The sequence below is a fragment of the Phocoena sinus genome, chromosome 5, assembly GCF_008692025.1.
Source record: "Phocoena sinus isolate mPhoSin1 chromosome 5, mPhoSin1.pri, whole genome shotgun sequence".
Lineage (NCBI taxonomy): Eukaryota > Metazoa > Chordata > Mammalia > Artiodactyla > Phocoenidae > Phocoena > Phocoena sinus.
The window spans coordinates 80,680,728-80,752,816 of record NC_045767.1 but is presented as its reverse complement, the minus strand read 5'-3'; the positions used below and the strand labels follow the sequence as shown (position 1 = coordinate 80,752,816).

The 72,089-nt window shown below is 35.3% G+C and overlaps 1 non-coding gene across 1 annotated transcript; it reads right to left on the bottom strand.

Annotated features, from left to right (window-relative positions):
• Positions 1–65,997: 65,997 nt before the first annotated feature.
• On the bottom strand, positions 65,998–66,127 carry LOC116754826. Its single transcript, XR_004350165.1, has one exon. It is a non-coding gene; the product is annotated as a small nucleolar RNA SNORA70 (small nucleolar RNA).
• Between the last annotated feature and the right edge of the window lie 5,962 nt (positions 66,128–72,089).

Below are 72,089 nucleotides of genomic sequence, written 5' to 3'. Positions count from 1 at the left end.
ACTCAACGGTCTATACCTATTTGATATTTGAGGAATAATTGAGAACATCTGGATGGGGTATAGAGTGATAATAAGCCACAGGAAATATAGATATTTATATAAAAGTAAAAGGTATCCAGTAATATGCCTTAGAAGAAATAGTATTATTTTATGTGTGATTATTAGTTTATTGTTTATTTCTTCACCAAACTATAAGAGAGCTCTCCAGTGTCTGGACTAGATCAGGCACAGAGTAGAGTACACAGTAAGTATTTGTGGAAAGAATAAGCTTCCAGAAGGTTGGGAGGAGAACCAGGAGGTCATATTGTCGTAGGAACCAAGTTTTATTTACATGTTTAGAGAGTTTATTTTAATGGTAATATTAGTTGATAGGAATGCCTAAATGGTGTACCTCAAATCTAAACCATTTTTAATATGACATTTACTATAAATAAGCTAGTTTCTTTATCATTCGGCATTGCCCAATTAATATAAGTGGGTTTTGCCCCTCATCTCCAATAACTAAATATAATGGTTATTTTAGCATTTTTGGTTATTTCCTCTGGCCCTCAATTTTACTAGGCTGTTTTTACCTTATTATTCATGTAAAAGTATTCTCTCTTTTTTTTAAATTGTGTATCTTAGTCATTGGTGTTTCAGAAGAAGCATATTTATTGCATCTAAGCTGTATTCATATTTTGTATTTTCCATCAGAACGAGGGAGGGAATTAAAGGATAAACAACATTTACTTTATTTCATCATCACAAATTACAGTAAAGAGTACTTCAATTAATTATTAAAAGTTATTATTTATTGAGTGTTTATTTTGGGCCAGAAATAGGAACTTAGCATATTCTATCTCTTAAATCCTCACAATAGTATCATAAGGAAAGAATTGCTTTCAGAGGAAACTGAGGCTTAGAAAATTAAATAATATGCCTATTTCTCCTGCTCCTGTGGTGGAACTGGGATTTGTACTAAGTTCAGTCAGTAGAAACAATCATTTCTGCTGGTTATTTGAATATTTTCTTTGTTAATTTTAGGTGAACGTATCTCTCTTAGAAACTGAACTTGAATGAGACAAGGATTTCAGGGCTAATAGATTATTTAAGAAGTGCATTGTGATATGACCCTTAGACCTGGAAAGTAGGAACTTTTGCTCAGGCTGGTGCCTCAGGGTTTCCTGTGCTTTGAAGTGCTTTTCTCAATTCTTCTAAGTTTCACTCTGGTGGTTGGGAGCAGCCTGGGCCAGCAGTGCCATCTGAGCAGAGTGCCACAGGCCCAGGCCACTTGGTGGCCAAAAGTGTTGTCCTTGAACTTTTAAGTTTTGTGGCAATACTGTGTGATGGTGTATACTGAATTCCCACTGTCAATCTCATGGGACACGGTCCCTGTTTTTCCTTTTGGAGAGTTTTCCAACCTTCTACTTTAAGTGTGGAGTTGACCAGGTGTACTGAGGTGCTCTGTGACTCCCCCCATAACGTTTTCCCAGGGCCCTGGTTCCAGGAGGACAGCCTGGTGAAAAGACTGAATCTGCTGGTCAGCACAGTATTTCTTTCTCACTGTAATATGATATTGGTTGGTCAGAATAGTGCTCATGCACTGGTTCTTGATCACTCTCACTTACATAGCACACAGGTTGAGGTCAGGGCTCTGGGTTACCCATAACCAATATCAATTCTTGAGCTTCAGTTGGTGTGAGCCCACATGTCAGCTGTCACCTATGGGTGCTCTGAGCATGATGCCACCCTCATCTATAGCATTTGTGGTCAGTGGGGGTAGCAATAAGTCTTGTTTACCCTGTGAATCCCTAGCCATCAGCACCCAGAGCAGTCACACCACCTCCTCTGCAAGTTCTTGCTGTGTGTCAGTCAGTTCTACAGGACTGGCTGTACCTACCTCTTTTGAGGCCTTTAAAGATATGTCAACCCAATGGGGCTTTTCAGTTAATCTTTTCTCTTGCCTCTATCGATGAAAAAATGAATCAGTAGTCAATCTAAGGGAAATGGAAAATTTTATTTGTGACAACCTGAGGATTATAACCCAGGAGACAGCCTTTCAGGTAGCTCTGAGGCCTGTTCTGAAGAGGTAAGAGCAGGAGGCCTGTATATATGTGATTTTGGTGAAGGGGTACCTGCAATCAAGCACACATCTTGGTAGAAGGTTATTATTATTTGTGAGGAACAGATATTTTAGTTAATGGATTTAATGCTTTTCTAAGTATGGGAAAATGCAAGAACCTGTGTTCATAAAATTTTCTCCTGAAAATATCAAGCTATCTGAGGGCCAGTTCTGCCAGTTTTCCCAGAGCACAAAATGTCTCCTTCTGATCTTTGCCCTGAATCCCTTTCAAGATGTTCTGTAGGTCAGCGACTGCAATGGCTAATGACTTGATTTTTATAGAACTGGATGGTGGGCAACATTCTTTATTTTACAATTCCCTCCCTTGTGGTCTTAATTTCAACCAAGGTTTGGAGGCATTTTGTGACCAATTTGTCCCACAGTGCTAGGAATGCTCATTCCTAGGTTACGCGAGGATTTCATTGACAGGTCACTGAATGTACTATTACTGGACTAGGTCCTGTTAACAATAGCCAAATCCTCTGGACTGCCTGTCTTACTAGTCTGTCATGGTCCAGAAAATGATTTCCTCTTGTCGTTTCTTTCCATATCTAGAGTTGCACTATTACAGTCGTTGATCTTATAGAAGTATTTGGTCAATCGTTTCAAGTCACCTAGTCATCATTACTTTTATCAGAAGCTCAGTCACACATTTGGTAGTTCAAGAAACAATAATCTGTAAAATAGGCTGGGTACAAATAAAATAGCTAGTAACATTAATAAGGTCATAAGTACGTAATGTTATCTTATAAGGAGTTACAAGGCTGATGCCAGAAGAAGAAAAAAATGATCTTTATGGTTGAGCAGGTATTTCTGTCATTGGGGAGGTCTGGTTAATGCATAGTGCAGATACATAAGGCACATTAGAGAAAGGGGGTGGAGGCCCAAGAAGCAGAGAAAACATTTTGTTTAAATTTTTTCTTGTCTTGCCTTTAAATATGCATTTTATTTCATTATCTATGATCAATGTGGCAATGTAATGCTCTTCTTGATCAGTCTTAAACTATGCTGAACTAGAGACGGATATTCAGTATTCGCATGAGTGGGATAGCTCTTCTTGATCCATTCATGGGCCCCTCTGTGTAGTCTCCCTTGTGGTAGCAGTGTGTGGAAGGCAGGGGAATAGACAAATTTAAGGTCTAGAAGAACAGAAATATTTTTCTGTTTCATTTAGTCCTGTTTCTTCAACACCTAGAACAATTCCTGGAATATAGTAGTAGTTTAATAAATGTTGAACAAACAAATTAATGAATTTTAACTTGACTGCCTTCAGATTACATTAATCCCAATTCATAAAATATTTTCTCTCTTATTGTCTTCTCTTACATTTATCTCTTTGTGTTTTTTTGTACCATTTAAACATTAGTTGGTCCTTGCCTCCATTCTTCACTTCTTAGTCTCCTTGAATAGGCTCATCTACTCCTCTGTCTACAATTACTTTGCATCTATAAGATGATAACCCTGAAATGTGTTTTTCCAACTCAAAAAGTTTCTTCATTCTGCAGACAGAATATATCAGATAGCTCCACCCAGATATCATATAATATGTCATCGCCATACATCTGAAACTCAACTCATATTCGTACCCATAACTTCTACTTTTCCTATGTTCCCTTTCTCAAATATTTGCTCAACAAAGCCTTTTACCTATAAATAAAGAAGAGACAATGCAGCATAATAGACTAAAGGTAAGATTAAGGAATCTATCATGAAAAAGCTCTAATATGATAAAAATGTCTTCTGAATATTATAAAGGAAGGGGGTAGACCTGGCAGGTAGAGCCTTTTTCTCTTGTACATTGGCTAGAAGTTTGAGCTGAGAGCATGAAAAAGAAACAAGATGTAAGATTTATGGTGAAGAGTCCAATGGAAGGAAGATCAATAATTCAGAGTTACTTAGCACACATTTCATTGTGTGGTATAATTTACTCTTTTCTACTTTCATCTGAGAATTATACTTTCACAGTCCAGAAACAACTTAAAATATTCAATTGAATTTTATTTGATTCAATTAAACAAATAGTTATCTTCCTGTTATCTTTCAGGTACTTTACCACTGCATGTGAAAAATAGATATACAGAATAATCAGTAATCAAGACAGACATAGTACTCATTGAAAAAGCAGGTATTAGAGATGATTTGCCATTAGTATTTTTGTGAATTCAAACAATGTGGTCAGGAATCTCCCTCTTCCTCTTATAACTATGTTTTCCTTTTTATGACCATACCTGAACCAGTCAATATGATCTAGGAAGGAAGTGCTCTGAATGGTTGGGTTCAGACCATTTGCACATTCTGGAACCTGGAGTTGGCATCAATCCTGTACAGATCACAAGGACAGAGCATAGGTGAGGGATAGGTTCTGAAAGAAAGAGAGAGCATTTGTTATCAGGAGTAGAAACTCTATATGCAAAAGCACAGTAAACCAGCTATATTCTACCACTTTTATGGGGGCTCAGAACTTTTCTTCCTATACATTTCATTTAAAAAATGTTCTCTCTTAACATAATGCAACTATCCTATAGGCAATTGAAAATTCACTCATCCTGCCCTCAGAGGAAAATAATACATAACCTGCCCGGTTCTACATCTAGGATGATTATCATTCCTTTTATATGGGTACAGATGGAGTTCATCACAGTCCAATAATCCGTGGAGAAATGATAAATTTTATAAATTCTTATACATCTAAAACACAATGGTGCAGGAGAATGACAATAAAAGTTGCCATTTGGAACATGGTAAAGGAAGAATGAATCATAGTGGTCTTTCTGGGCAAGGGTAAGTGAAGATTCCTGTCTTAAAAGGAGGAGTAAGTTCTGAGGCAGCCAGGTCCGTTAGGCTGACCTAGACTCTTCTCAGTAGGAGTTCTTTAGTCTACTATCCACACATAAAATAACTGGAAGATTTTTCCTTCTGGAGCTGCATCACTTTATTACAATTTTATAATTTATTTGGGGGACTAGGGAATTTCAATGATGGTGAATCAAACCTGTGACAGATTTAGATATGGCCTTTGTCTTACAGTATAAGTTCTCAATTAATGTTAGCTTGAATCCAAAGGCTTGTAGCTTGAACTCTGAGAATTCTTTTTCTGTTAAAATGTGTAATTGATGGTGGCAGAGATTTTCATTTGTTTTATTCATTTTGTTTGTTGTATAGCCAAAGCCAGTAATCTTGCAGTAGTTCAATAAATGTGTTAGATGAATAAATTAGCTCTTTCTTTCTCTTATTCTGTCCCAAGTTCTATTTCTGCCCACTAAGTAGCTTTGAACTTGTTCACTTCTCTTTCCCTTTATCATCCTATCCCAATTCATCATCACCTACTGTCTAAAATACTGTCAGCCTGTGAAATGGTCCCTCTTCCACAAGCCTTGTTCCACCCCCTTCCATTTTACACACAACAGCCAAACTACAGTTTTTAAGCATGGATTAGATCATGTTAATCCCAGATTTAACTGGTTTCCCATTGCTTTTAAGATCAAGTTTAAAATTCCTACCATGGCCTATAGTCTGCTTTGTCTTTTCTTCTCTGTACCTCTGCCCTGCCATTCTGCTGATCTCTCTTCCTCGTTAGATTGCAACCATTCTGAACTTTAGTCAGTTTATTAAATATTCCACAACATTTCAAATTTTTTCTTTCATTTGCTATTCATTCTGTCTAAAATATCTCTTTTGCCTTTCTCTCATCTCTCTGCTCTTTGGTAGATTCCCGGTTATTCTACACATCAGGAAGATTTTGACAAGTGTTACATTAAATTCCCTTGGTAATGAATTCTTAAATGCAATTTAATAACACGCATCCCTCTTATAATTACTTGCTGAATGTCTGCAAAGTGGACATCTGTTGTGTTAGCCTGCACAGCACTACTTCTGGTACAGAATACTCCTTTCCTTTTGGGAGCCATCCATTCTACTGACATTTTCATTGCTGGTAGTTCAGGCAGGGTGTCCTGCACCCTATTACAGAGCAAGGCACATGATTCAGATCTGGCCTTGGAACTCTGCTTTCCCTCTATTTCTTAGCTTTATGGTAGAGACAGGCCTCTGGCTCAGGACAACAGTAGGGTTAATTTGTTCCCTTCTCTCTAAGCTGCTTCCAAAAATGGTTTTATAAAAAGGAGACAATAATTATTATTTTTTCAATCAGAGGGTTTTGGGGGAAGGAATCTAAGAGGTCAAGCATTTCTTGGGCTTCCAAAAATAAATAGTATGCTCCTAATATAAATTTAAATCTTTGGAATTTTAAGACAGAAATACTGCTTTAATTTTTAATTCACTCCTCTTTTTAGCTTCTACTTGATAAGGTTTTAGAAAACAATTAGGATCCTTGCAGCATCCTCTGGTATTTAAATTCCTAGTGTATAAAGTGGTGTCAAACAAATAATTACTTAGTACATATTTTTAAATTAAAAAAAGAACAAATGAATGAACAGCTCAACATGTTTTCCTTTTAACAGTTTCTTAGAGTCAGAGCAAGAAAAACTCATTTTAGAGATTATTTTTCCATTCAGACCTCATGAGGATATTTTCATTAAGATCCTAAGAAACGTATTCACCACAGGGAAAGATTAGGTTATTTTGAGATATGAGAAATATACACTTAATGGTTTTAATCACTATCTTTATTTTCTAGGCTAGAACATATTAATGATAGATTTTTTAAATGAATTTGAGGATCTAGGTGGTTTTAGAGTTATCATTAATTTCATAGTTTCTCATTTTTCACAGTAAGTCTTCTTTTTCCATATCCTATGATAACAGTGAATTCACTTAATCAGTTTTGCTACTATTTAAAAAGCTAGTTCAATTGCACATGTCTGTATTAGGTTATTCAAATCTTGGGTCACATAGTGTCTTTGAAATTTACAGTATACAGGTCGAAAAGAAGATGAAATGCCTATAAATCAATTTCTAAAGTTCCTTTTAAGTACCCAGGAAAATATTCATATAGGAAAAATACTACTAAATTCTATAGCAGCTCTGAAAATACAAGGGAGAATCAAATATTTGTCAGAATCAGAGATGTTTTTAAACTAATTACATCACTAATTGGAACAGATTAAAAATGTCATCAATGTTTTCAATATGTCTCATTTCTGAAAAAAATTCATACAGATAACTTTATTCGCTAGTAAATGTATGTTTAAAATATGATCAAAGATGATGTTATTTACTAATATGTATGGAGTATGAGTAAGTTATAAATTACTAAAGGATGTATTATCCTGAATTATTTACTATGGTGCATTGTGTAGAAAAATAAGCAATGTAAAGTAAGTAAAACTATTCACCCTCTTGTTAGTTTAACTCACTCAAAAATAATGGCCTGCTGTATGCTTCAGATATAAACTGCCCTAATGTTGTAAAAAAATACAACATAGTTTATAAACGAGTGACTTATTTTTTAAACATACTCATATACTACAGATACAAATGCACTGATAAAAATGAAGTAACCTTGAACAACTAGACTATAAGGTGTGTCTATGACACCCAGGGTCATACGTAGTATAAAACGCCCTGTATACGACTGAATATCAGTGAGCTACCACATTTGTCTTTGCATCTTCTCAGAATATGGTGGGAATTTTCATGGACTGGAGTGAAAAATATCAGAGAATAAGCAACTCCTTGGGCAGATAACTTTGCAGGTTATCAGTGAACAGAGGCCATTAGGCACCAGCTGGAAGGGAAGAGTTCTTCCAAGGACCTAGAGAGATATGGACCTGATCTGTCCCTATGATGACAGTGTGTGCCATACACTCCTCCCTGTTCCTTTTCTTCTTTGTGAACTAACATAGCTGCTTAATTGCTAAATTAACTTAATTGCTTAATTGATTTGAAGGCTCAAAAAGCTTGTTGAATCAGAATAAATTTATGTTCGTAAATGCTTTTTTGATTACCTCTTCCAACATCCTGAACTGTGTCTTTGCTATAAAGCTAGCCAAGATTGATTTTTAATGCAAGCACTTGAACATACTTATTGGATATTAGCTCAGATGCAATATATGAAAAAATACCACACCACAGAGAAAAAATTGCTGAAATAAAACAGTGTATAAAATTGTCAATGCTGTATGATCAGATTAAGCAATATTAATCTGAAATAAATAATTCCAAAAAACTTATCTCTGTAATGGGAACATGGATTTAATTTTTTATTCTTTCTAATCTATATTATCAAAAAATTAGTTATTTCAGTTTAAAAGATTATAAGATTGTGTATATGCAATGCCTATTTTATGTCTAATTGCGTAACACTTTCACAATTTAAGTATATTTAATAAATATGACTTTGATTCTGTTCTAAGACTCCATTATAGGTTAGGCTACAATGGAAAATATGTCATAGTCAGTTATGGAATAAGTAGGGAGCAGACTTGAAGTTACAGTGTCTTGCCTGATGCTACAGGGTTAGGTTTGTGTTAAGAAAATTCGAATAACATAAACATGGGCAAACACGACATATAGAAACTGTAGTAAAAACCTATTAAGGTTGACAGATGTGAATATCATACTGTAGTATTAAATGCATATATCAAAATGGAGCTAAAGAAAATAGGGTAATACCTGCTTCATGGAGTAATTTCAAATGCCAGTTCATTAATTAAGCTTTTTGATGCTTCTGTTATTTTGACAAAAGTAATTATTTTAATAAGTACGAATACTAGTCTTTAATGGAGAGTTTAATTTTCATAAACATCTTTAAAATCAGTTTAATGATTTCATAGTCAAGAGCTAAAATTAGTTATAATTTTACCTATGGATGTACATGATGAAGGCATGTGAGCTACTTCAAACTTGGAAATTGTAATTTTTAAACAAGAAATTAATTTTAAAGCATTAAAATGTATAACTTGGGAAGCTGCTTTTTCAATATCTGTATATCCTATTTGATTTCTCTTTGCTTTTGAGTAACTTTTAAGTATCTAGTAATCCTGAAGCCAAGCTCCCTTTAGTCTAGAATCAACTTTCCTGGCACATGCAAGCAACGAGCAGCCCCTAATGAATGAAGGTAGTGTTTTATTTGGTAGGGCTGCTGTAGCAAAACTACAGACAGAAATTTATTGTCTCACAGTTTAGGAGGATAGAAGTCCAAAAGCAAGGTGTCTGCAGGTCTGGTTTCTTCTGTGGCCTCTCTCATTGGCTTGCAGATGGCTTCCTTCTTGCTGTGTCTTCATATAGTCTTTCCTCTTTGTGTGTCCTAATATCATCATCCTATAAGAATATCAGTCAGATTAGATTAGGGCACACTCTAATGGCCTCATTTTATCTCAGTTACCCCTTTGAAGGAACTATCTCCAAACACAGTCACATTCTGAATAGTACTTCAGGGGGTTAGGAGTTAAACTTATAAATTGCAGGGGGACACTATTCAAGTCCATAACAACCAGGGAGCCCTGTATGGTCAGATTTTTCTACCTCAATTAATTTATATTTCCTGGATTTGTAGTGGGGCTTCAATATAAATTAGAGAAAAAAACAAAACAAAAGTATATGTATTTGAATATGTGCTAAGGTAGTTAAACTTCACATAGAGAAAGAGTTCATTAGATATGTTTTATACATTGTGGTCCTTATTTTACCATCACTATTTTATCAGTAAAAATTAGCAATGAAGATTTCACTTACATCAGACTCCTGGTTCTTCTTCTAGTACCTAATCATTTACAAAATATTATATTATCTTTTATAAACCTAAAGTATTAGCTTCTAGAGCTCCATATTTTTGGGGTTTCTGTGGTTCTCACACTCCTATCTTTGTTTAGTTTTTGTTTAGTCACTATAGCATAAAGTTTTTCTATTTTAATTAGTAATACATGTTTCTTCTTTTAATGCTGTTTTTGCACCTTAACAATCATAGAGAAATAATCAAATTGTTTTCTATATTATTCTCCCCTTCTTTCCTGTCAAAGGGTAGGGCTAATGTTGATCTACTTCTTGAGGAGAGTCCTATGCTTCTGGTGGGAAATACTATCTTTTAAGTGGCTAATTAGTAGGCTGTCCTCGTGAGTTAAAAAATAAAAATGGAACAGTTTATTGTCCTTAATATTCATTTACTCATGGTATTTCAATTTCTACTATGTGGCAGGTCAAAAAGCAAGGCATACTAGCTGGCAGGAAATTATTCTTTCTTCTCTCATATATAACAGGCATGACATTGCATATTACTGTACTATAATCATTTTTTAATATTTTAGTACCTCCTCAGTAATCATGTCCCCAAGGGCTTCTGTAAAAATAAAGTGAAGGCTGAAACCAAGCCAGCTTCAAGAAATTTAGAAGAATTTATTGGCTTCTTGGAGATCACCAACATGGTATCATAAACTGCATGGTACTGCGTATAGGGTGCTTTTTGAGAGAAATGTATGTAGTTTCTGCAGGGGAGGTTTATTCAGGTAATTCAAATTTCTCTGGTTTACATAGGAAGGGGTTTCCTTTCACCTTTGGCCCTCTCCTTACTCCTCCAATTTAAGGTAGAGTGAGTTAATTCATTCATATATTCCAGCCATTGGTCTGCATTTCTCAGTTGGATGGAGAAAATTTCAGAGTATATGAAAGAGATCCCTATTTATATCCTCTCCCATTTATCCAGGTCAAGTTGGTGACCTGGGTAGATGTACCTTTTTGAAAAGTCCAGCACTTCCTCTGATGAGCTGTTCAAGTGGACTGGAACATGGAGCTCTCACACTGAGATGTGCCCTGCAACAGCACTGTCAGGGATGAAGCAAACATTTCCTTCTCTTTCAGTTGATGCTTTCATCTTTTTTACTTGGTTTGGAACTTAAGAGGGATGCTAAGTGTTGAATTTCTCAAACCTCAACTCTTTTAAAACTTTCTTCCCCTTGGAAACATTGTTCTCAGTATTTTCCCATCAACACAACAGCTCAAACCATATATGTGAAGAGTGCCAGGCGTGGTAAGTGTTGGGAAGGAATTATCTGAAGAAAAAGGGGAAGCAGTAGCAATTAGTCATATACAACATATGACAATAATTGAGAAATATTATTCCTTGGAGGTTTTAATCAGTCAACTTACTATTCAATACTTTGTTCTTGATTCCTGGTGATTCACCCACCACTAAAATCACTGGAGAAGTTTGTGAAGGAGGTGGCGGTTCTCAAAATCTTGACAAAAAGGCACAGCTTTGCCAGACATGTCCCTAATTTAAGTGATAAGAAAGAGAACCTTAATGCATAAATTCTACATATTATATAAAAGACAAAAGGTTAAAAAAATTCTGTGAAAAAAGACTATGAAATTATCACCAAATCTGTCCACCTTAGATAAGGAAAGTCATGACATTGGTGAACCTGGAATACTATTTAATGTGGAGACTCCAGTGGCTAAAGCAGAGTAAGTGTTAATCTTTTAAGCTGAATGAATATAATCACCTTAACTCTACTGAGCACACACTTTTTAAGCCTGCCTTAATATTATCGATTTCCTACACTTAATCATTAGTTTTATTCTATCTTGAAACTTCTGAACTGAGTATGGGTCTGGTACACAGAAAGTATTCAATAAAATTTGAAACAAATAAAGGAAAGGAAGGAGTAGGAAGAGAAGAGAGGAAAAGAGAGAAGTAGGGGTAATAGATTTTTAAATACATCCCTTTCTTTTACATCTGAGTTCCATAACACAAATATTAATTGAAGATGTGTATAAACATAAATGAGAATCTGAAACCTTTTCAAATATATAGAAATATACTTTTTTCCCCTTAAATCTGTTCCACATATCTCAGTAAGCATTACAGATTGTATTTTTGAGACCTGGCACTTATTACAGCTGAAGATCATGTGAGAAATATTTTAATATTAATTTGTAGTATGTTTCCATCTTCATAGTTTAACATACCATAACATCTTGAAGTAGGTGTTTCTTTTTAAACATTTAAGAAAACTGAGTGAGTTTTCTTTTCGCTGTCAATATAATACATATTTCAGCAACACATTAGGAGATTCTTTCTCTGTGAATTATCCCTAGAGATTAAAAATAAAAGTATGGTGGCGTAGAAAGGCTGCCAAAGCACATTATATGACTGTTCCTGGCTCCCACTCTATCTTTTTTTCTATTCAAATGAAGCATCTTTCTGCCAAAAAGATACAGGTGTGGAAGCAAATCTTTCAGTCTCTGAACACTTGGGTTTACATCTGAAGGATGTATCTTATTTTAGAATATGTATTGATGGCTTATAAAAAAAATAGAAGTGGGATGTTCTTATGAAAATGAATAAGAAGGAAAACAGTTGTCACCCTTCTGCGTTATAGAAAATGTCAGTGGGATATATCTGGGATATAACTACTCAGTTATGTTCAAATATTTGTGATGCAATATTGTGTGCAGTGATCCAGATACACGTGTTGAGTGTTAAAAAATAGATCTTAAATACAATCTGCAAAACCTGCACAATATTATGCTAGTTCATAGAGATGTTCGGAAAAAATCAATGCTTATAAGTGACTTGTGTTTTATGTTTTGCCAAGTATGATTAATGTGATGTTATGGTATTTTTGCTGAAGAGTCTAAAAACATTATATTCCATTGAAAAGAAGTGATGATTACAATAGATCCTGGCAGAAGGAATGAGAAAATATTCATATAAGAATCTCAAGATCATTTTAGGCATAGTTGGAAATGTGTTCTTATTGTTGGAAAAATACAGCAATTGTTGAATAGCAGACATTCAGATTCATGAAATGTCATTATTTTTGATTCCGTAGTCCTGTCCAATGAACTGCTTTATAAACAATATGTGTGTGTATATATTAAATTCAGCATTACAATTTGCATGATAACCATGGCCAACTATCATAGGAAGCAACATGTAGGATCCAAAATGGTCCATGGTATGAAATGGTCTCTTTTCTTAATCTTTAGTTTAAAAATATTTTTCTGGTTCAAAAATAAAGAGAAATTTGGTTCTCACCTCTCTAGTGTTTACTGAAGTGAGATCATGTCCCTTATTCTGAAGTTCAAGTTCTACCACTTTGGGTTCCCAACTTATATTTTCATTTTTGTCCTCCACTCATCTTCACTTGAGCACACAGTTCTTTTCATCTTAATGATCCTCTTCACATTTTCAATAGTGTGGAGATTAGGTCAGGTATCAACATATTAACAGTGTACATAGTGCATGTAAATATTAGAACAGAGAAATTATGAGAACAGATAAGAGGAGGAAATTACTCTTGACCAAGGTGATCAGAAAGTACACTTAAGTAGAAGAAATATTTGAATTGAGCTTGAAGGAAAATTTCATTTTGACCATCAAAAATGTTGGCAAAATAATATTTCTGAGAGAGGAAAGGATGAGTAAAGATGGAAAAATGAAAATTATACGTTGAAGTATATTTCTGAGGGCTTTTTTTTGGCAGGAGGGTGGGGTGAGAAATTACGTTAAAAAGGCAAGATTTAAGGTAGTGGAAGGAGTGTGTCAGATGCCAAGATTGTCCCAGCGAATAGCAGGGGAAAAACAGGCATCTGTCTTTTATTTTAAAAGAATGTAGTTCATTTCAGTAAATTAAAGTTGTATTTGTAAAAATTGTCAAGAGGATTTATAAGGATAATCATGTCTGTACATATATTTCTAGCAACAATTTAAAAACCAACTAAATATGATTATTAGAGTTAGTTTAACTACAGCCAGTTGTTCGACTAACCTATTAATGTTTCTTATTAGAGTAGATGCAAAACAAACAAACAAAAAAATCAGTGCAATGGAAAAAACACAATAAAAGTGGTTTTCTTAATTGTGAATATGTTAAATTATATAAGCATTTAGGAATGGTACCATCATAAGAAGAGTTCTGTACACAGAACAGAACTGGGAGTTAGGAAACTAAAGTTCTTGTCAAAGTTCTGCCATGATGTAGCTAAGTTATCTATCTTAATTATTTTTAATTATATCATCTGCAAAATATTGATTCAGGCTCAGTGACTTTGGCTGTTTTGGGCTATACATATTTAAATAGTTAAATATACATTTACATATAAAGTATATATATTTTTTGTTACAGGAATTCACATCAAAATATGCTCACTAAAAATTTATTACTGAGTGTTGAGCATGATATATGTCATTGATATTTTCAGTTTAATTAAAGAGAAGACAGTTTAGCAAATTTTCATCATTTCTGACCTTTCTATCTCAAAAACATTCATTGGCTTATACAATTTATTTTATTCCCTTTAAATAAAATCATATCCAAACTCACAAGCACTTATAGTTTATAAAGTCCCAATATAACCTGCTATACATTTATGTGGCTATTTTATTGAAATATTATTTTTATATTAAATATGTATAGGATAATTTATTGATATATCATCATTCTAATTACTGAATATTAGCTATATTTTCCTTCCCTACACCAAAAATCTCTTCTGATTGGATTTGGGGCTTTCTAAACTATAGGAAATAGTTTCCTTGCTTGGTGTTATGATATGGAAATGGAAAATTTATAAGGTATTGGGAAACAGCCCCCTAAACAGGTTTCTGTTTTTTGGGAGTCAGCTCTGTCAGATGTCCAAGTAGAAATGGATAGCAATCAATTTAGGATAATTCAAGGAAGATTGATTACCAGGGGTTAATCATAAGGTGTGGGCAAGGGTGCAGGGAGACCTTAAGGAGCAGTGAAAACACAGTGCTGAGTCATAGTTCTCAGACTCTCAGTTCTATTCAGCTTTACTTTCAGCACCTGCAATTTTCGTAGCCTCCTTATTTCAAACCAAATGCAAGAACACTGTACCTTACACAGTGTCTGCACTGATTCTGCCCTCAATAAATGGTTATTTGAATTGAACTAGATTAATAAAACACATAAATCAAGAAGGCTTGATTAAAACCTAATTCACTTGAGGCTTAATTTAGCATATTTAAAATGTTTGAATAGTAAAAAAAGATATTGAAAAGTTATCACTTTATCCTGGTAAAACACGGAGCAAAATGTTACCTTAGAGAATGTCTAAAATGTATTTTCACATTAGTAGTTGAAATAACCAATACAATATAAAATCAGTCATTAATATTGTCAGATATATATATCATGGATATATAATTCACTTGTTGGGGGCCAGTAAAATCTCACATATAATACCCCAGGAGGTCTACTCCTGCCTAGGAAGATTGTTACTTACAAGTAGAAATGGATAACAAGTGCTCTAGAACCCTGTAAAGAATTTGGCTATTTAATGTCAAGAAAAGAAAATTTATCCATGATTACACTTTTATATTATCTATCTTGATAAAATATTCCCTTTGGTTTTCAAATGAAATAACTTGCAAATTTATCTCAGCTTTTATCTGGCATTTATTGTTCATTCTGCTGTCCCTTTAGTACATATCTAGCTACCCTAGACACTAGGTGTTCAAAGTCATCCAGTACCTTTCCAACTATTCAGTCTACTTTTACAATTCAATAGCTTCCACTGAAGTCACCTTGTCTTTGTCTTTATTGAAAGATATATCATAATTGGAAATGCTATTGATATAATTCTGAGCATTTATTTGTATCGACCAGTGTTTAGTAACATTCAGTTAATTGCTGCTGGGTTAACATATGCCTTAATTACATATTTACATTCCTTTTCCTTATATGAAATAGGAATATTTTTAGTCTTAAATATATTTTTGTGAAATTTGATATATATTCATGCTAAATAAAAGCTTGATGCAATGGGAAATTTGATGGAATTTGATAAATTCTTTCCATTTGAGGACAGTTGGCATAATGCTATTCAGTAGTTGCTTGCAAATGCCCCTGTAAATTGTCTGGAATAGTTCATATATTCTAGGCTTTTGAAAGAAACTGAAAAGTGATGTAGGTCATCTCTGGTGGAAAATGTTTTCAAGTATACTCAAATATCTATACTTTATCAACAGAACAGTGATGAAGTCCATAATGGTTTTGATACTTAAATTATGTTTAAGGAGTACTTTTCAGCTGTGGAATCAATGGTCAGACACAAAGCAAAATGGGGTTTGCAGAAAGCAGAAAGAAATGGAAGAGCATGTCTTGTTCTCAATTTCCGCTTCCCAATTAAGATTACCTTTTTATGAAACATCTCATTTATATACTTCCTTTCCTCAGGTTCATGCTTCTTGTGTTTTCTAGTTCCTCTCAATTTTTTAATCCTTTCCTTAGGAAATGATCTCATATCAGCCATTTATGTTTTCTTATATGAAAGGCTTTCTCCCAATTAAAGGAATTACAGGCATGGGAAAAGATTGTTGGAGAAGCAGTAAGATCTTCCCACAGCCTTTAAAATCACAATGTGTGGACAGGTGCTTGCTGCACTAATGAGGAAAAAGTGGCCTTGCTCTTGATGTGTGAAAAGCTCTAAAGACAAGATCAGCATAAGTGCAGCAATTATCTCTATTTCCCCAGATGTGTGGATAGGGAAGGGGGGGCTTTTGAAACAGGCAATTTCAATGCCAGATATTGAGGAATTACTTCTGACCACAGTGAGTGCAGTGAAAATGTAACACTTTAAAAAGAGTGTTGACACATTTATTACCTATATAAGAAATGATCGATCATTTGGGATGTTGAAGAAGGGTACTTGGGAAGGAGAGGAAGTTTGAAGTATTAAAGTACTTGGAACCTACAGCAAGAAAAGACAGAAATCAATTTATTCTACCGCAACATGTTGTTAACTGAGGGTGGTCAGACAAGAAGTGGAAGCCAAAGAAGCAAAATCTGTAGAATGAGCAACTGATTGACATGAGGATCTGAGGGCTCCAGAAACAAGAAACGGGGAGCCAAAGACAATTGAGTTGAGAGAATGATGCAAAGAGGAATGAAAAAGGATACTACAGAAAATGATCTATTTCAGCTCAGTTTTATCCAATTCCATAGTCACAAGGGTGATAAACTCCTCCCCACCATCTCCAGTGTTTTAGTTGCTCTAAAACCAAGAATGCTTAAGGAAATTGTGGTCTGTATAAATATCATTCCAAGAATAGCATCTTGCAGAACTGATAAGGTTAATAAAGTGACAGCATCTCAAAGTCATTTGTGGGTGTTTCAGTGGGTGGGTTGAAGCCATAACAATTTTTGAACTCCTCTATGAAGGAGGCCACTGAAATATTCTTTGATGGATTATTGTTATGGCTGTGCCTTTATAATCATAAATAGAACATTACAAAGTGAGGGAAAAAGGTATGGGCTTCCAGACACCTGAATAAGAAAATGGGTATATTTTATATTCTGTTAATAATGAGAAAAGTACACTATAACTAGACTAATACTTTAGATGCATTTAACCTTCAGTAGATGGGTAGTAAGTTCACTTGACTTGTATTTAAATTGTTTTGGAGACAGATTAAACACAGACACACACAAACACACACACACATTTCCAAGAAGTGTTTTCTTTTTATAGGGCTGAACCTTTATCACCGAGTGTAAGATAAAATTTAGGCTTAGACGAAAACTCTAGAGAATATATAGTAAATTGCTCCCCTGCCATTCCTACCTTCTATGTAATAGATGGAGAAACTGAAGCCAAGAAAGTTAAGTAAATCTCTAAATGACTTACAGTTATTTAGAGTCAGAGGCTTGGTTTCTTCCTTCCAAGCTAATTTTATTTTCTATTTTTACCATACTACCTCAGTCAGTATATAAGCAGAAAACATTTAAATTTGGTTCTCATTTTTTGCCATATTTTTTCAAATGGTTTGGAAATTGATAAAACAATAGCTTTTTTCCCTTTTAAACACATAATCATACATATTCTAGTTTTTTAAATTTGAGAGTTTTTTAATATGAATTAATAGTATTATTTACTTAATGGACACAGTCAAGGTTAGCAGCACAGGTAGCATTTTAAAATCTATTTGGAAATGTTTGATAGGTATGGTTTAAGTTTGTGGCATTGTAATTCACAGAATCTTAGACAAAAGTTATTAAATATCCTGTGTTACCTTTTTGGGGGAGAGATGGGGAGACCAGTATTGGAGAGAGGAATGGTAAGAGTTAAGTGTTCCGTAGGAAATGTAACTCCGTTTCCAGAATGCATTCCAAAGAAGAAGTGACAGTTTCTGCAGGAGGGTGTGTCAGCCCTTTCCCACAGCTCACAGGAAAGTATTGATAGTGGTTACACAGAGAGAATGAGTCCTCCATAAACATATAAAACAGAAAGTGCTGCAGTGACAGAGACAGGCTTTTGGGTTTTTTTGGGTTTTGTTTTGTTTTTTAAGTACAGTGCAATGACTCACAGAGTCAGTAAGTTAAAGATCAGGAACAATCAGTGGTCAACAATAAAGGCCATGAGACAAGTAAACATCCTGGAGTATGGTTGAACCAGAACATAGTGGGGTGCACAGAAGTGGAGACAGACTGGGACAGTGCTATTACCATAATCATTAAATGAACCTGTTTCTAAAATTCCCAGCGATTTAAGAAGTTTTGACTTTAGTTAATTTTTTAAAAATTTACTTTTATTGAAGTATAGTTGCTGTACAATATTATATGTTACAGATGTACAATATAGTGATTCACAGTTTAAACCAATATAACACATTAAGAATAATGTGTTATATTGGTTTAGAATATATTTAATAAGTGTAAATCACACTGGAGAGTTTCAGACAATCAGTTTTGTATCTTATCCATGGAGGTTAATAGTTGTCACTAGTTTCTTCTTGAAGGGTAACTGAAGGCATATGAAGATCCACTAAAAATCATTTTTTCTATGTGGCATTTATCTCTATGGCATATATCTCTATGAAGTTCGTTAGGGTATGCATTGTGTTTGTTAAAGATTGACTACCCAATACCTAGCGCAGGATTTGATTTCTGAGACACTTCAATAATAAATTAATGAATAATGAATAAATTACCTGGGCCAGGTTTAATCTTTCTTAATTAAATCTTAGGTTAAAGAAACCGTCAATGTATTCTTAAATGTAGATAACGTATTTGGTAAAGTCTATTAGTGTTGCTATATTTAGAAGTAAGAATACAGGATGTACAATTAAATCTGAATTTCAGGTAAAAAACAAATTTTTAGTATAAGTATGTCCCAAATATTGCATGGAACATATTATACTTAAAAATGTTATTTATCGGGCTTCCCTGGTGGCGCAGTGGTTGAGAGTCCGCCTGCCGATGCAGGGGACGCGGGTTCGTGCCCCGGTCCGGGAGGATCCCGCGTGCCGCGGAGCGGCTGGGCCCGTGAGCCACACCTACTGAGCCTGCGCGTCTGGAGCCTGTGCTCCGCAGCAAGAAAGGCCGCGATAGTGAGAGGCCTGCGCACCGTGATGAAGAGTGGCCCCCCGCTTGCCACGACTAAAGAAAGCCCTCGCACAGAAACGAAGACCCAACCCAGCAAAAATAAATTAATTAATAAACTCCTACCCCCAACATCTAAAAAAAAAAAAAAAATGTTATTTATCTAAACCTCAAATTTAACTGGACATCTTGTATATTTTATCTAGCAATCATAAACTTTCCCAACTATTAGATTAAAAATTCTATTTGTAGTATGAAAACAAGGTTAATGGAATCCTTTATGGAATGCTGCATTTGAAAAGACCTATTTCTGTCAGTGTTTATTATATGTGTTAGTCCATCACTCAGACATTGAAATACTTCCATGCCTACTTCTGTTCTGGACTATGGATGTTCTTTTACATTATTATGAATACTTGCCTTTCTCACCCCTCAATTTCTGGTACATAGTATACTATTAATTCCCATTTCATTTTATAAAAGAATCTTTTTTTTTAAACAAGAAAGGATACCAGGGATCATCAGGTTCAATATGCTTCTTTACCAAATGAGTATACTCAGATGCAAAGACATAAAGGAATTTACAATAGTTTGTATATTTAGTTAGTAAAAGAGGTATTTTTATTCCAGTTCCATGGACCATCCAACTCACTCCAAATGGCAGTTCACTGAATAAGCAAAAACAATTAGGCTGAAATTAAAAAAAAAAAATTCAATTTGTCCAATAAGATTAACAAATTTAAGGAGAATAAAAGACACAAATTTATTTGGCTAATACTATGTTCCAGACTATGTGTTTCCTCATTTAATCTTCTCAAAAATCCTGCGAAGTAATTATTATCCTTATTTTATAATTTCTCAAGAAGTTCAGAAAGTATCATTTGGGAGGTTTGAGAAATTATCCCCCAAATACATAATTCAAGTCCAGTTCTGTATCTACCCCCAAATTTTTCTTTCTTCTCCTCAGAATTTGGTGTTCTAACACATTATCAGCTAAGAAAGTATCAGGTTGTCTGGAGGTATACACTGAACTAAAATTACAGGTATTTGTCTGAGTAGTTTCAGATGAAGAAAATATGTAGAATTTAGCAGGGGAGACACCAGGAGACATTATTTTATCAAGTAGATCGCATATACTTTGAACAAAAGAGCAAAGAGCTTCCTGTCTATATGCTGCCACTGTCACTCTTAGTTTTGGAAGCAGCTTCCCACGGCAATTAAATTTTTCTCTTCATGGGTCCAAAGGATCATTCTACATATTACTTTTTTTAAAAAATATATTTTATTGAAGTATAGGTGATTTACAATGTTTTGTTAATTTCTGCTGTACAGCAAAATGATTCAGTTGTACATACATATACATTCTTTTTCATATTCTTTTCCATTATAGTTTATCACAGGATATTGAATATAGTTCCCTGTACTATACAGTACGACCTTGTTGTTTATCCATCCTATATATAATAGTTTGCATCTACTAATCCCAAACTCCCAATCCATCCCTCCCCCTCCCGCCTCCCTGGCAACCACAAGTTGTCTGTGAGTCTGTTTATGTTTCGTAGATAAGTTCATTTGTGTCATATTTTAGATTTCCATATATAAGTGATATCATACGGTATGTCTTTCTTTTTCTGACTTACTTCACTTAGTATGATAATCTCTAGGTACATCCATGTTGCTGAAAATGGCATTATTTCATTCCTTTTACAGCTGAGTAGTATTCCACTGTACGTATGTACCACATCTTCTTTATCCATTCATCTGTCAATGGGCATTTAGGTTGTTTCCACATCTTGCCTATTGTAAATAGTGCAACAGTGAACAGTGGGGTGCATGTATCTTTTCAAATTATAGTCTTCTCCAGATATATGCCCAGGAGTGGGATTCCAGGATAATATGGTAACTCTATTTTTAGGTTTTTGAGGAACCACCGTAATTTTTCCATAGTGGCTGCACCTATTTGCATTCCCACCAACAGTGTTAGAGGGTTCACTTTTCTCCACACCCTCTCCAGCATTTGTTATTTGTGGACTTTTTAATGATGGCCATTCTGACTGGTATGAGTTGGTAACTCAATGTAGTTTTGATTTTTATTTCTCCAATAATTAGTGATATTGAGTGTCTTTTCATGTTCCTGTTGCCATCTGTTACATATTGCTGTTTTTTAAATAAATTTTAATTAATTAATTTTTGGCTGCATTGGGTCTTCATTACTGCACAGGGGCTTTCTCTAGTTGCAGTGAGCGGGGTCTACTCTTTGTTGCGGTGTGCGGGTTTCTCACTGCGGTGGCTTTTCTTGCTGCAGAGCACAGGCTTTAGGCATGCAGGCTCCAGTAGTTGCAGCGTGTGGGCTCAAGAGCGCAGGCTCAGTAGTTGTGACACATGAGCTTAGTTGCTCCGCGGCATGTGGGATCTTCCCGGACCAGGGCTCGAACCCGTGTCCCCTGCGTTGGCAGGCGGGTTCTTAACCACTGCGCCACCAAGGAAGTCCCCATATTGCTTTTTTATAGACATCATTTGACTTCGAAAAGTCACCACCATTCATTGTCTTTCCTTTGAAGTTCTTTAGCAATGTAAAGAGCAAATAAGATCATGCCACTTTCCTGCTTAAATACTTTTATCATATGTCAAGCTTTAGTGTGAAAGTCACTTCTTGAGAGTCAACCCTAACCACTTCCCACAGCCCAGACTTGAAGCCTCTGTACTTACTCTCATCTCTATGGCAGGTATGGCAATTACTGCACTTAACCAACTTGTCTGCCTCCCACAGTAATTTCCTTGAAGGCAGAGACTTTGTCATATTCTTCATTGTGTTTTGAGCATCCTGCATAATCCTAGTGGTAAGTGCTCAGATTAGCTGTTGAATGACTATTGAGTCTGCAAGTTAACTATGTTTATGTACATAGACAAGTTTAAATTTTTTAAACTTCTTTTATGTTTTTCAACTAACAGAGGATAGTACTGTTCAGAATCTGCTTTTAATTGTAGGCTGGACTTTAAGCATTTTTTTTCCTAAAGTGGCTTCATCCTTGATATGTATTCTCTCATTTTCCTCTTATAGGTGTTATACATACCTGAGTAGAAAAAAGAGATATTAATGAGGTACGATAGGGATTAAAGCTTCAAATAAAAGTCATTTTACATTTCTTAGGAATCTCTAGGCTAGCTATTTTAATACCCAACAAAATCATCTCAGATCATTTCATTACACATTCACATGAATTGTCAGTTTGAGATTTGCTTTAGATACTTTTCAGAAATAATCTTAGGATGAGAGATTTTTTTAAATGATAAAATGACACAAAGTATATTGCACACATAAAACTAAGTGGAAATTTTGAATAGAAATTTAAATTATTATCCTCTTTATTTTTATGTCCCTGTACAAAGCACCTGATGAGTTTGAAATTAGCATCTTCTTTATAGGCAAGATGTAAGCAACTAAGATTGAACCCTGATGTTGCAGTTAACGGCATTTATCTCTGTTCATGGTTAAGTTTTTCACATACTCTGATATGTAAAGGAAAGATACTGAAGGTAATACGTTAAACTATATATGGCATTTTAAAGAATTGCAACTGCACATCACAGAAGAGTGCATCTCAAAACACAATGTGGCCATTTACAATCAGAGCCTAATGTGGAATGTGATGGCCCATAAAATATAAATACAAATCTTAGTGGATAAATGTGCGATCTCTTCAGTACTAAATTTCCACTCTGAAAAATTAGTGGCTGTTCAGAAAACTGGTTCTCTTCCAGGAGTGGGAGTTTTCAATTATTAGAAGATAGATCAAATCCTGTGATAATTTAGCATCAGCACATTTCTGATTGAAGGGTCTCTCCCATAAAGCATCTGACAAGGTCAAGAGGTTTCGTTCTGCGCTGTTTACTCACAATTGATTTCTTCCCTCACTTCGCATTTTCAAGCAATTAATATATTTCCTGTACTAAATGTATTCTACTCCCCGTTGTTCCCCTATCAAATTCTCTATTTCATGAGTGAAGAAGAAAGAAAAAAGAAAAAAAAAAGGAAATGCAGGGTAAATATGTTGCAGTGGAAAGAAACATGAAGCTTCTGTTTAAGGAAAATACTTTTGTATATCTAAGTTAGTCAGGCAATGTTGTTTTAAAATTACTTAAGCAATTTCTTCAGTTCTCATTAATTTGGGTATATGTTCTTATTTTTTAAATACCTAAAGACTTTCTGAGTTATAACTTTAAAGCAACCTTAAGTCTTGTGTTTATGCATTTTATTACTTAAAAAATCCTTTAAAGATCATGCACCCTTAAACTCTAACAAGCATTAATATCTGGAGGTGAAAGATCTAGAGGATGAAACACTTCTGAGAAAAATTTCAAGGACATGTAGTTATTTAAGTAATTAATAGGGGATTGGTGGTTTTCATTGTGTCTTCTGTAAATAGATCTAGAGAGAGAGAGAGATGGAAATTGAGAGAGAGAAATATTTTTAACTGAACCCATCGGTCAAAGAATATAGAAATTTTGATTAGGACTTCCCTGGTGGCTCAGTGGTTAAGAATCAGCCTGCCAATGCAGGGGACAGGGGTTTGAGCCCTGGTCTGGGAAGATCCCACATGCCGCGGAGCAACTAAGCCCGTGCGCCACAACTACTGAGCCTGCACTCTAGAACCTGCGAACCACAACTACTGAGACTGCGTGCCGCAACTAACTACTGAAGCCTGCGTGCCTAGAGCCCACGCGCTGCAACAAGAGAAGCCACTGCAATGAGAAGCCCGCGCACCACAACGAAGAGTAGCCCCCGCTCACCGCAACTAGAGAAACCCCCCCACTAAGTAACGAAGACCCAACGCAGCCAAAAAATAAATTTATTTTAAAAAAAAAAGAAATTTTGACTAGAAAAGAAGTTACCTGTAATCTGCTCACCCATATTTTAATCTCAGAGACTGATTTTTGTTCATTATGATGAGAAATTTCAGGATATCGAATCTTTTACAAATGACAGAAAGCAAGTAGGTTATCTTGTCCCGATATTTTCCCTTATTAAGAGAGTGTTAGAAATATAGCCAATGTATGACAGTCTCCGTTCGTTCTGATGTTTTTCCATGAAAAGCCCTGTGATAAACTGACAACAGAGCAGATTATGGAAAGGTTTTTCATAAATGTTTTATGTTGTGAAATTGTTTTCCATAATTAAAAGAACATTACTTACAATTTTCTTTTTGAAGGAATGTTTTCTTCCAAACATTCATGCTATTATATAATACATTCAATGTTTATATCAAATTTTGATTAAATATGAAAAATTAGTTACAGAAATTTAATTACATTTTATTCAAGATGGTAACCCACTTGATTAGCCAATTATTTTCATTTTGGAACAAAGTACATTTAAAAAAAATTATGCAGCCCCTTTCACCATGTGAGGATACAACAGACGTGTGCAGTCTGGAAGAGAGCCCTCACCCAATCATGTTGGCACCCTGACATCAGACTTCCAGCCTCTAGAACTATGAGAAATAAATGTCTGTTTTATATAAGCTTAAATAGATAGATAGATAATTTATGACAGATTATTTCTGACACTTTAGTAGAATAGACTCAGCTCACTTCCATCTTCTCCAGCATTTAGATGTGCTCCTGTCCCCAGATGAATTAGAGGAAATTTATATACTAAGGAAAAATATTTGAGCACTTGCTTTTGTGTTTCTTTATAATTGCCTTGTCCTTAGGTGTCAAAGTGTCTGTCAGTGAACCTTAACTTAATACTCTTAACCATTTTCATGGCAGTTCTGGTTATCATCTAATGTCGTAGATCAATGAGAGACATGATAACAATTCTTTATGTTTTTACAGAGGTCAGGGTAGAAATCCTCTTCTCAGTGGAATCTATAGTGGTCACTCAAAGTCTCTGCTGTCATATTCCCAAATTCACCTAGACTAAACCCTCTTCCTCCATTCTGAGAATGACTATTCTTTTCATGGACTTAAATGCTCACCCTTGCTTATAAAATGTCTATTGTTTATCATGGAAGTAGAGTTGAAAAACGTTGGTTGGCATATAATCAACAATGGGATAAAAAATAAAGTAAATCAGCAAAAGAAAACCACATACTATTCAACACACACACACACACACACACACACACACACACACACACACACACACACATACCAGCATTCTCCTTTAACCCAACACCTAAAGGGCTTATGTGCCTTGGAAGTCCCACTATCCTGTAAAATCAGTAGGACTTCTGTGCTTGAATTAACCCTTCCAGGTCTGAGACAAGTGAAAAAAACACCCACATTTTTTCTGGATGCTTTTCTCGTATACAACTCTAACTGCTTCAGTTCTGTCTTTTGCTGAATATAACCCACCATTTCTTTTTCTTAGGGTATCCCCATGAAAGAGAATACAAAGCATTTCTAAAGAAGAGAGTGCGTGTTTCAGAAAGGAGGTAAGCAATTTCACAGAAGGTGGAAAATACTTAGGCAAGCAAATGATTGGGTCAATGCCTGGGACTGTAAGGGCCCTGCTGGAGGTTAATATGAATGAGATGTTATGCTTCATTGACTAAGTTTACCTAATTCTTTATACATCAATATTGCTTTTTGATGCAGTTGCCTAACTTTGTTGCAAGTTGCTACCTAATCTATAATGCTATTATTACCTCAACAGTGATTGGGAAAGCAGCAGGAGAATGCTCTGATTAAACCTTAATTATTATACCGCCGTTACTATATGTACAGTGAGAATGTATGATCTCTACCACCCCTATTACTCTCAGCTTCTTACTTCAAAGCAGCAGCTAAAGACACAGCATTTGTTTAAAAGCAAATCTGCTGTTAGTTTTCATAATGAACTGAAAAATCACAGAGGTTTTTTTATCCCCTCTTACCTTAGGCTCAAGAGAAGCCCTTAGTTAACCACTAATATATTACACAATGTCATAGAAAGTAGAAGCTTCATAAATGAAAAATGTTCTGGTTTGTTTAAGATATAGCTAAAAACTTGATTTTGTATTCTGTCAGTTTCTCTAGTTAAAAACTGTATTAATGTGGCTGAAATACTTTGAAGTAAGTAGAGCTAAAACAAATCAGCAGGTATTTAAACTGAGGAGTATGGGGCTTCCCTGGTGGCGCAGTGGTTGAGAATCTGCCTGCCAATGCAGGGGACACGGGTTCGAACCCTGGTCTGGGAAGATCCCACATGCCGCGGAGCAACTGGGCCTGTGAGCCACAACTACTGAGCCTGCACGTCTGGAGCCTGTGCTCCGCAACAAGAGAGGCCATGACAGTGAGAGGCCTGCGCACCGTGATGAAGAGTGGCCCCCACTCGCTGCAACTAGAGAAAGCCCTCGCACAGAAACGAAGACCCAACACAGCCAAAAATAAATAAATAAATAAATTTATAAACTGAGGAGTATGAGGTGGAAAAATCACCACTTTCCCTTCAGGTAGAGGCCTGAAAATATATCTTTCTTAATGAGGTTTCATGCTGTCCTACTGGATCCTTAATCATTTAAAATGCAAATTCCAAAGAATGAAGTAAGAGCTATCACATATATAAGAAGGTGGCTAACTTTTTAATAAAAGATTATGCCATCTGCTTCCCTCATCATTCTACTGACTGTGAAATTCCACCTATGCAATTAAATGAAATTGTAAACTATAAACAACATACCTCAGAAGTCAACAAATGGAATATCACTTTTCCTGGATTCCCTGCCTCCTCCCATAGTTTAGAGTTTGTTCATATTGTCAGGCACACAGGAGGGTAAGAATTAACTTTTCTGAACACTGGACATTCTGCTATTTATGATTCTTATTTTTTAATCAGTAATTTCTGAATGAATTAGAAGAATTATTTCAAAGTGACCTACTTGAGATATCTTGAATACTTAGAGAGCCTAGCTGTGCCTGAAATACTTTTTCAGGTAATTTTGTATGAAATCAGGAATGCAGGAAGAGGACTTTGTGTTTTCAGAGGGGGATTTTTTTTCTCAAGGAGAACTCGGGGTTAACTTACACTCCACTTTCAATGTCACCTGCCTCTAATGTACTTGACGAGTTTCTTTTTATTTCCAGTTTTCTTCTTTTGTTTTTTAATCGCACTCCTGACTCAATCCATGCTGCAATCTCCTTCTCTCTTGTTACCTTGCTCTTAACAGCTACTTTTGGGTCTGTTTTGAATCTCCCCTTATCTCCCTGCTGCCCTCACCTTGAACTCTGGAACCACCATATTTTCATCCTCATTCTAACCCTAGCAAGGGCTGAGTAGGCTGTCTTTACTGTCATTGGCAAATCTCTTAATTCTTCTCAGTATCACTAACACACATTCAACAACAAAGCAAAGCAATATGAAGCAAAGAAATAAACTAAACAATAAAACCATTCTAGAGTTGAGAAAGAAATAAACACCGAGTCTTCACAAGACAATAGCTCTGGACGCATTCAATTTGTTATCTGACAACTAAGTACAAATTCTTTGTCCTCCTTAGAGACCTGGTTTCTTAAGAACTGTTTGTTTGGTCTTGGAACCCTAAAGGCTCACTTGTGCTTGAAATATCATATGTCTTTAATATGTATTTATAAAACAATTGAATAGTTGAGTTTGCATTTAAATTTTTTATTATGCTTTGTCCCAACATAAAATGGTGAGGTTTTTTAAAAATCTATCATAAGTTAATGTGTTAATGAACTCCCCAAGAGATATGCATTTTTGAACTGCTTAAATAAAATCAAAGAGGGAGTGTTGAAAATTGAAGCTGGGTAATGTAGGGTGAGACTGAGGTCATGAAAGGCCTTGTATTCCAGGATGAATTTGGAGTTTATTTTGATGAAAATGGACATTTATAAAAATATTTGATATAAGGAAAAGTCTATCACATTTGCAATATTGAATAATCACTTATAATGGCAGTAGCTGGGTGTACGATAGGTTAGGAAACTATTTGGGTCATACTGGTAAGAATAATGACCATCTGTTTATGACAATATGTGTTGGTGAGGGGGAGGATATCTTAAGGAAGCAGCTGAAGAGAGAAGAGTTTGATTTAAAATTCTCAGAATGTAAGTAACAAGATTTTGCCTAACTTTTCAAATTAAGAAACACTCAAAAATGTCCTATATATGATACTATCTTGCATATAATGTTCAGCTCCTAAGTCTCAGTCTAATACCTAAATAAGTGTTCAATCGAGGCAACTTCCATTGTTTTCTTTTCTCTGCTATTTAAATCACATCATATTTGATTTCAGTGTTTCTCTGTCCAAACTGACTTGCAACATTCTGGGTAAATGGCAATAAAATAAATCTGATTCCCTCCCGAAGTTATATAGCTTTACATTATTTCAAATCTCCATATCATGCAATATAATTAAAAAACACTTATTATATATGTAGGCTATTGTATTCAATTTAATATTATTATTTAAAATACAATGTTTCAAGTAATTTATATAAACTAATTGTGTGTGTGTGTACCTATGTGTGTATTGGTGGTCTATTTTACTTTTCATCAGCGTTCCTAAATTAAAATAGGAGGGCCGGGGCTTCCCTGGTGGGGCAGTGGTTGGGAGTCCGCCTGCCGATGCAGGGGATGCGGGTTCGTGCCCTGGTCCGGGAGAATCCCACATGCCGTGGAGCGGCTGGGCCCATGGGCCATGGCCGCTGGGCCTGCGCATCCGGAGCCTGTGCTCCGCGGCGGGAGAGGCCACAGCGGCCTGCGTCCGCAAAAAAAAAAAAAAAAAAAAAAAAAGAGCCGGCTTTTAGTTTATTAATTTTTTAATTTGTCACAAGAAGTGTCTTGTCTTAAAAACTAATGTGATAAATCTATTATAAATATGAAAAACAGTAACCTATTTTAAGTATTTCTAAGAAAAAGCAGATAAAAGGAATTAGCACAAATGTACAATTATGTAGTGTATAAAATGGTATTTTAAAAGCTGCTCATGCATTGATTTTGCCATATAATCCCCAATACAATTTTCTACATGAATCTGAAAACTTTAAACTCTGATTTATAATGAAAGCTCAGAATTCTATAAAGTAGATTATGTGAAGTAATAAGAAAAAGACTATGGACGAATTATTTCTTAGAAAATTGCAAAACTGCTTCAAGCTACTCTCTGTAGAATGTCAGAGGTAAAAAGAAAGTTAGAAAGAAGACTGAATATGAAGTTGTTTTCATGTTTTTAATAAATAGAAGATAGTTTCTTTCTCTAGAATGATTCACGAATGTGTATTCAATCAATAATAATTTTGTGTCTACTCAGTCTATGTCACGATGCTAGCTAGCACTGTGGGGACACAAACGTAAACACTGTCTCTCCTTCCTCAGCTTGTAGCATAGCAGGGGACACAAAATAATTATTAAACAAGAGAGATTGTCACATGCCTTAAGAGACACTGAAATACGTCTTTAAAACTTCAGAGGAAAAATAAATCACTCCTGGTGAGGGTGATGGGGAAAGAAATCTAAATGAAGTAACATTTGAGGTGATTTGTGAAGAATGAACAGGAGTCAACAGTGGGGAGATGGAGAAGAAAAGACATTGTAAAATAAACAACATGAGAAAATGTGTGGCAGTGAAAGATTATGGAGAAAAAATGGGAAATGACTGGTGGCAACATAACACATGAACTTTACAAATGCTATACGATGCCTAGGGCAATGGAAAGGTGATAGAATTGTGGTGACAAGGGTGATCTTGAGTGATGAAGTAAAGAATTTGGACTACATTTTTTAGTCAAAAGAAACTGGACTAAGGAAGTGGAGGGACTGATGGGGAGCCATTGAAAATAATAAAAAGATGAACATGGAAGTGAAAGAATTAGAAAAATGTTTTAGGATGAATTAGTGAGTATTAAGGAGAGACGTTAGATAAGTTAAAAAATAAGTCAGAAATTTACTGTATTATCTAGATGAGAGCTATTAAGTATATAAACAGCGTAGGTGTTTATATTAATTTTTAATAAGAAAATACCACCTTTTGGAGGAATTACTTTGGTACATAGAGTCTAAAATGAAGGAAATGTTGCCTTATATTTTATTTTATGAAGAAAGGAATAGAAAAGAGAATGGCAAATCTATTGATGACCCATATCTTATTGTGCACTGGGAGTTGCTAATTCATATTAAGTTTTGCTAGTGAATTATCTATGCAAACAGGCTTCTGTGAAAAGTACTTCCTATTAAGTAGCCATGTATTCTGAGTGGAAAAGTTAAGCAAGTTTGGGGAAGATGTAACATTTATTCAACATTTTCAAATCATCCACTTTATTTAGCACGTTTCATATGAGATTTGAGATATATTATTTAAATATCAAAATCACCAAATTTGAAAATCACTGTTTCATGTTTATCTAAAAGATTGCAGGTATTTTAAACTAATAAAAACAGATATTTTCTGAGCCCCATAATGTTATCAAGTAATGGCCAAATTAAAGTTTCTACAAAAGAATTACATGCTATTATATGCCATCCATATTTGTCATCTCATCTTACTTCCTAGAGACTCCAAATATTAGTGATAAAAAGAAACGTATCCAATTTTTCCAAAAAACTACGCACATTTCTGGTACTATTTGTATGCAACTCCCGGGACATTTATTTTATATTGCTAGATGTAAAATTCAGTTCTCTCTAGATAGATAGGTAGATAGATAGATAATAGATCGATAGATGTAGATATGTAGATATAGACAGATAGAAAGATAAAGATAGGTATCTATATCTATATATATATATATATATATATCCTCATGTGTTAAAATATTATGAGTGGCTCTCTCAATCTCTATGTATCTTTTATTTGGAGGTTTTGGAATGCTGAAACCTACATTTTCTAAACTAAACTCCCTTGCAGCGAGAGAGAATTCTACATATGAATTAGTGTTCACCAATTAAGTGTGCTCCCATAAAATTTGAAAGTCAAAGTCCAGGAAGGCCCTCTTCCTTCAACTCTGGCTACACCTGCTATTTAGGAAATTCATGGCTCTCTTGCACGGGCTGCCCAGTACATATTCTTTAGCTTTCTGAAAGAAGCAATAACCTCTTGATCTTACTGCTTACTCCTTGGGTTACAGCTTTGTGTGTCATTTCAGTTTTTTGCTATTCAGAGCTTCTCTGGAAGTAGAAAAGGCATTATGGCCCAACCTACAGCAGCCTAGCTTCAAAAGCGGGCTGGTTCTAGATTCTTCTTTGTATCACCCTGGAACCCCAGCCTTGAACTGGCTCCTTTAGCCTTTTCAACAATTTTGTAAGCAACTAATTCTAATACTAAATTCTTTTTTCCTTAGAGTGAGTGGTTTCTGTTTTCTGTCTTGGGCATTACATGGTACAGCCAGTATTGTATTGAAATTATATAAATATGATTATCTCCAACTTTACCTCTTGATATTTTCTGAATTTGTATAACAAATTTCTTCAAGTGAGTGCTATTCACCCCAGACTAAGCAATTATGGAATGGGGAAATATGCTTTGTAGGAATGCTTTGTCTGAAACAAGTTATCAAAGCTAAAAACGGTATGGTTAATTCTATTGGGCGTGCGTTTTTGTGTGGATGGCCATCCTTGTGTGTTCCTTGCTTTTGGACTTAGAGTTTGCTATATTTTCTTTCCTTCTTTCTTGTGTTCCTCCTTTAAGCATTCTCCTTTCCTCTCTTCTGCCCTCTTCTTTTTTTATTACTCTGTTTTCTCATATTTCTATTATTTTTCAGTCTTTCCATCCCTGTCACAATAATCCCTCACAGTAGTCCAATCAGTAATTTTTATTTTGCACTGAGAGAACGGGTTCTTTTGGGTCAAGGCCTGAAAGAGCTGTCAAAAATCACACATATTCTCTAAATGTATCCTAAATTTACTGGTTTGTAGGGTGCCAGAATCATTGCTTTCTCTTAAGGTTCCTTTCCTCTAATAGAATAAAAATTTGAGATTGTGTTCGGTTTTTTCATTGTGTAAAAAAGAAGTTGATATGTACACAAATAAAAGTGACAATAATGATTGCTTTAAAGAACATGGGAAGAAGTAATATAGAAGCAGCTATCTAGACATAATTGAACTTTAGAAGCCTCATGAAAGATTTAAGATGGCTATTGAAATGGTCTTGCTTGCTGGGGGAATTCCCTGATTAGTTTTACGAGAGGGGTCAGGAAATTTTGGCCATTTTCTCATATTGCTACATAAGACCTGTTGTGATTCAAAGGAAAGGGATAATAAGGTTAATGGGGAAACCTAACAATATATATTTGTCAGATGAAAGGAAGTGCCTTGAAGTTTTATAATATGCTTTCTAGATATATATTCAGTTCACAGAGTTAGAAAACTTACCATGTAAACTCAAGGCTTATGGAGAAAATCTTCCCTATAAATGTTGGCAATATAATGTACAAAACTCATAGACTTACCTTGACATTGGTTTGTATAAAATATTTTTATTTTCATTACTAGAACTGTGCATATCACAATTATATTAAACAGACATGAGAAAGAGTAGATACACGATTATGATAGTAAAATGACATGAAAAAGGATAACGTGATGTACATCTTAATGAAAACAATCCTTATGAAGCAGCTAAATAAGGCTTTTTCTGAGTTAATTGTGCAAAATTTGTCTACTCATAGCAATGTGATCAATCTAGTATTTGAGATATGTTCATGATTATTACTTTATTTTCTGAAATTTTTCTTTGACATTTAATTAAAATCCTCAGTGCAATTAGCAAGAAATTGATCAACACTGTGATGGTTAATTTTATGTGTCAACTTGACTGGGCTAAGAGACACACATAGCTGGTGAAACATTATTTCTGGGTGTGTCTGTGAGAGTGTTTCTTGAAGAGACTATCTTTTGAATTGATAGGCTGACAAAGAATTTTGCCTTTACCAATACAGGTGGGCATCATCCAATCCACTGAGGGCCTGAACAGAATAAAAAGGTGGAATAAGGCTCTATTTGCTTTTTCTCACCTGAGCTGGGACACTGATATTCTGCTCTTCGATATTGGTGCCCCTGGTTCTCAGGCTTTTGGACTTGGAATGAGACTTACACTAGCCGCCCCCACAATTCTTGGGCCTTTGAACTTGGACTGAATTACACCACCAGCTTTCCGGTTCACCAGCTTGCAGATGGCAGATTGTGGGACTTCTCAAGTCTCCATAATCTATTCATGATCATTTTAATTCTCAGTACCTGTTTTATCAATGAGTTAATAATTATCCTAATTGTTAATATAGATATTATTTCTAATAGGGGAAAATAATTCTATGCATTGAGTATTTTTAATTTAAAAATCATGTAAAAGTTGGGGAAAAAAACTATATATCTCTGCATGGAACAACATCTGGCAAACACATGATGGTAATATTCCTTTAGTCCTGGACATCACATGCAGGTTCAAACCTTTAGCATAAATTCTCTGGAGCAAGAACACAGAAGAAAATGTTAATGGGATTATTGCATCTAACTGGACATTTTCCTTTCTCCTCATTCCTTTCTCTTGTTACCTATAATGAGACACTGGCGCTCACCACAGTTTACAGTCCTCAGAGCTGGTTCAGCCATTTGCCCATAGGAAGCGTCTGCACTTCCAGCTGGAAACTATCATGCTAATGATATCACTAACTACTAATTAAACTAGTCTATGGCTTTTTTTCCTTCTTCTTTCAATTGTCTTTGTGATGCCTCCTGATGAACAGAATTTCTTAAAATTAAGAGGTTAGTTTTTTTAAATATATTATTGGCAAGCAATAAAGTGTACATGTTTAAAGTATAAAATTACATATGTATACACAGAGAAACCATCAACAAAATTAAGATAATTAACATACTGATCACCCTAAATTTTCTTCATGCCCTTGGTAGTTCCCCAGGAGAACACTGATCTAATTTCTCTCATTAGAGATTAGGTTTCATTTTGTAGAAATGAACAATATATAAAGAGTAATAGAATAATAGACTAATAGACATATCTCCTTTTTTCCTTTTTTATGGTTTGGTTTCTACTTTTTAATTTTTGTTGATTTTTAACAACTTTACTTGAGTATAATTGCTTTACAATGGTGTGTTAGTTTCTGCTTTATAACAAAGTGAATCAGCTATACATATACATATATCCCCATATCTCCTCCCTTTGGTGTCTCCTTCCCACCCTCCCTATCCCACCCCTCTAGGTGGTCACAAAGCACTGAGCTGATCTCTGTGTGCTATGGGTCTGCTTCCCATTAGATATCTAGTTTACTTCTGGTAGTATATATAAGTCCATGTCACTCTCTCACTTCGTTCCAGCTTACCTTTCCCCCTCCCTGTGTCCCCAAGTCGATTACATACATCTGCATCTTTATTCCTGTCCTGCCCCTAGTTTCTTCAGAACCATCTCTTCTTTATTTTGTTTTTAGATTCCACATATATGTGTTAGCATACAGTATTTGTTTTTCTTTTCTGACTTACTACACTCTGTATGACAGTCTCTAGTTCGATCCACCTCACTACAAATAACTCAATTTCGTTTCTTTTTATGGCTGAGTAATATTCCATTGTATATGTGTGCCACATCTTCTTTATCCATTCATCTGGTGATGGACACTTAGGTTGCTTCCATGTCCTGGATATGATAAATAGATATGCAGTGAACATTGTGGAACATGACTCTTTTTGAATTATGATCTTCTCAGGGTATATGCCCAGCAGTGGGATTGCTGGGTTGTATGGTAATTCTATTTTTAGTTTTTTAAGGAACCTCCATACTGTTCTCCATAGTGGCTGTATCAATTTACATTCCCACCAACAGTGCAAGAGTGTTCCCTTTTCTCCACATCCACTCCAGCATTTAGTATTTGTAGATTTTTTGATGATGGTCATTCTGACTGGTGTGAGGTGGTACCTCATTGTAGTTGTGATTTGCGTTTCTCTAATGATTAGTGATGTTGAGCATCCCTTCATGTGTTTGTTGGCAATCTGTATCTCTTCTTTAGAGAAATGTCTATTTAGGTCTGCTGCCATTTTTGGATTGGGTTGTTCGTTTCACTGATATTGAGCTGCATGAGCTGTTTGTAAGTTTTGGAGATTAATCCTATGCCAGTTGCTTCATTTGCAAATATTTTCTCCCATTCTGAGGGTTGTCTTTTTCCTTTTCTGTGCAAATGCTTTTAAGTTTTATTAGGTCCCATTTGTTTATTTTGTTCGTTTCACTGATATTGAGCTGCATGAGCTGCTTGTAAGTTTTGGAGATTAATCCTATGCCAGTTGCTTCATTTGCAAATATTTTCTCCCATTCTGAGGGTTGTCTTTTTCCTTTTCTGTGCAAATGCTTTTAAGTTTTATTAGGTCCCATTTGTTTATTTTGGTTTTTATTTCCATTACTCTAGGAGGTGGGTCAAAAAGGATATTGCTGTGATTTATGTCATAGAGTGTTATGCCTATGTTTTCCTCTAAGAGTTTGATACTGTCTGGCATTACATTTAGGTCTTTAATCCATTTTGAGTTTATTTTTGTGTATTGTGTTAGGGAGTGTTCTCATTTCATTCTTTCAAATGTAGCTGTCCAGTTTTCCCAGCACCACTATTGAAGAGCCTGTCTTGTCTCCATTGTATATTTTTGCCTCCTTTATGAAAGATAAGGTGACCATATGTGCATGGGTTTATCTCTGGGCTTTCTATCCTGTTCCATTGATTCATATTTCTGTTTTTGTGCCACTACCATACTGTCTTGATTACTGAAGCTTTGTAGTATAGTCTGAAAGCTGGGAGCCTGATTCCTCCAGCTCCATTCTTCTTTCTCAAGATTGCTTTGGCTATTCAGTGTCTTTTGTGTTTCAAACAAATTGTGACCTTTTTTGTTCTAGTTCTGTGAAAAATGCCATTGGTCGTTTGGTAGGGATTGCATTGAATCTGTAGATTGCTTTGGGTAGTAGAGTCATTTTCACAAAGTTGATTCTTCCAATCCAAGAACATGGTATATCTCTACATCTGTTTGTAACATCATTGATTTCTTTCACCAGTGCCTTATAGATTTCTGCAAACAGATCTTTTGTCTCTTTAGGCAGTTTTATTCCTAGGTATATTATTTTTTTTATTGTAATGGTAAATGGGAGTATTTCCTTAATTTCTCTTTCAGATTTTTCATCATTAGTGTATAGGAATGCAAGAGGTTTCTGTGCATTAATTTTGTATCTGCTACTTTACCAAATTCATTGATTAGCTCTAGTAGTTTTCTGGTAGCATCTTTAGGATTCTCTGTATACAGTATCATGTCATCTGCAAACAGTGACAGTTTTACTTCTTCTTTTCCAATTTGGCTTCCTTTCATTTCTTTTTCTTCTCTGATTGCTGTGGCTAAAACTTCCAAAACTATGTTGAATAATAGTGGTGAGAGTGGGCAACCTTGTCTGTTCCTGATCTTAGAGGAAATGGTTTCTGTTTTCCACCATTGAGAATGATGTTGGCTGTGGGTTTGTCATATATGGCCTTTATTATGTTGAGGAAAGTTCCCTCTATGCCTACTTTCTGGAGTGTTTTTATCATAAATAGGTGTTGAAATTTGTTGAAGCTTTTTCCTGTGGTGTTGAGATGATCATATGGTTTTTCTCCTTCAGTTGGTTAATATGGCTTATCACATTGATTGATTTGTGTATATTGAAGAATCCTTGCATTCCTGGGATAAACCCCACTTGATCATAATGTATGATTCTTTCAATGTGCTCTTGGATTCTGTTTGCTATTATTTTGTTGAGGATTTCTCCATCTCTGTTCATCAGTGATATTGGCCTGTAGTTTTCTTTCTTTGTGACATCTTTGTCTGGTTTTGGTATCAGGGTGACAGTTGCCTTGAGAATGATTTTGGGATTGTTCCTTGCTCTGCTATATTTTGGAAGACTTTGAGAAGGATAGGTGTTTGTTCTTCTCTAAATGTTTGATAGAATTTGCCTGTGAAGCCATCTGGTCCTGGGGTTTTGTTTGTTGGAAGGTTTTTAATCACAGTCTCAATTTCAGTGCTTGTGATTGATCTGTTTATATTTTCTATTTCTTTCTGGTTCAGGCTTGGAAAGTTGTGCTTTTCTAAGAATTTGTCCATTTCTTGCAGGTTGTCCATTTTATTGGCATAGAGTTGCTTGTAGTAGTCTCTTAGGATGCTTTGTATTTCTGTGGTGTCAGTTGTTACTTGTCCTTTTTCATTTCTAATTCTACTGATTTGAGTCTTCTCCCATTTTTTCTTGGTGAGCCTGGCTAATGGTTTATCAATTTTGTTTATCTTCTCAAAGAACCAGCTTTTAGTTTTATTGATCTTTGCTATCATTTCCTTCATTTCTTTTTCACTTATTTCTCCTGTGATCTTTATGATTTCTTTCCTTCTGCTAACCTTGGGGTTTTTTGTTCTTCTTTCTCTAATTGCTTTAAGTGTAAGGTTAAGTAGTTTATTTGAGATGTTTCTTGTTTCTTGAGGTAGGATTGTATTGCTAGAGACTTCCCTCTTAGAACTGCTTTTGCTGCATCCCATAGGTTTTGTGTCATCGTGTTTTCATTGTCATTTGTTTCTAGGTATTTGTTGATTACCTCTTTGATTTCTTCAGTGATCTCTTGGTTATTAAATACTGTATTTTTAGCCTCCATGTTTTTCTAGTTTTTTACAGGTTTTTTCCCTGTAGTTGATATCTAGTCTCATAGCATTGTGGTCAGAAAATATACTTGATACAATTTCAATTTTCTTAAATTTATCAATGCTTGATCTGTGCCCCAAGATACCTATTCTGAGAATGTTCCGTGAGCACTTGGGAAGAAAGTATATTCTGTTGTTTTTGGATGGAATGTCCTATAATATCAATTTAATCCATCTTGTTTAATGTATGGATTTAAGCTTGTGTTTCCTTATTTATTTTCATTTTGGATGATCTGTCCATTCATGAAAGTGGGGTGTTAAACACCCCTGCTATGATTGTGTTACTGTTGATTTCCCCTTTTATGGCTGTTAGCATTTGCCTTATGTATTGATGTGCTCCTGTGTTGGGTGCCTAAATATTTACAATTGTTATGTCTTCTTCTTGGATTGATCCCTTGATCATTATGTAGTGTCCTTCTTTGTGTCTTGTAATTGTCTTTATTTTAAAGTCTATATTGTCTGATATGAGAATTGCTACTCCAGCTTTCTTTTTATTTCTGTTTGCAGGGAATATCTTTTTCCATCCCCTCACTTTCAGCCTGTATGTGTTTCTTGGTCTGAAGTGGGTCTCTTGTAGACAGCATATATATGGATCTTGTTTTTGTATCCATTCAGACAGTCTATGTCTTTTGGTTGGAGCATTCAATCCATTTATATTTAAGGTAGTTATTGGTATATATGTTCCTATTACCATTTTCTTAATTGTTTTTGGTTTGTTATTATAGGTCTTTTCCTTCTCTTGTGTTTCCTGCCTAGAAAAGTTCCCTTAGCATTTGTTGTGAAGCTTGTTTGGTGGTGCTGAATTCTCTTAGCTTTTGCTTGTCTGTAAAAGTTTTAATTTCGCCATTGAATCTGAATGAGATCCTTGCTGGGTAGAGTAACCTTTGTTGTAGATTTTTCCCTTTCATCACTTTAAGTATGTCTTGCCACTCCCTTCTGGCTTGCAGAGTTTCTTCTGAAAGATCAACTGTTAACCTTATGGGGATTCCCTTGTGTGTTATTTGTTGTTTTTCCCTTGCTGCTTCTAACATTTTTTCTTTGTATTTAATTTTTGATAGTTTGATTAGTATGTGTCTTGGCATGTTTCTCCCTGGATTTTCCTCTATGGGACTCTCTGCACTTCCTGGACTTGGATTGACTATTTCCTTTCCCATATTAGGGGAGTTTTCAACTATAATCTCTTCAAATATTTTCTCAGTCCCTTTCTTTTTCTCTTCTTCTTTTGGGACCCCTATAATTCGAATGGTCGTGACTTTAATGTTGTCCCAGAGGTCTGTAAGACTGTCCTCAATTCTTTTCATTCTTTTTTCTTTATTCTGCGCTGAAGTAGTTATTTCCACTATTTTATCTTCCAGGTCACTTATCCGTTTTTCTCCCTGAGTTATTCTGCTGTTGATTCCTTCTAGAGAATTTTTAATTTCATTTAATGTATTGTTCATCATTGTTTCTTTGCTCTTTATTTCTTCTAAGTCCTTATTAAATGTTTCTTGTATTTTCTCCATTCTATTTCCAAGATTTTGGATATCTTTACTATCATTGCTCTGAATTTTTTTTCAGGTAGACTTCCTAGTTCCTCTTCATTTGTTTGGTCTGGTGGGTTTTTACCTTGCTCCTTTATCTGCTGTGTGTTTCTGTGTCTTCTCATTTTGCTTAGCTTACTGTGTTTGGCGTCTCTTTTTCACAGCGTGCTGGTTTGTAGTTCCCATTGTTTTTGGTGTCTGCTTCCATTGGCTAAGTTGTTTCAGTGGGTTGTATAGGCTTCCTTCTGGAGGGGACTAGTGCCTGTGTTCTGGTGGATTAGGCTGAATCTTGTTTTCTGGTGGGCAGGACTGCATCCAGTGGTGTGTTTCGGGGTTTCTGTGACCTTATTTGATTTTAGGCATCCTCTCTGCTAATGGGTGGGGCTGTTTTCCTGTCTTGCTGGTTGTTTGGCGTATGGTGTCCAGCATTGTAGCTTGCTGGTTGTTGATTGGTGCTGGGTCTTAGCGTTGAGATGGAAATCTCTGGGAGAGCTTTCGCTGTTTATATTATGTGTATCTGAGAGGTCTCTGGTGGACCAATGTCCTGAACTCGGGTCTCCCACCTCAGAGGCACAGGCCTGACACCCGGCCAGAGTATCAAGACCCTGGTAGCCACAGGGCTCAGGAGAAAAGGGAGAAAGACAGAAAGAAGGAAAGAGAGAAAGAAAGGGAAAGAAAGAAAGGAAAGAAAGGAAGGAAAGAAGGAAGAAAGAGAGAGAGAGAGAGAGAAAGTTATTAAATTTAAAAAATTTTTTAATTATTAAAAAACTAAAAAGTAATAAAAAGAAAACCAAGGTAAGAAAGAAGAGAGCAGCCAAACCAAAAAACAAATCCACCAATGATAACAAGAGCTAAAAACTATACTAAAACAAAAAATGGACAGACAGAACCCTAGGACGAATGATAAAAGCAAAGCTCTTCAGACAAAATCACACAAAGAAGCATACACATACACACTCACAAAACAAGAAAAAGGAAAAAATATATATATATCTATATATAAAAAGATGAAAAAAAAGGAAGAGCACAACCAAATCAATAATCAAATCAATGAGTGATAATAAACTCTAAATACTAAACTAATATAAACCTAAAACCAGAATCCAGTCAGTTGCATACAGCAAGCCCGAAGTCTGCAGTTGCTCCCAATGTCCACCACCTCAGTTTGGGGATGATTCATTGTCTATTTAAGTATTCCACGGATGCAGGGTGCATCAAGTTGATTGTGAAGATTTAATCTGCTGCTCCTGAGGCTGCTGCAAGTAATTTCCCTTTTTCTTTGTTCGCACAGCTCCTGGAGTTCAGCTCTGGATTTGGCCCCGCCTCTGCGTGTAGGTCACCTGAGGTCATCTATTCCTGCCCAGAAAGCATGAGGTTAAAGGAGCAGCTGATTAGGTGGCTCTGGCTCACTCTGGCCAGGGGGAGGGAGGGGTACAGAATGCAAGGCGAGCCTGTGGCAGCAGAGGCTGGGGTGATGTACCAGCATGAGGAATGCCATGTGTTCTCCCAGGGAAGTTGTCCCTGGATCACAGGACCCTGGCAGTGGCAGGCTGCACAGGCTCTCGGGAAGGGAGTTGTGGATAGTGACTGTGCTTGCACACAGGCTTCTTGGTGGCTGCAGCAGCAACCTTAGCATCTCATGCCCATCTCTGGTGTCCACACTGATAGCTGTGTCTTATGCCCGTCTCTGGGGCTCATTTAGGCGGTGCTCTGAATTCCCTCTCCTCGCGCTTCCTGAAACAATGGTCTTGCCTCTCAGGCAGCTCCATACTTTTTCCTGGACTCCCTCCTAGCTAGCTGTGGCACCCTAGCCACCTTCAGGCTGTGTTCACGTAGCCAATGCCGTCCTCTCCCTGGGATCTGACCTCTGAAGCCCGAGCCTCAGATCCCAGCCCCCACCTGCCCCAACAGGTGGGCAGACAAGTCTCTCAGGCTGGTGAGTTTTGGTCAGCACCGATCCTCTGTGCAGGAGTCTCTCTGCTTTGCCCTCTGCACCACTATTGCTGCACTGTCCTTCGTGGCTCCAAAGCTTCTCCCCCACCACGCCCCCATCTCTGCCAGTGAAGGGGCTTCCTAGTGTGTGGAAAGTTTTCCTCCTTCTCAGCTCCCTCCCACTGGGGCATGTCCTGTCCCTATTGTTTTGTCTCTGTTTTTTCTTTTTTCTTTACCCCTGCCCAGTTATATGGGGAGTTTCTTGCCTTTTGGGAAGCCTGAGGTCTTCTGCCAGCATTCAGTAGGTGTTCTGTAGGAGCTGTTCCACGTGTAGATGTATTTCTGATGTATTTGTGGGGAGGAAGGTGATCTCCATGTCTTGCTCCTCCACCATCTTGAAGGTCTCCCTCTCTGAAGCGAGGTCCTAAGCACAACACCCCACCCAGTGAAGCAGGTGGAGGGCATCTGGTTTTATTCTTAACAGAATTATTTAGAGAATCATTCATGTTGTAGAGTGTTTCAGTAACTCATACCTTTTTGTTTCTAAGTAGTTTTCCATTGTATGGATATACTACAGTTAATTTATCCATTCACTTGTTATTGGATATGCTGGTTGTTTCCAGTTTGGGCTAGTATAAACAGTTCTTCCAGCACTTGACATGATCAATGTTTCTAATGTTTAGCCATCCTAATATATGTGTAGCTGTGTGTTATTGTGGTTTTAATTTTAGTTCCCCAATTACTGATAAATGATGATGAACATCTCCATTATGTATCTTCTTTGATTAAATAGCTTTTCAAAACTTTTGTCCTTTTTTTTAAATTGGCATTTTAAAAAATGGATTTTTGAGAGTTTTTTTTAAATATATATTGTGGCCACTCAATTACATGATTTGCAAATATTTTCTCCTAGTCTGTGGCTTGTCTTTCATTACCTTAAACATGTTTCTAAAAAAGCAGATTTTTCTTTAATTTTAGAGAGGTTAAATTGATCTTTTCATTCTTTAAAGGAAATCTTTGACAAAATCACAAATGTTTTGTCCTGTGGTTTTTTGGTAGAAATATTATAGTTATAGATTTTACATTTATATCAGTAATCTACTTCTGTTAAATTTTCAATATGGAATAAAGTATGGATCAAAGTTCATTTTTTAATATGAATATCTAATTAATCCAAAACATTTGTGGAAAGAAATCAAATATGAGATTTTGCCAAATGTTTTTCCTTTGTCGATTGAGATGATCATGTGGTTTTTCTTTATTATTTTGTTTACATGGTGAATTACATTTATTGATATTTGAATACTAATCCAATCTTGCATTCCTGGGACTGACTTTATCTGGTCATTGTGAATTAGTCTTTTATACATTTTGGGTTTGATGTGCTAAAGTTTTGTTTAGGATTTTTACATCCACTTTGACAAAAGATATTACTCTGTAGGTTCTTTCTTGTAATAATGTAATTTTTTGTCATTTTTATATCAGAGGAATGCTCTCTTTATAAAATGAGTTGCAATATATTCTTTCCTTGTCAATTTTATGGGAGAATTTGTGTAGAAAAAGTATTATTTTTTCCTATAAATGTTTACTAGAATTAGCTAGTGAATCCATTCCAGCCTGGTTTTCTTTGTAGGGAGGTTTTTAGCTATAATTTCTATTTTCTTTTACATGCTGTTCTATTCAGTTTCTTTCTTTCTTCCTGATTAAGATGTGCATTTCAAGGATTTTGCCCATTTCTGTTAAGCTGTTGAATCTATTGTCACTATAATATTTATAGAATTTACAGTGATGTCAATTCTCTAAATCCTGATATTTGTAATTTGTGTATTCTCCCTCTTTTCCCTGCTCAATCTGCCAATAAATTTGTCAGTTTATTGATCTTCTTAATGATTAAGCTTTTGGTTTCATTGATTTTATCTACTTTTTTTCTTGTATAAATTTAGTTGATATTCATGCTTACCTTTATGGTTTCCTTTCTTTTATTCATTTTGCATTTAATTTGCTATTCTTTTTATAGTTTCTTAAAGAGGAACCTAAGACCTTCATTATGGATACCTCTATTATTTTCTAATACAGTTCTATTATATTTCAGTATCATCAATTTCCTTCTATATACTGCTTTTTAACAATGTTTTATGAATTTGAATATGTTGTATTCTCATTTTCATTCAGTTCAAAATATTTGTCAATTTTCCTTTTATTCTTGAATAATGGGTTATTTTAAGTGTTGTATCTGGTTTCTAATTATTTGGAGATTTTAAAAATAATTTCCCTAGTATTAATAACTGATTTAATTCCAGTGTTGTCAGAGAATATACCCTATGGGGATTAATTTTTCTAAAGTCTATTGAGACGTATTTTATGACCCAGAATATGGTCCATCTTAATAAATATTGCATGTATATTTGACAAGCATGTGTATTCCATTGTAGGATAAAGTGTTGTATAAATGTCAAGAGTGAAGTTTGATAATGTTGAACTCATAACCTTATTTGTTTTCTATCTCTTCTCCCATAAATAATTGAGAAAGGGGTATTGAAATATCTGCTTCTATATTTTGATTTATATATTTCTCCTTGCAGTTATATCAGTTTTTGCTTTATATATTTTGAAGCTCTGCTGTTAGGTGCACAAACACTTAATAATTGTTGTATTCTTGATAAATTGGCAGAGTTATTGCTATGAAGGAGTCTTCTTTAACCTCAATAATATTCTTTGCTCTGAAATGAAGTTTGTCTTACATTAACATAGCTACTCCTGCTTTCTTTTGACCAGTGTTAGTATATTTTCTCTATTTAATCTATTTGAGTCTTTATATTTAGAGTGTATTTCATTTAATTTATTCTATTTTTATTGTGGTAAGAACACAACATGAGATCAACAATCTTAACAATTTTTAAGTGCACAATACAGTATTGTTACCTATAGGTATAATGTTGTATAGCAGAGCTCTAGTTCTTATTCATCTTGTGTAACTGAATAGCACCTCTCATTTCTTTCTCCCTCAGCCCCTGGAAACCACCATTCTACTCTCTGTTCTTATGAGTTGGACTAATTTATATACCTTATATAAGTGGAATCATGCAGTGTTTGTCCTTCTGTGACTGGCTTATTGCACTTAACATAATGTCCTCCAAGCTCATCCATGTTGCCCCATATGGCAGGATTTCCTTCTTTTTAAAGACTAAATAATAATATTCCATTATATGTATATACCATATTTTCTTTATCCATCATTCATTCATGGAAATTTATGTTGCTTCCACATCTTGGCTAATATGAGTAATGCTGCAATATTCATGGGAATGCAGCTATCTCTTCAAATCATTATTTCAGTTTTTTGAATATATACCCAGAAGTAGAATTGCTGGATCATGTATTCATCCTATTTTTAATCTTTTGAGGAATTTTCATACTGTTCTCTGTAGCAGCCACACCATTTTATATTCCCACCAATAGTGTACAAGGGCTCTGATTTCTCCACATCCTTTACAAGAACTTATTATCTTTTGTTCTTTGGATAATGGCCATCCTAACCAGTGTGAGGTGTTATCTCTTTGTGGTTTAGATTTGAATTTTCCTGATGAGTAGCAATGTTGGTCATCTTTTCATATACCTGTTGGCCACTTGTATGTCTTCTTTGGAGAAATGTATATTCAAGCCCTTTGTCCAGTTTTAATTGGATCATTTATATTTTTTGCTATTGAGTAGCTTTAGTTCCTTATATATTTTGGATATTAATCCCGTTTCAGTTATGTGGTTTGCAAATATTTTCTGCTATCTGAATTTTTTTCACATAAATAGTAAAAATAATCCTGAAATGCATATGGAACCATGAAAGACCCTGAATAGTCAATGCAGTCTTGAAACAGAAGAGCAAAGCTAGAGGCATTACACTTCCTGATCTTGACTGCAAAATATATTACAAATCCACAGTAATTAAGACAGTATGGTACTCGCATAAAAACAGCCATATAGAACAAAGGAACAGGATAAGAATCCAAGAAATAAACTCATACATATATGTTCAATTGATCTTTGACAAAGGTTTCAATAATACACAACGGGGAAAGAATAGTCTCTTTAACAAATGACATCTGCATGTCAAAAGAAAGTTGACATCTGCATACAAAATAATGAAATTGGATCCTTATCTTACACAGTACACAGATATCAACTGAAAATACATTAAAGATTTAAACATAAGATATGAAACTATAAAACTTTTACAGAAAACAGAAAATTTTCATGACATTGGTGTTAGCAGGGATTTCTTAAATATTACAACAAAAGCATAAGCAACAACAGCAAAAATGGACAAGTTAGACTACATCAAACTAAAAAGCTCTGCATAACAAGGAAACCATATACAGAGTGAAAAAAACTATAAAATGGAAGAAAATATTTATAATTGTATATATGATAAGGGGTTAGTATCTAAAGCATGTTTCATTTAGGCAGCATATAGTTGAGTCCTGGTTTATTGTCCAGTCTGAAAATCTCTCCCTCATAATTGGTGTGTTTAGACCATTTGCATTTTACTTTTTGGTTATTATTTATGTGGTTAATTTTAAATGTACTCTCTACATCTTGTTTACTACATTTCCAATCTATTTTTACTTTTTCATCCTTTTCTCTATTTTTTGAATTAATTTGTTATTCCATTTTATTTCCTTTTTTTGACTTACTAATTATACTGTTTTGTTATTTTAGAGGTTTCTTCAGAGGATATATATATATATATATATATATATATATATATATATATATACAAGAGAGATTTTATATATATAGGAAAATATGTATATACAAATATATAAAATCTTTATGTATACAGGCATACTTTGTCCTATTGTGCTTTGCTTTATTGCACTTCACAGTTGGGTTTTTTACAAATTGAAACTTTGTGGCAACCCTGCATCAAGCAAGTCTATCAGCACCATTTTTCCAACAGAATTTTCTCACTTCGAGCCTCAGTGTCACATTTTGGTAATTCTCACAATATTTTAAACTTTTATTGTTATTGTATTTGTTACGGTGATCTGTGATCAGTGATCTTTGATGTTACTATTGCAAAAAGATTACAACTCACAGAAGGCTGAGTTGATGGTTAACATTTTTTAGGAATAAAGTACTTTTTAATTAAGGTATATACATTGCTTTTTTAGACATAATGCTATTACTCACTTAATAGACTACAGTACCGTATAAATACTCAAAGGGGAAACTCTCCAGATTCCTGAAATTTTCTCTCTGTGCTCTTCCCTTCTATCTGTAGTCTTTCCTGTGGACAATAGCTATCTTATTCTTTCTGTAATCTCAGCTTTGTCTCTATAATTCAGGGAATACATTGGAGTCTGTCTGATTTCTTGCTCTTTGGACCACACCTGTAAACCATCTACATCTGTAAGTTTTAATGTTCACAGAGCTCATCTTATTTTCTCATCACACAGGGGTCACTAAACATACTTAAAGTCCAGTGACTTTAAAACCATTGTTTCATGTTATCTGTTCTTTTGTTGTTTAAGCAGGAAGGTAAATCTGATCCTTGTTACTCCATCTTGAACAGAAGTAGAGCTACTACCCATAGATTTTTGACCTTTGTGATTTTCAAAATCAGAATGTATTGGAAACGATGACATTTTTCTTATCTCCTCAGCGTTCAACTGTTTTCTGTTCTAACTCATTTGGAACCATGAGTTACATTTCTGGAGGACATGTTTAACCTCAAAAGTGATTGCTCAGCCCTTAAGTTAAGCTATTTTCCAGATACATCATTTTCATTATTAATTACTATCAATGCTATTGCAGTGGCAACACCATCCACCTCATTAGGCATGTCAGTAAGCTAGGTGTCAGCATTAACATCTCCTTTTCATCATCCTTATTCATTTATTACCAAGTTCACTCAATTTACATCATAAATTTTTCTAAAATCTTTAACTCCTATCAATATCCACAACCAAAATCTACCACCATCTGTAGGCTGATGTATTGCAATCATTTGATAATTGGCCTCTTCTCATCCATTCTTAGACTCTTTTTAGCTGTTTTCTCAGGCTGTGATCAGGACAACTTTCTGACACAAATATTTGATCATATTAACACTTTATTTTAAACACATTATTGACTTCTCTTGCTTTTAGGAAAATTATTAAGATCCTTAATAAGCCTTATAAAACTGTTTTAAAGCTAATTTAATTTTAACTTTAGTATAAAGACTCAGTTCCTTAACATGATGTATTTCTCCTTAACACTAATCACAACTGTAATTTTTTACATTACTTTGTATGATTATTTGATTGATATTTACCCCCCCCCACAGGCTTATAAACAAAGTATTTGCTTATTTTCAAATTCCCACAACTTAGTACAGTGCTTGACACATTTTAGCAATAAATAAAGATGTGTTGATATAATCATACAACTTAGTTATTACATTAATGCAATTATAAATATATGTAATATTATAATAAAACTACTTTGAATATTTTAAAAGGCATTATTCTAAATAATTTACGTAAAGCATCTCATTTTGTACTTAAATTCCCCCACTGAGCTGTTATTTAAACTATATATAAAAAGGAAAAAGGTTCAGAGAGATTAAGAAACTTGCTCAGTGTCAAACAGCCACTAGAAAGCAGAATGGAATTTAAATGAATATTTGTCCAACTCAAATATATAGCATCTCCAACACTATAATATATTGTTTATTTCTCCTCTATAAAATCTGAATAAACTGACAACCAGCTTTTATAAATAAAAATCTTTGCCACAGATTTCTAGCTCAACTATGGGCAAAGTTCTTTTTTTTTTTGAATTTTATTTTACTTATTTTTTTATAGAGCAGATTCTTATTAGTCATCAATTTGATACACATCAGTGTATACATGTCAATTCCAATCACCCAATTCATCACACCAGCACTCCCACCACCCCGCAGCTTCCCCACCTTGATGTCCTTACATTTGTTCTCTACATCTATTTCTCAATTTCTGCCCTGCAAACCAGTTCATCTGTAACAGTTTTCTAGGTTCCATGTATATGCGTTAATATACGATATTTGTTTTTCTCTTTCTGACTTACTTCACTCTGTATGACAGTCTTTAGATCCATCCACATCTCAACAAGTGACCCAATATCGTTCCTTTTTATGGCTGAGTTATATTCCATTGTATATATGTACCACATCTTCTTTATGCATTCGTCTGTCGATGGGCATTTAGGTGGCTTCCGTGACCTGGCTGTTGTAAATAGTGCTGCAATGAACATTGGGTGCATGTGTATTTTTGAATTATGGTTTTCTCTGGGTATATGCCCAGTAGTGGGATTGCTGGATCATATGGTAATTCTATTCTTAGTTTTTCAAGGAACCTCCATACTGTTCTCCATAGTGGCTGTATCAATTTACATTCCCACCAACAGTGCAAGAGGGTTCCCTTTTCTCCACACCCTCTCCAGCATTTGTTGTTTGTAGATTTTCTGATGATGCCCATTCTAACTGGTGTGAGGGGACACCTCATTGTAGTCTTGACTTGCATTTCTCTAATAATTAGTGATGTTGAGCAGCTTTTCATGTGCTTCTTGGCCATCTGTATGTCTTCTTTGGAGAAATGTCTATTTAGGTCTTCTGCCCATTGTTGGATTGGGTTCTTTGTTTTTTTAATATTGAGCGGCATGAGCTGTTTATATATTTTGGAGATTAATCCTTTGTCCATTGATTCGCTTGCAAATATTTTCTCCCATTCTGACGGTTGTCTTTTCGTCTTCTTTATGGTTTCCTTTGCTGTGCAAAAGCTTTGAAGTTTCATTAGGTCCTATTTGTTTATTTTTGTTTTTATTTCCATTACTCTAGGAGGTGGATCAAAAAAGATCTTGCTGTGATTTATGTCAAAGAGTGTTCTTCCTATGTTTTCCTCTGAGAGTTTTATAGTATCCAGTCTTACGTTTAGGTCTCTAATCCCTTTTGAGTTTATTTTTGTGTATGGTGTTAGGGAGTATTCTAATTTCATTCTTTTACATGTAGCTGTCCAGTTTTCCCTGCACCACTTATTAAAGAGGCTGTCTTTTCTCCATTGTATATTCTTGCCTCCTTTTTCATAGATTAGTTGACCATAGGTGCATGAGTGTATCTCTGGGCTTTCTATCTTGTTCCATTGATCTATGTCTCTGTTTTTTGCCAGTACCATATTGTCTTGATTACTGTAGCTCTATAGTATAGTCTGAAGTCAGGGAGTCTGATTCCTCCAGCTCCATTTTTTTCCCTCAAGACTGCTTTGGCTATTCGGGGTCTTTTCTGTCCCCATACAAATTTTAAGATTTTTTGTTCTAGTTCTGTAAAAAATGCCACTGGTAATTTGATAGAGATTGCATTGAATCTGTAGATTGCTTTGGGTAGTATAGTCATTTTCACAATATTGGTTCTTCCAATCCAAGAACATGGTATATCTCTCCATCTGTTGTTATCATCTTTAATTTCTTTCATCAGTGTCTTATAGTTTTCTGCATACAGGTCTATTGTCTCCCTAGGTAGTTTTATTCCTAGGTATTTAATTCTTTTTGTTACAAGGGTAAATGGGAGTGTTTCCTTAATTTCTCTTTCAGATTTTTCATCATTAGTGTATAGGAATGCAAGAGATTTCTGTGCATTAATTTTGTATCCTGCAACTTTACCAGATTCATTGATTAGCTCTAGTAGTTTTCTGGTGGCATATTGAGGGTTCTCTATATGTAGTAGCATGTCATCTGCAAACAGTGACAGTTTTACTTCTTCTCTTCCGATATTTAATCCTTTTATTTCTTTTTCTTCTCTAATCGCCATCACTAGGACTTCCAAAACTATGTTGAATAATAGTTGTGAGAATGGACATCCTTGTCTTTTTCCTGATCTTAGAGGAAATGCTTTCAGTTTTTCACCGTTGAGAATGATGTTTGCTGTGGTTTGTCGTATATGGCCTTTATTATGTTGAGGTATTTTCCCTCTATGCCCACTTTCTGGAGAGTTTTAATCACAAACGTGTGTTGAATTTTGTCAAAAGCTTTTTCTGCATCTATTGAGATGATCATATGGTTCATATTCTTCAACTTGTTAATATGGTGTATCACATTGATTGATTTGTGTATATTGAAGAATACTTGCATCCCTAGCATGAATCCCACTTGATCATGCTGTATGATCCTTTTAATGTGTTGTTGGTTTCTGTTTGCTAGTATTTTGTTGAGGATTCTTGCAACTATATTCATCAGTGATATTGGTCTGTAATTTTCTTTTTTTGTAGTATCTTTGTCTGGTTTGGGTATCAGGGTGATGGTGGCCTCATAGAATGAGTTTGGGAGTGTTCCTTCCTCCACAATTTTTTGGACGAGTTTGAGAAGGATGGGTGTTAGCTCTTCTCTAAATATTTGATAGAATTCACCTGTGAAGCCATGTGGTCCTGGACTTCTGTTTGTTGGAAGATTTTTAATCACAGTTTCAATTTCATTACTTGTGAATGGTCTGTTCACATTTTCTATCTCTTTCTGGTTCAGTCTTGGAAGATTAAACCTCTCTAAGAATTTGTCCATTTCTTCCAGGTTGTCCATTTTATTGGCATCGTGTTGCTTGTAGTAGTCTCTTAGGATGCTTTGTATTTTTGCAGTGTCTGTTGTAACTTCTTTTTCATTTCTAATTTTGTTGATTTGAGTCCTCTCCCTCTTTTTCTCGATGAGTCTGGCTGATGGTTTATCAATTTTGTTTATCTTCTCAAAGAAACAGCTTTTAGTTTTATTGATCTCTGCTATTGTTTTCTTTGTTTCTGTTTCATTTATTTCTGCTCTGATCTTTATGATTTCTTCCCTTCTTCTAACTTTGAGTTTTGTGTGTTCTTCTTTCTCTAGTTTCTTTAGGTGTAATATTAGATATTTTTATTTGAGATTTTTCTTGTTTCTTGATGTAGGCTTGTATAACTATAAACTTCCCTCTTCCAGCTTTTGCTGCATCCCATAGGTTTTGGATCATTGTGTTTTCATTGTCATTTGTCTGTATGTATTTTTTGATTTCCCCTTTGATTTCTTCAGTGATCTCTTGGTTATTTAGTAACGTATTGTTTAGTCTACATATGTTTGTGTTTCTTACGGTTTTTTCCCTGTAATTCATTTCTAATCTCATAGCATTGTGGTCAGAAAAGATGCTTGATAGGAATTCAGTTTTCTTACATTTACTGAGGCTTGATTTTGTGACCCAAGATGTGATCTATCCTGGAGAATGTTCTGTGCGCACTTGAGAAGAAACTCCAATCTTCTGTTTTTGGATGGAATGTTATAAATATCAATTAAATCTATCTGGGCTATTGTGTCATTTAAAGCTTCTGTTTCCTTTTATATTTTCGTTTTGGATGATCTGTCCATTGATGTAAGTGAGGTGTTAAAGTCCCCCACTATTATTGTGTTACTGTCAATTTACTCTTTTAGAGCTGTTAGCAGTTGCCTTATGTATTGTCATGCTCCTATGTTGGTTGCATATATACTTATAATTGTAATATCTTCTTCTTTCATTGATCCCTTGATCATTATGTAGTGTCCTTCTTTGTCTCTCGTAACATTCTTTATTTTAAAGTCTATTTTCTGTGATATGAGTATTGCTACTCCAGCTTTCTTTTGGTTTCCATTTTCATCAAATATCTTTTTCCATCCCCTCACTTTCACTCTGTATGTGTCCCTAGGTCTGAAGTGGGTCTCTTGTAGACAGCATATTTATGGGTCTTGTTTTTGTATCCATTCAGCAAGCCTGTGTCTTTTGGTTGTAGCATTTAATCCATTCACGTTTAAGGTAATTGTCGATATGTATGTTCCTATGAGTATTTTCTTAATTGTTTTGGGTTTGTTTTTGTAGGTCCTTTTCTTCTCTTGTGTTTCCCACTTAGAGAAGTTCCTTTATCATTGTTGTAGTGCTGGTTTTGTGGTGCTGAATTCTCTTAGCTGTTGCTTGTCTGTAAAGCTTTTGATTTCTCCATCAAATCTGAATGAGTTCCTTGCCTGTTAGAGTAATCTTGAATGTAGGTTCTTTCCTTTGATCCCTTTAAGTATATCATGCCACTCTCTTCTGGCTTGTAGAGTTTCTGCTGAGAAATCAGCTGTTAACCTTATGGGAATTCCTTTGTATGTTATTTCTCATTTTTCCCTTCCTGCTTTCAATAATGTTTATTGTCTTTAATTTTTTCCAGTTTGATTACTATGTGTCTTGGCGTGTTTCTCCTTGGGTTTATCTTGTATGGGACTCTCTGCATTTCCTGGACTTGAGTGATTATTTCCTTTCCCATGTTAGGGAAGTTTTCGATTATAATGTCTTCAAATGTTTTCTCTGGTCCTTCTCTCTCTCTTCTCCTTTTGGGACCCATATAATGCGAATGTTGTTCCGTTTAATATTGTCCCAGAGGTCTCTTAGGCTGTTTTCATTTATTTTCATTCTTTTTAGTTTATTCTCTTCTGCAGCAGTGAATTCCACCATTCTGTCTTCCAGGTCACTTATCCGTTCTTCTGCCTCAGTTATTCTGCTATTGATTCCTTCTAGTATAGTTTTCATTTCAGTTATTGTGTTGTTCATCTCTGTTTGTTTGTTCTTTAATTCTTCTAAGTCTTTGTTAAACATTTCTTGCATCCTCTCATCTTTGCCTCCATTCTTTTTCCAAGGTCCTCGATTATCTTCACTGTCATTATTCTGAATTCTTTTTCTGGAAGTTTGCCTATCTTCACTTCATTTAGTTATTTTTCTGGGTTTTATCTTGTTCCTTCCTCTAGTACATAGCCCTCTGCCTTTTCATCTTGTCTATATTTCTGTTAATACGATTTTTGTTCCACAGGCTGCAGGCTTGTAGTTCTTCGTGCTTCTGCTGTGTCCCCTCTGGTAGGTGAGGCTATCTAGGAGTCTTATGCAAGTTTCCTGATGGGAGGCACTGGTTGTGGGTAGAGCTGACTGTTGCTCTGGTGGGCAGAGCTCAGTAAAACTTTAATCCGTTTTACTGCTGATGGGTGTGGCTGGGTACTCTCCCTGTCGGTTGTTTGGCCTTCGGCAACCCAACACTGGAGCCTAACTGGGCTCTTTTGTGGGGCTAATGGCAGACTCTGAGAGGGCTCACGCCAGCCAAGGAGTACTTCCCAGTACTTCTGCTGCCAGTGTCCTTGTCCCCACAGAGAGCCACAGCCACCCCCCACCTCTGCAGGAGACCCTCCAACGCTAGCAGGTAGGTCTGGTTCAGTCTCCCCTGGGGTCACTGCTCCTTCTCCTGGGTCCCGAAGTGCACACTACTTTGTGTGTGCCCTCCAAGAGTGGAGTCTCTGTATCCCCCAGTCCTGCCAAATTCCTGCAATCAGATCCCACTAGGCTTCAAAGTCTGATTGTCTAGGAATTCCTCCTCCCGTTGCCGGACCCCCAGGTTGGGAAGCCTGACGTGGGGCTCAGAACCTTCACTCCAGTGGGTGGACTTCCATGGTATAAGTGTTCTCCAGTCTGTGAGTCACCCACCCAGCAGTTACGGCATCTGATTTTACTGTGATTGCACCCCTCCTACCGTCTCATTGTGGCTTCTCCTTTGTCTTTGGATGTGGGGTATCTTTTTTGGTGAGTTCCAGTGTCTTGCTGTCGTTGATTGTCCAGCAGCTAGTTGTGATTCTGGTGTTCTCGCAAGAGGGAGTGAGAGCACGTCCTTCTACTCCGCCATCTTGGTTCCGATCTGTCCAATGTTTTAAATGTACACTTTCCTTCTGGCTGTTAGGAATTGTATGTTAAGAAGTCCAAGACTGGACTTCAGAAGAAGCTGAATCAGGCACTCTCTGCCCCTCAATCAGAGTTTAGGACTAGAGCTATGTCCCAACCACCTTCTGCTACTACCTGCTTGTTAGCAGTGACAGTGGGCAAGTTGAACTGCCTTGGGCAAAGTTCTCATGTGCACATATTCTGCTATCATTCTGTAAATTATAATCCACCCACTGAAAGATATTTAGAAATCATGTAATGTGACATCTCTGCCAGTTTTCCCAATGTACAACAAATTACAGTATAATGAGGGAATGATGAGAATGGGATACCTGATTAAAAATTCAAGGCCTGCATTCAGCTATAACTATATGCAGACCTCCAGAATTTTAAATGTAAGAATTAAAAAGCGACTTGGAATCATTCATGGTCAACATAGTATAAGGAAAAGGGAAACTATGGGATGTGGTTCTTCTAGATAAGTCACTTATTAAATAAATAGCCTTTATATTAACAGAATATTACCTCTCCTCTTTCATTCAGAAAGTTAGGTGTATCAAATGTTGAATAAAATAATCTTTAGGAAAATGTTCTATTGTTACTCTTGTGTTCTAATTTTTATTGTAATATCCTTAGGGAAAATAAGTCACAAACACAGAGTAGGGTAATTTGAGAAAAATTCTCTAAATGACTACATCTTATTTTACTAGTAAGAATTCTAGTGGTTTACATAAGTTCTTTCCTATTAATTTTTTCTGGTAAACTCAAAGATTTCTTTAACTTGCCCATAAAGTACTATACCTGCCAGGATGATCTGAATCTGGGTGTACTCTTGAAATACAATTCTGTAACCTATGACTTCATGAAATTAAGTGTTGTTTGTATCTTGTGGCTTGTTAGTGAACTTTGTTGCTAACACAGCCTGCTAAAACCATGGCAGTTTCTGGAGCTGAAGCTCTGACTGCCTGCCTCTTCCTGCTCTTTCTCAGAGCAAACTCTATGATCACTGCCATTAATACAGATCTTAGAGTATTATCCAGGCAGTAACAGGTTTGAGGTACCACTTGACTCTCCCCTCCTTTGGTCTCCTTCCAATACAGGACATGTAACCAAAGAAAATAGTTAAATGGAAAACATTGTGTCAAAAATGTGCAAGAGGGCTTCTCTGGTGGCGCTGTGGTTGAGAGTCCACCTGCCGATGCAGGGGACACGGGTTCGTGCCCCGGGCCGGGAAGATCCCACATGCCGTGGGGTGGCTGGGCCCATGAGCCATGGCCGCTGAGCCTGCACATCCGGAGCCTGTGCTCCGCAACAGGAGAGGCCACAACAGTGAGATGCCCACATACCGTAAAAAAAAAAAAAAAAAAAAAAAAAAGGAAAAAAAAATGTGCAAGATTCTGATTTCCCAGTAGAAAGATATAGTATAATAAAACCTAGATTAGAAAACATGGCTTTTAGTTGATATTAAAGTGGGGTCTTCTGCTTCTTACTCTAAAATAAAATTTGGATTCATTTTCTCAGGTGTGCCTATATATTATGAGATAAAACTAGCTCTGCTTGGCATACTCCAAGGCTGACCAGCTACATAGAAGACTACATTACTTACCTTGCTTCAGAAGAAAAAGAAAGTACTTGGAACATAGCCAAATATGGCAAAATAGGCCAGGCCAGGTATGCTTTGCCATATAGAAGTAAAGAAATTAAGTTCGGTAAAAGGATCTGTTATGTATTAGCTTCATTGACATTTCATGTATTAATAGGATTCTTGCACACTAGTGAAAGGGAACACAGTCAGGCTTTCATCAATAACAGCAGCCCCACATAATGGGGAGGGATACATAAGATTAAAAGAAGTATTTCCCCCAAATCTTATGTATGGTCAGATGGTCATCTGTGGGCCAGGACTGCAATGTGTGGATATTGAAAGGAGCACAAGTGTTTCTCCCTGTACCATTACAGTGTTGATTACTTGAGGGAGTTTCTTCCCTCTAACTACATTTAGTCTGGAATATTTGATTGTAAAATTTCCTGGAGGGGGTGGGGGGTGGTGCTCAAATTTTATAGCACTAGAGAAGTGATTTTTTGAATTCACACACAGAGAGCCATTACCCCTAAAGTGCAGGTAGTTGGGCTGTATTTGCTTCTAGAGTCAGTTATATGCAATGCCAGCAACACTCTATTTGACACCTTGAGATCCAGTGCTAACTTAAGAACAATGTAATGCCTAGGCTATCCCATCTCCTACATAACTGTACTAACTAGAGTACATTTATTTTTAAATGGTACATAAATCTTATAATCCATCTTGGGACTGGCGTGTGGGTACAGTGTGAGGTGGTGTCATTATTATCAAGGTCTTACACATTTGCCCTCAAGAGTAATCTCTACCCATCTTATGTTTGAATGATGAGATATATTGAAATGCTATTAGCAGCTAACACATTAAACACTTTGTGTTCTGTCAAACATTCTGTGAACATGCTAGCATGCATTATCTCATTTAATCTTCACAACAAACGTAAGATCCCAAATATAATTCTTATCTTATGGATGGGCATGATGGTTAATTTTGCTGTCAACTTGACTGGGCTTCGGGATATCTAGAGAGCAGGTAAAATATTTGTGGGTGTGTCTGTGAGGGTGTTTCTGGAAGAGATTGGCTTTTGAATTGGTAGACTGAGGAAAGAAGACCACTCTCATCAATGCAGGTGGGCATCATCCAATTCACTGGGGACATAAGTAGAACAAAAAGGCAGAGGAAGGATGAATTTGTTCTCTTGCTTGCACTGGGACACTCATATTCTCCTGACTTCAGACACTGGTGCGATTTTGGACTCAGACTGGGATTTACTATTGGCTCCCCTGTTTCTCAGGCCTTCAGGTTTGGCCTGGAACTGCACCACCAGCTTCCTTGGGCCTCCAGCTTGTAGACAAATCATGGGACTTCTCAGTCTCCATAATTGTGTGAACTAGTCTCTTACAATAAACATCTTTCTTACAATAAACATCTTTCTATATAAATCTATGTATAGCCTATTGGTCCTGTTTCCCTGGAGAACCCTAATACAATGGGGTAACTAAAGCTTAGAGAAAATAAACAATTTGGCCAAAATAATACACCTAATAAGCAATGGACCCAGAACTGAAACAGTAGATCCAAGGACAACTGATAATATTTAGCTGCATCAGGAGCACTGATGCCTTAACTGGGCATGAATGAAACCAGTTCCACCTACCAACAGTTTGTAATTCTAAATTCCTCATCAAATAATTTTTAAAAGGTCCTCTTATAGTTACAATATTATAAAATAATCATATATATAAAACACATATATAATTACAATATTATAAAATAATCATATATATATAATATATATATATATAAAACACAGAGCTAATTGTAAATGTACATATATTACTTTGGGCACTAAGTGATTATAGCTGACAAGAAACATGCTTTTTGTTTTTTCCCATTTAAAAACGTTGTGTTTCATTTTCCAAAAATAGAAGATTATACATGCTTGATTTTTCTTGCTTTAGACCTGGAACTGATTTTAAGGATGTGACAATTGGATCTCACAGCTTGAAATTTTCTGTGTCTAGCATTAGATATAAAGATTTTGAAGGGAATTTATTGCCCAAGAAAACTGTAATAAATGGGCTGTTGCAAAAGATGCAAGTTGATATATTAGAGGGAGTAGTAACTTCTCTCATTGAAAAAGAAGAATTGGTGGATTATTACAATGGTATAGGTATTATTTTCATTTTCAATATTTTATTTGGGGTTTGAGTAACATCAGAATCCCTGATACAACATCAGACTACTTTTCCTTAAATGAAGTGAAGGTAAACACTAAGGGGCAAGCTTGGGTATCACATATAAAACAATAAACAAAATTGTCCTTCAAGGGTAGGTTTGACTGCTAGAGAGAACTGTCATAATGTGTCAAGCAGGAGAGAGCCCCCATCCTGAATGAGAAAGTTACTTGTCTGTACGTTTGGCCACTGCAATAACTCACAAAACTAAATGTGGTTATACTGTACAACATTGATGAATGGCTAACTTATTATAAAAGCCTAAGAATTAACATAGAGTTAAGAAGTTCAAAGATTTAATAATGAGGTGGCTTCAATCATATGCCTTATTGAGTGCCAGGTATTATTCTAAGCACTTTCTGAATTAATGCATGCAAAGCTCTGGTAGCACAAAGTCCACATATTTGTGCTAAAAATGTGACTAATCTACTAATGCCTTTTTTGATATGAAAGTGTCTTTGCCAGGAGTGAACAAACTGAAATGGCTACATGCCAAGCTTATGGAGTTGAATAAAGGATGCAAGTTAATATTGAACAGAGAAAAGCACCAATGTTAAAGTCAGAGTTTCAATAGACAAAGACTGGAGCATAAACCTTAGTCTTTGTTTTCTCTTGCCTCCATTTTAGTAAATGTTCTGCTCTCAGACCCAGTGACTTATGAGTAAGGCTCATTTAGGACAACTTGTCTGGTTGGTGTGTCAAACTATTGTTGGAAGCCCAAAGAGTTATGGGAACTTAGACATCTCTGTCCCAGCTGGAGGAAATACCAGCTCTAAGGTGAATGCAATTACCCACATAATGAATAACAGATATTATTTCAAGAAACTAAACAGACACGACTGATAGAGCTTGAGACAGAGAGCCTTGTGAAAGGTCCTGTAGAGACCATGAATTAAGAGATGTGGGAACATATGTATATGTATAACTAATTCACTTTGTTATAAAGCAGAAACTAACACATCATTGTAAAGCAATTATACCCCAATAAAGATGTTAAAAAAATTCATTTAGAAATGCCGTTTCCACTAAGGGATGATTATTAAACCTGTCTGAGATAAGAATTGGCACTGGCAGGTTAACAACTGGATTCTTTAAAATTTTAAATTGCCATTTTCACCACTAAATCTTTAAATATAAAAACTTCTTTCTTGTTAGTATAAATAATGTTATACTAACCAGAGCAATGGTTCTATTTTTCTTTTTTAAGAATTTTAAGAATATTTTTCTTTTTTAGAAGTCAAGGCACAGTTACATAAGTTTTTTGAGGTAGAGGGTTGTACATCAAATGACATATTATTGACAGTTTACATAATCCAGATCTAAGCATGATCGTGGTGGGTCATGTGACCCCTTACAAGATCAAGAAGGAGTGTTATCTTTTAAGGAGTTGTCTTGTTAATGCTAGGAAAGTTACTCTTTGTGGTTGAGTAGACCCCATTCCCTAAAAACCAAGTCCCCCTAAAACTGAGTTCCTCTCCTGAGTTTATGATTAACATCTCTATCCAAAACGATGGTTCCCTTTACTTGTCCAACATCTATTCTCCTCAAGATTGAGGAGTATCAAAGAAAAGGGATTGATACTGCACAGGGCCCTGTGGGGCTCCTGGGCACAAAGACTTTCTGTGTCCTCCATTTCTTTGATTATAGGAAACAGCCTTCATTCAGCCTCCATGATCTTCCCTGGGTTCCAATGGGCAGATTCAAGCAGTTGTTAATTAGGGAAGAGAGGGGATGTGAGACCAGGGAGAAACAGTCAAGAGTAGCCTTGGTGCAAGGTCCTGTTTCCCCATTAACAATACACACAACAATATCTTTGAGCTGTTTTCCAGATGTTGAAACCCCCTCCATGTGGGAGAAGTTAAGGATGGTATGCTGCCCCGAGCAATGGTTCTTAACCAAGGGCAGTTTCTCCCCCAAGGGATATCTGTCAAGGTCTGGAGACATTTTTGGTTGTCACAGCTGTGGAGTTGGCGCTACTAGCATATACTGGGTAGAGGATAGAGTTAGTGCTAAATACTCTACAGTGCACAGTACAGCCCCTCCCACAAGAGCACTGTTCAGCCCAAAACACCAGTAGTACCTAGGTGGAGAAACCATGCACTAAAGTAAAATTTATAATATGTAAACAAGTCACTGCTGCTATGATCCATTTCATTTTTAACTATTTGTTGGCATCCTTTAGGTAGATAATAGTTAACGTGGTAAAATAAGCTGCTTTGTAAACATTTTGGAAATGTTTTATGTCAATTTATAAAACTCTCCCTCTCTCTCACTTTCTCTCTCCCTCTACACACACACTTATGTATGTCAATACTGGGATTAATGTTTAAAAATTAATTGTATTTTCTATCAAGCCCATTAGATTATAAGCTCTTAAATGTTTGAGCCATCTTGTTTATATTCCCAAGTCCTAACAAAAGTCTTTTCTTTCCCTATGATGAAGTATGTGCAAAATAGACAAACAAATGACGGGTTTACATTTTGTGCATGTTGTGTTCAGATAGAAATAAACTGATAAGAAACTAGTGAAATAAATAATATAGCATGATGGTTCTGATTATGATTTATACCTCCTTGGTTTAATCTTATTTCCTTTACTCTACCAGCAGCATAACATTGGCCAAGTTGTGTAATGCCTCAATGCCTCAATTTGCTAACATATAAAATGGATCTATTATACAAGGTTATTATATATTATAAGAATTAAATAAGAAATATATTTCAAAAACTCGCAGCAATGCCTGGGCATATAAAACATTATTATTTGTTGCCATCTGTATCCATTCTTCTTCCCAAATTCTTTTATAGGGTGGTGAAATTAGGCAGAACCCAGATCATTCATCTGACCTCAGCATTTCTCCCTGTACCTCTATAAAAAAAATAGACGTGGTACCTTCTTCTTTGTATGGAGTATAAGAATAGGGTCTACAGTGGATGAGAGATTGTGCTTTGCTTCCAGATCCCAGGCAAATAATGAGGACTTCAAGACTCCCTGAAGCCTCAGCATGCAAAATCCAGTAAATTCCATCAGAAAGGGGCTGTGCCTACCATTGGCTGGGTGTTATCTTGGCAGGACCTACTAGAACCTGCTGACTCCATTTGATTTATTGGTAAACAGCTCTTGTGTGTTGATTGTCACCAGGCTTACTGCTTGGAGGAGGACTTTTGACACATACCAGGAAGACTTGAGATATGAAATTCTTCCATGTGCATTCACAATGAAATAAATCTCTACCAGCTTTTTCTCTACCTGCTCCCTAGAGAAGAATCCTCCACATCTTCTAGTCATTCATTCACCAGTGAGAAAGGAATCCTGAAAGTATACATTAGGGCTTATTGAACTCAAAATCATGATCAAGAAGAGAAAATAATTACAGCTCAATAAAGGATGTGTTAGCATGAACAATAAAGATGGATGTTCAGGGTAGACATTCAGAACAAAAGTCTCTCCTTGAAGTACATTAAATGAAAAAGACAGGATTTCATTGTGAAAAAGGTAACAAAAATAATAGTAATGAGAAAGCCCACAAATAGGCACAATGGTTTTCTGAACCAAAAGAAATCACAAGGTTTTCAAATTTTAAATTTATAGATTAACTGAAAAACAGGATTTTTACTATTATGAATAGAAATATTATTGAGGAAGATCAAATAATATATAAATATAAATTGTGACTTTTCCCTCTGTAATATACATGGAAATGAAATTCATGAGGGAAAATAACAGGCATGTAGAACAGGTAAAGGAAATCTCATATGCAAATAAAATAAATTATATAACAGACAAATATTGCAGAGATGGTTATTGAACATAAGAGAATTTCCTTAAATTCAAGAAAATTTTTACTTAAAATAATTCCTAGAAAAATTAATTTTAAAGACATTCTAAGGCACAACAGTAATATTTCTACATTCTCAGGATAAATGATTATTTTACTGACCTTCAGACCCAAATAAATCCTACTTACAGTTATGTTATCTGCTATACTAGAAGATAAGGACATTGGAAGAACATCTGTAGACTGAGAGAATATGACAGAAAGCCAGTCCTCTATCCAGCCAATATGTCCCTTTACTGTCAACATCAAGTATGACATATTTAGACATGTGAGAACTCAGAAAATATTCACTCCTATATGTACTCTAACCAAATATCAATTGCATCAGTACAGATATTTAAAGATACATGAGGCAAACAGTGGCTGGTGAAAAACCTTATATTATCTATGCTTAAATTCAGATGGTAATATCATAACTATAGGTAAAAATTAGTAATTAAGTTATGATTATTGAGGCAGAAGATAAAGTGTGTAAGGAAAAATATATAATAACCCAGAACTAAGGCATTTTATATTTTGGCAATATAATCAGAGATAAAATCAGGCAAGTAAAATAATTCTAAATTAAGCTTTAATGTTGTAGAAGAAGGAAGTAGCAAAGCGAAAGTATTCAAAATGTTTCACTCTGATGGAAAAGCTGTTGGTGAATAAATCATCTGGGTGAGAGCATAATTTGAAAGACTGAAGAAATATGGCTTTACTTGTTGTTGATAAGAAAGGGAAGGATCAGGCAAAATTGAAAAGCAGAACTGAATTTAAGAACTAGGAAAAGTGAAAGATAAATGAGCAGAAACACAATCAGATAATAGGTACCAATGACAGGAATACAATCAAATGTCAGTTATTACACTACATGTGGATTGGCTGACTCCCTTATCAAAATACAGATGTTGTCAGATTGGGTGTCAGCCCATAAGATTCATACAGTTGCTCTTCATTATCCTCGGGCTGTTGGTTCCAGGACATGCCCCCTCCCTCGGTGATACCAAAATCCATGGATGCCCAATTAAGTTCCTTATATAAAACAGAGTAGTACAGGCGGTGCTTGGTCTTTCCGAGTTCCACATCCGTGAATGCGATCTGATGTCGATGTGGAGGGCCAACTGGATATTAAAAAAAGTCAATAAGGTAGATATCATCCATAACAAACTAGCCTAAAAGTGAAAACTAAGGCTTAAACAAATATATGCCAAGCAAGTGAAAATGAAAAAAATTCATACATAGCAAATAAATATCAAATTGGAGCTAAGGGTCAAAAGCATTCTGTAGGAGAAAGAGGAACATGTACTTACTAAATTTTAAATCCATGAAGATACCAGCCACTTATAAACAAATGACAAAAAGCCAAATAAGTAAAAACTAATTGGAAATGCAGGGCAACTTAAAAAAAGCACAAGTTTAGTGGATGATTTAATATACCCTTCTGAGAATGTAAGATGCCAGTTATACAGAAAACCAAATATATAGCAATAACATAAAAGATTTAAATAATGCATCATCAAAACCTTAAATGAAGGATACAAAATTAATGCACAGAAGTCTCTGGCATTCCTATATACTAATGATGAAAAATCTGAAAGTGAAATCAAGAAAACACTCCCATTTACCATTGCAACAAAAAGAATAAAATATCTAGGAATAAACCTACCTAAGGATACGAAAGACCTGTATGCAGAAAATTATAAGACACTGATGAAAGAAATTAAAGCTGATACAAATAGATGGAGAGATATACCATGTTCTTGGATGGGAAAAATCAACATTGTGAAAATGACTCTACTACCCAAAGCAATCTACAGATGCAATGCAATCCCTATCAGACTACCACTGGCATTTTTCACAGAACTAGAACAAAAAATTTCGCAATTTGTATGGAAACACAAAAGACCCCGAATAGCCAAAGCAATCTTGAGAACGAAAAAGGAGCTGGAGGAATCAGGCTCCCTGACTTCAGACTATACTACAAAGCAACAGTAATCAAGACAGTATGGTACTGGCACAAAAACAGAAAGATAGATCAGTGGAACAGGATAGAAAGCCCAGAGATAAACCCACGCACATATGGACACCTTATCTTTGATAAAGGAGGCAGGAATGTACAGTGGAGAAAGGACAGCCTCTTCAATAAATGGTGCTGGGAAAACTGGACAGGTACATGTAAAAGTATGAGATTAGATCACTCCCTAACACCATACACAAAAATAAGCTCAAAATGGATTAAAGACCTAAATGTAAGGCCAGAAACTATCAAACTCTTAGAGGAAAACATAGGAAGAACACTCTATGACATAAATCACAGCAAGACCCTTTCTGACCCACCTCCTAGAGTAATGGAAATAAAAACAAAAATAAACAAATGGGACCTAATGAAACTTCAAAGCTTTTGCACAGCAAAGGAAACCATAACCAAGACCAAAAGACAACCCTCAGAATGGGAGAAAACATTTGCAAATGAAGCAACTGACAAAGGATTAATCTCCAAAATTTACAAGCAGCTCATGCAGCTCAATAACAAAAAAACAAACAACCCCATCCAAAAATGGGCAGAAGACCTAAATAGACATTTCTCCAAAGAAGATATAAAGAATGCCAACAAACACATGAAAGAATGCTCAACATCATTAATCATTAGAGAAATGCAAATCAAAACTACAATGAGATATCATCTCACACCAGTCAGAATGGCCATCATCAAAAAATCTAGAAACAATAAATGCTGGAGAGGGTGTGGAGAAAAGGGGACACTCTTGCACTGCTGGTGGGAATGTGAATTGGTTCAGCCACTATGGAGAACAGTATGGAGGTTCCTTAAAAAATTACAAATAGAATTACCATATGACCCAGCAATCCCACTACTGGGCATATACCCTGAGAAAACCAAAATTCAAAAAGAGTCATGTACCAAAATGTTCATTGCAGCTCTATTTACAATAGCCCGGAGATGGAAAGAACCTAAGCGCCCATCATCGGACGAATGGATAAAGAAGATGTGGCACATATACACAATGGAATATTACTCAGCCTTAAAAAGAAATGAAATTGAGTTATTTGTAACGAGATGGATAGACCTAGAGTCTGTCATACAGAGTGAAGTAAGTCAGAAAGAAAAAGACAAATACCGTATGCTAACACATATATATGGAATTTAAGGAAAAAAAATGTCATGAAGAACCTAGGGATAAGACAGGAATAGAGGCGCAGACCTACTGGAGAACGGACTTGAGGATATGGGGAGGGGGAAGGGTGAGTTTTGACAGGGCGAGAGAGAGTCATGGACATATACACACTAACAAACGTAGTAAGGTAGATAGCTAGGGGGAAGCAGCCGCAAGGCACAGGGATATTAGCTCGGGGCTTTGGGACAGCCTGGAGGGGTGGGATGGGAGAGTGGGAGGGAGGGAGACGCAAGAGGGAAGACACATGGGAGCATATGTATATGTATAGCTGATTCACTTTGTTATAAACCAGAAACTAACACACCATTGTAAAGCAATTATACCCCAATAAAGATGTTAAAAAAAAAAAAAAAACCTTAAATGATTGTGTGTACAAATGTTACATGTATGCAATTTTCATCTCTATAGATAATGCACATTTTTCTTTTATCCATATTTCCCTTACAAAAACCTATCATATACTTGATTACAAAGATACCCGTATTTCGTTCCAAAAGGGTAGATATTTTATGTTATAATTTGATGAAACTTAAAAATCAAGAATAGAAACATGATCAAAGGAGATATATACTTTTTTTTTTCCACAGGAAAGTAGGATTTATTGGTGGGCACGAGTAAGGAGGGGGCAGCACCAAGGCACTCATGAGTGCAGGGCCCGCCATTTGTCCAGAGGGCCACAATTAAGGATGTAGTTGGCCCCACAGCCTTCCAAGATGAACTGCTTTCCTGCCATCATGTTTTCAAATTCATCTGCATTAAACTTAGTAAATCCCCACTTCCTGGAGATGTAGATCTTCTGATGGCCAGGGAACTTGAACTTGGCCCTATAGAGGACCTCAATCACATGCTCCTTGTTCTGCAGCTTAGTGCTGATGGACATTATGACTTGGCCAATGTGGACCCTGGCCACTGTGTCCTGGGGCTTTCCAAAGGCAGCGGGCATACCTGTCTGGAGCCTAGATTGGGAACAGCATGCCAGTCATGAATGTCCACTGGAAAAGGCTGTCTCTAAGGTCCCTTGGGGCAACCCATGCAGGTAACAGGCTGCATACACTACCGAGGAGGCTGCTGTTTGCAGCCATTGCACACTGGGCCCCCATGGGGAGAGATTTATACTTTTAAAAATTAAGATTCTCCAAAATAACCACAGAATACTAGATAATATTAAATAATCTCTAGTAAGTAAATGCAAAAGAAAATGATTGCAAATAAACCAGAAAATAATGAAAAGCAGAGCAATTCAGTAAACCTATGGGAATCAAGCAAGAATATATTTAGACAAATAATTATTACTGCATACATATTTATTATAAAAATCAGATTAAATAAATATTTAATAAATTGACACTAAAATTAAACCACAGAATTGGGAAATTAGATTATTACTAATGAAATATGACAAAAGGGAAAATAATAGAACTGAACAATAAAATTCTTTTTTTAAAAAGAACAATGAATCTTTCATAGCTTAATTTATGTACAAAAGAGAGAGATAAAATTTACAGCAATTTCTGTTATTGTTTAAGGCTCTGTTAATTTTCTATTCATAATCATTCTGCCCATTTTGTTGCTTATAAAACAAATTACTTTTTACTGCCCTGCAGGTGATCAAGGTCTTCAGGAGAACCCAGATTGTCAATTTTGATGTATCTAAATAAACATGGATAAACTAAACCATGCTACAGAGACCTTGCTTTAGTTATGGACATATAGCAAAATTCTCAAAAATAAAAAGAGAGGGAAAGGCAACTCACTGGCTTACGAAAAAAAAGTTTCTAAAATGAGACACTAGATAGGGGTGTTTTATTTTCTGTCTAAGGATGCTGAAATCTGTATTAAATGCCTGAAAAGTTTCCACCCATTTAGGGAGCCATGAGGGGAGTAAGATTATTTCTTAAATTAGGGTGCACCCAACAGCATCAATGTTACCTGGAAATAAGTTAGAAAAACAAAATCTTGACCCACTCCAGCCCAGAGCTACTAAAGTAGAAACCCTATGCTGTAACAAGCTCTCCAGGTGATTCTGACACAGGTTAAAGTTTGAAAACCACTGCTTTCAAAGGAAAAGCAACATCCTAAAGATGGATGAGGGGAAATATTGAAGATAGTTGGGTCTCAATAATGTTGTTGAGCTGCTTATTTAATGAGACCTGGGACTGTCCTATCTCCAGAATTCTCTCTCCTCCTCTTCCCTTCCCTTCCCTCTCTTCTCTTTTCCTTTCCTTGTATTTCTTTCTCTTATTTTTGTAAAGCAATACAACGAGGTTTAATGCATTGTATGACAGTAAAATTATTAAATCCATGGTTTGGTAAGACCAAAAATACCTTTATAGAGACTCTTGTTTTTGCCAACCAGGAGAGCCAACCACAGAGAAAACTGCTTGGCTTGGCCCCAAGAGATCCAAAAAAGAAAATGATGACTAATAGTAACACCCGGACTGAGGACACAGAGATCTATGCACAACTATGAATCTTTGACACCTTTACACCTTTTCAATTTTTCAACTTATCTTTTTCCTTTGTATCTTCCATTAAAATGTTTTTATCATGTTAGATCCATGTCTTTCTTCACAACTAGGTACATAGTTATTAATAAACAGTGTTAAAATTTTAATTTATGTGACATCTCTTGTTGTTTATAGATGTCATTTGATTATCCAAATTTGTTTATTTTACTTGTTGCCTAAAGCAACTTAAACTCATAAATAGAAAAAGAGAAACAAATCTAACAATGAAAAAACTAAAATTATAAGAGAATATGACATGCAATGCAATCACAATACTTGAGAAAATCTTGAGAAAATTGATTATTTTCCAGCATAATATAAAGTAACAATTTTACATGGGAGAAGTTAAAAAAATTGAACAGGCAAATACTAATGAAGAAATCAGAAAGGCAATTAAAACTCCACCTTTAAAAGAAAGATATGGAACGCCAAATGTTTTATTTTGTTTATGTTTCTAAACAAAAGGTAATTTATTCTTTAGATTATAAAAACAATTGGAACTTAGTATAAACTTAATATTCTAACAAATAAAGATAATCCAAATTTATAGTCACTTGTAAATACAAATAGAACATGCAGAATTATATATGGATCCAGCAATTCATAAAAACAACATAATATGATCAGTCAGCTTTTAATCTAGAAAATTCATTGCAAGGGAAAAAAATAAAGAAGGAAAACAAATAATTTAACAATAGATTCTAGGAAGCCAAGTGATAAAAAAATATCAGTCATTCATAGTAAAATTCTAAGTAAGATAGAAATAGAAACTAGTTAAACAGGATAGAGTTAATTTTCAAAGCACAGTAGAAAACATGAGACAACATGTTGAAATATTGAAGTCTTTTCTCTTAAATTCAGGAATAAAAGAGGAATGCTTTTTCTCACTATATAATTCATGATCAGGGAAAATTGATACATATTTTGGAAAGAAATGCCAAGTTTGTATATTTTTTAAATGCTAGGATTATAAACTTGAGTCTCCAGTTAGACAGTGAAATAAGTGAGAATTTTTAATAGACAGTGAAATAAGTGAGAATTTTTAAGATAGTTGGATAAGAAGATAAACACAAAAAATAGTTTTTCTCTAACTCAAGCAAGAGCTATATACAGATATAAATAAACACACATGCATAAATATATATTCAAAATAGTGATCAAAGATATAAGAACCTGAGGAATAAATGTAATAAGGGATGTATAGGATTTATATGAGGGAAACACCAATTTTTAAGGACATTGAAACTGTAAGAAAAAATAAGAGAGTTATACTGTGTTCTTAATGAGAAGATTTAATTTCAAGAAAGAAACAATCCTCCAAAAATAATATGTAAGTATAATGAAATTACATTGACAATACATGAGGATACTTTTCTAGATTCTAATAAGGAAGTCTACAGTTCCATTAAACAAGAAAATACAAGAAAAAAAAGAATTATGGAGAACACAGTTTACAAGCTATTGAATTTTTCTATAAAACCATTGTAATTATAACATGATATTATCACAGGAATCATGAATTAGATCAGTGTAACAGAATACACAGTCCATAAGGTTTAATATAAAAATGTTTACATTTCAATTCAGTGAGGAAAGGAGGTTTATTTATAAATGATCTCATCTTAATTGATTATCCATCTGAAAGCAAAAAACACATTTTCTAATTTTTCATTTCACTCCTATAAATAGATAATTCCCAACATATCAGAGATTTAGATGCAAAAAAAAAAATTAAATGACAAGGAAAATACTTGAGAAAACATGAAATGTATATCCCCAAGAAAACTCATGATCATAAGGGAAAGATACACGTATTTAGCAATATGAAAATTTTTTTAAATGGCAAAACATACAGAGTCAAAATGCAAATGATGGGCTACTAAAAATATTTTCAATATTTATGAAGTAAAATTTCGAATCTGATTTTTAAAAGATAAATAAATAAGGTCTGGAGAAAAATCTGAAAAGAATATGAATAAAAAATTCATCACAGAAGTTAAAATGTGCTCATCTTTAGCATCAGTAAAGAACATACAAATGTAACTAACATCAGATTGACAAAGGGAATGCCTTCCATTGCTAATGGAAATGTTGGCACTCTCATATGTTGCTGAGCACTTTTTTATTACCATGCTATATTTGGAAAAATACAATATACGCTAACATTTTAAAATATGCATAATCTTTAATTTCATTGCATGAAAATTTGAGATGTTAGACTATAGAAATTAATTCATTTTTTATAAATATACATATACATGTATATTTTGTGCAAATATATGTGTATATATATAAATGTACAGAACCATATATATATATATGTGTGTGTGTTTGTGTGTGTGTGTGTACAGTACTATTTTTATGGGCCAAAACTGAAAATATTTACTTTCTTGAACAATAGATAACTATCTTGGTGTTATCATCCTATATTATATAGGATTATTTCATCTTTGTTGCATAATAATTTATAGTTCTTATATAATTTACTCAACCCAACAGTCCTCCAAAGTATTATCATTTCAGAGTTCCAGCACAGTAATATCACAAATTTGATTATGGTGTTAGCCACTGGATCTTCTATGACTAATAAAATTAGAATGTAATATCCTTATTTTCATCACTTCTATAAATTTAAAATTCCCCCATACTGTTGATATACAAATATTTTCTTGACTGAATTAGTGATTATTTTTAATATGAATATACTTCAGCAACTAATTTATATTGAGAATATGTTTAGTACACTTTCAGAGATTATATTAAGATTAATAAAATATATTTGAGGCAATGAAAATATTTTCTGAGATTCAAATTTTAGCTATATATTTTTATGAGATTAGTATGAATTTACCATATCAAATAGTTCAGTTGTTTACTACAAATAGTTAATCTAGATTGCCACACAAGTGATTTGGCAAAGTTAAATACATATATTTTAATCTCATTGATACTGTTATACCATTCTGTTAAAAATTCTCACGCTAAGTGACTCATGTAAGCATAACTGTATCTCCTTGGATTAGGTTAATAGGGTGTCTGAAATTGTGTATATCAGAAGGCTATTGAGATAATCTCAATATGCTTAAACTTCTGCTAATTTATCCCTTTCATCTCAACATTTTCCAAATAAGCTATGCTCCCACAAATCTCTTGAAAATAACACAGACAAATAAGCAAAAAAACAAATGGAGCTGTTCTTTAGTATCAACATTTTGAAGCTGGAAAAGACATTAGAACACATCTCTCTTGAACCTATTACTTTATAAAGTTAAGATACTCAACTGTAGTACCAAGAAAGAAGTCTTCTAAACATAATCGACACCATAAAAATTCTGCTAAGGTTAATTTTAAAAAGATACATATGAAGTCAAATAGATAATTAACAGGAGAGCTTGGAATCTAAATTATATTTTTCTATTCCAAAGTCCAGTTTGCCTGTTGTTCCTCAAATGTGAATTCATTAAAATGCATGTTCCTAAACTTCTTTACTGGAGACTTCAAATGATTCTGCAAGTTAGTGTACCTGGCTATTAATGTGATCAAGGAAATTTGGGAAGACCTGTACAATAGGGTTACTGTCAATAGACTAAGATAATGCCAAACCTCAAATTTAACCTAATGGGTATAAATATTAGTTGCATCTACTCTGTAGTATTCTCTCCTCCACTCATTCTTTTTCTGTAAACGCTAATCAAGTCAGAAATTCCTGCTTTTTCCTTCCCTTCCCTTCCCTTCCCTTCCATTTTCCTTTCTTTTCTTTTTTTTTTTGACAGGGAATACTATGAACAATAGACTTTCTCCTCTGACTGCACTCAGAGTTAATATCCATATCTCCTCCTATAGGATTCTTAAAACTCCAATTAAAAAACTCACTTCTGCTGCTTAGTAGGTTGGACTCACTTTAATAGGCATATATGAACATTGTATTTAATATATATATGAAATGTTTATTGACCCATAAATATAACAAAACTTGAGTCTATTAAAGTCATAAAGCCTATCAACAAATAATTAAGAAAATATCCAATAAATATACGTTAATTTATCTCTATTTATTAATGAACACTTGTCTGACTTTTTGTGGTATGCAGGCCTCTCACCGTTGTGGCCTCTCCCGTTGCGGAGCACAGGCTCCGGACGCGCAGGCTCAGCGACCATGGTTCACAGGCCCAGCTGCTCCACAGCATGTGGGATCTTCCCGGACTGGGACACGAACCCGTGTCCCCTGCATCGGCAGGCGGACTCTCAACCACTGAGCCACCAGGGAAGCCCTGTTTGACTTTTATTAGCACAGTAAGAAAACCCTGTGTTGTTACTGATATTTATTTTTATTTTTCAGTACAATATCAATATAGGGTAAGGAAATTGTGCAGCCAGAGTGAATTTAAATTTTGCCACAACTGATAAGGTGCTTGAACTAAATAATCAGGGCAGACAAGAACCAAAGACAACTGACACTAGTGCATATCAACTTCAGATAAGTATTAATAAGGAGTATTTATGGAGTATTTATATGAGCCAGTGTTAATATGCGTGTTATATGAACCCACATTTGCCAGGTACAAGAAACAGAGAACACAGTAGT